The 72,089-nt window shown below is 40.4% G+C and overlaps 2 protein-coding genes across 2 annotated transcripts in view; both read left to right on the top strand.

Moving 5' to 3' along the window:
- The window catches only part of GCM2 (glial cells missing transcription factor 2), an 8,718-nt gene extending 5,957 nt beyond the window's left edge, over positions 1-2,761 (top strand). The window contains exon 4 of the mRNA XM_029244088.1: positions 915-2,761. Within this exon, the coding sequence (XP_029099921.1) occupies positions 915-1,856 (942 nt within the window). The 3' untranslated portion in view covers positions 1,857-2,761. The remainder of the gene's footprint in view (positions 1-914) is intronic.
- Positions 2,762-25,235: 22,474 nt separating this feature from the next.
- Positions 25,236-66,838, top strand: MAK (male germ cell associated kinase). Its single transcript, XM_029242608.1, has 14 exons — positions 25,236-26,013; positions 31,588-31,642; positions 32,669-32,790; positions 34,982-35,061; positions 37,376-37,508; positions 42,240-42,411; positions 43,401-43,568; positions 47,235-47,546; positions 51,253-51,425; positions 53,426-53,574; positions 57,272-57,403; positions 59,080-59,154; positions 61,757-61,876; positions 66,134-66,838. Exons 1-14 carry the CDS (start codon positions 25,913-25,915, stop codon positions 66,286-66,288), a joined length of 1,947 nt encoding a protein of 648 aa, XP_029098441.1. The 5' UTR covers positions 25,236-25,912; the 3' UTR covers positions 66,289-66,838.
- Positions 66,839-72,089: the final 5,251 nt, after the last annotated feature.

Genomic DNA, 72,089 nt, shown 5'->3' with positions numbered 1-72,089 from the left:
TTCATTTTATGTGAAAATTATATACCTCTAACAATGTCATTGAATCAACATTTTGAATAGGGTTTCTAATTCCTTCTTCTTGATAAAAAAGCATAATATCTCTACAGTTAATGATAGAGTGAGCATGTGAGCTGACATCCTAATACAAGGGCAATTATCGAATGGTCATACGGAAAGAAATAGGTGCATACCCATGCCTGAACGGTGCATCTTCGAGAGGGTCCTTTTCATTACTTACATAGAACAGAAAAAATTTCTTTGGGCAACTCGATCCAGTTTGGCTGTTCAACCAAAGTATGCCAAGGAGGCAGAATATTAGTTGGAGGATAAGAGACACTGGCCTTGTTTGAGCACTTTCTATGTGCCATGCACATAGGGTTTAAGTCTTACACGTGAATTGGTCACAAAAGCCTTAAGAAGAAATTACTGTTATTAAGCCCCATTTTTTAACACCTTTATGGGAGTATAATTGCTTTACAATGGTGTGTTAGTATACATATAGCCCCATATCTCCTCCCTCTTTAAGCCCCATTTTTAAGTGAGGAATCTGAGGCTCAGAGAGGTTAAGTAACTTGTTCAGTGCATGAGGGACAGTCAGGATTTGAACCCAGGTCTGCGTCAGGCTCCTGAGCCTCTGCTGTTATGCACGTAGTATAGGGAGAACAGACCATCTGCCACTCTGACCCACCCTGCCTGGCTACCACGGTCCCTCCTAATTCAGCAGCGTGGAATCCAAGCGTGAGCTCAAGCTGTGAAATTCCCAGACCATGAGCTCAGATCATGTTTCTGAGCTCCTAACACACAGCCCACCAACCAAAAGCTTGTTATTTGGTTGGTTGACGACTGTTACAGGTGAGGGTGTCCACGCAATTTACATCTTTATTTACAAATAAAAATTTGTGTCATTTTTTTAGGCAGGAGAGAATCAAGATAACGGTGGCCATTTCAGCAACATACCTTCCCTGGAGAACCCAGAGGAGTTTGATATAATTCCTGACACTGGCTTCCCTGTTCCAGGGCAGCCTTGCTTTTCCTTTCCAAACTCGGATGCTTACAAAGCTACCTGTGACCTAGCTGCCTTTCAAGGAGATATAGTACCACCCTTTCAGAAATATCCAAACCCAAGAATCTTTTTGCCTAGGCCACCCTGCAGCTATGAATTGGCAGGCCCTGGTTACACAAATTCAGGCCCATATTATCCCACCCTTTATAAAGATGCCAGCAGTATTCCTGATGACACAGACTGGGTTCATCTGAATGCACTGCAATACAATATCAACTCCTACGGCAGCTTTGAGAGAAGCTTTGATTTCACCAGTAAACAGCCTGGCTGGAAACCAGCTCTTGGAAAAGCTGACCTTGGGGAGAGCACTGACCATGGACAGTTCCAGGCCGTGGCCGCTCGCCCTTATTACAACCCAGAGCTTCCCTGCAGGTACCTCACGACGGCCCCGCCATCTGCTCCAGCCCTGCAGACAGTAATCACCACCACCACCAAAGTGTCCTACCAGGCCTACCAGCCCCCTGCTCTGAAATGCTGTGACAATGTGCGGGAAGTCACGAGCCTTTCTGGCTGTAACTATGATTCTGAAAACACCCAAATGTCCATCTACCTGGAAGACTTGGACCTTCCAGCTACAGTCGCCATGGCAGCCTCTCCAACAGCATCACTTCCTTTGAAAATTCCTGGAGATTGCCGGACCATCAGACACACTTTGCCTTTTCCTCAAGACTCAGCACCCTCCTGGACAGACGGAGCAGAGACGTGGGATGTGTGTCCATCTGGACCGGGGTCTACAATTGGTTATTCAGAGAGAATCAGTCCGTTCTTTAGCTATGACCATGAGGACTTTTGAACAACAGTCCTGGGGCACAGCATAATATTGGTCTCCATGCAGGCAGTAGAACATGACATGGCAACTCTCTCTTAAGTTGGGAGATTCATTTAGCATGCAAAGAAATATATATATTATATATGTATATAGATAACAGTAAAACCAATTATCAGCGGAGTAAATTATAGGTTGGAAATGTTTAGATAATCTAGGGAAATCTTGCACAGCATTTTACTTACTTTTTTTTTTTTTTTTTTTGCCACGCCCCTCGGCTTGTGGGACCTTAGTTCCCAGACCAGGGATCCAACCCGGGCCCCCTGCAGTGGACGCGCAGAGTCCTAACCACTGGACCGCCAGGGGAGTCCCTGCACGGCATTTTCAAACCCACTACAGCATATAGAATTAGGTCTGCAATGAGACTGTTCCGAATGAATAAGCATGAAAGTTAATGAGCTAAGTAAGTCCATTTAGTTTGTTAGCTGGAGTAGAAGTCAAGAATCCTGGCTCTCACCCCAAGCCTTTCCCCACTGGATCATATTAAGGAATTTCACAAATCTCTCTTCGGCCCTTAAGGGTTGTCAAAATAGCCTCGGGATGAAATCTTTACAATCTTATCTCCTGAGTCATTTCCTAAGATTTTACTTAGCATTTACAACCTGTTAAAATAACTTCAGGAAGTAATTTTGATCATTTTACCTGCGAAGTATATATCTATAGCTTTTTAGTAAATCTACCGTGTTGCAATGATAAAGTGCAGTTGTTTTTAAGAGAATTTTGTTTTCCAGTATCAGCTGAATACCTTTTCTTAACATTGATGAATGTTTTCCTAACAGAGACAGCCTAACACTGATGATATGTATTTGATTCATTTTTATTGTACTACAATATACATTTTTTCCAGTTAGGTTTCAAAATTAGAATAGAGATGTTTTATTCAAATTTAGCTTTACTGTTCCTTTGTTAACTCCTCATAAATGTAATTGATAATGTTATTCAATTAAACATAATGAAGACATTTAAAAATAATGTAGCTGATGCTTGAGTTATTTCAAAACAAAAATAGGAAAAAATGTTCATATTATACCCTGGGAAACAGTTGTTATAATAGATTAAACATATTAGTTTATTAAAGTTTTGTACTTTTAGAAAAAACTATTTGCTATGCTGATAATGGAAAACCTCTCTGAAACAGTGCGCATACGTGCACACACACACACACTTTTGCACAGCTCCCAGTGCTTAGTGAAAATATTCAGTTTTCAAATAAAAACAAACTACGTAAATAAATTTTTGAGAATGGGGGAAGTGTGAGAGTGGGGGAAGGATTATCCTCAAATTTGCATAGAATACCCAGTTTGCACAACTAAATTGCAGTAAATCAGATGCCATTTTAAATCTTTGAGCCTTCCATACTGCTCACCTGATTCGGAAAGCCCTCATACACTGATGTAATAAATACATGCAGTACTGGCCACAAGATTAAATAAATATTATCACACGCCTATTCCCTAGCCAACTTTTTCTCAAAGGAAAGGACACCTAGTACACTCACGGACTACTTTTTTCTTTAGACTCCCATTGCCAAAACTTGCAGCTTCTAATCATACCTAACATTTATATAGCACTTACGTGGGCCAGACACTGTTCTAAGCCCTGAACATGTATTAATTTATTTAATCTTCATAACAGTCCTCTGAGCTACCTGAGAGAGGCCAAATGATTTTCACAGTAAGTGGCAGAGCTGGAATTTGAATTCACCTCCAGAGACCCTGCTTTTAAGCCCCACATTACATTAGCTTTGATTAGTTATTTATCAATGAAATCCCATTCGTACTTCGCAATTCGTACTTCGCAATCCCATTCGTACTTCGTACTTGGCATGAAGTAGAGAGTTTTATTACTTCTAAGTATTTATGTCCTAACACTGGATGCAAAGGATCCACGCAGTGTGGGTAGAAAGGGCAGGGGTGGGAGTAAGCAGACTCTAGGCAAAGCCCTGAGGTAAGCATTTCCCAAAGTGTGGTACAAGTGTGCTCTGGGTTACAGGGTGATTCTAGACAGTCCACAAATGTTTTATGTTAATAGTTATGGATTTATGTTAATGTGTAATAGGGAAAGATATAAATAACACATCAAACCTATGATTTCAGGATACTTTTGCCTAGACAAAGCAAAACAAGTTTGTTTTTGTTTTAAGGCAAGGTAATGTAAGGAAAAGTATTAAGCAAATAATAGCACAGATGTTATGCAAAATGCAAATGCAAAAAAAAAAATCATCCAAATGGTTGAGAGCTTGTGCTCTGCTGCCTGTGCTTAGTCATGCTGGCTCTGCACCTTTGTAAAAGAAGGTTGCCTAGAGCCTGAAATATATGGGATAGCCCATTCTCAAGGCTCTGTCTCCCAGGCTTCACCTTTAAAGGTATGACATTTTTCATTCACACAAAGATAAAAAGTTGCAGAACAGAGAATAACATTTGTCATGTTGGAGGTTTATTGTTGGACCTACCTGGACAACTGCTAGAAAAAAGGACTATCACATCCTTTCTGGGGTCTGGCCGACCCCAAGAAGTTTGCAGCTATCAGCTATACTCCCTCCTCTTTTAGTATAAAAGAAGCCTGGATTCTAACTTGGGTAAGATTCTTTCGGACACTAGCCTGCCACCTTCTCTGTCTGCTGGCTTTCTGAATAAAGTCGCTATTCCTTGCCCTAACACCTTGATTTATTGGCCTGTCACTCAGCGAGCAGTATGAGCTTGGACTCAGTAACAATAGTTTCCTAGAGCAAGGGGTCAGGGGGCTGAAAATAACTGACTCAGCTGAAAACGGGAAATGGTGATGACAACAAGATTGTATAAAGCTGGAGCCTATGGGGCAAACAAGCCCAGGTGTGACGCTGGACATATGCAAGTGTAACCCCAGTATTGAGGAGTCCAGACAGTGGGCAACACTCAGAAGCCAGGCTGTGGCACTTGATCCCAGAGGAGGGGGTGAAGACAGAACATACCTCAAGTGTTGGCTGGGGGCCCCAGCCACGCCATCCTCCAAGGAGCCAGGTTCCGGGGCAGAGTGTCTGGGTAGCACAGATGAGTTCTTGCAAACTGAGCCACCTGAAGAAGGCGCAGGAAGATTTAGACTCTGGGTCATACCTATTGCTCTAAAAAGCTGATCTTATTAGGGGGCAAAAGAGTTTTGTGGAGAATGAAAGGAAGTAGGGAACTTACAAGGGCCTAAATGTTATATTACTAATATGAAATATTCATTATGAGTTATGAGTAATAACTATTTGATTCTTAATTTACAGCCTTCAAATGCGGCCGGTGTAAATTAGAGCAGCCAAAGCTTCTGACGTACTTTGTTCTGACCAGCTCATGACTGGGCTGAGCCCAAGCCTTCAGTCAGACACCTACTATATCAGCTACTGAGAGCAGAGGATATGCAAAGGAGGTGAGGCCAGGCTAAGAGGTGACCCCTGTGATCAGCTGTCCCCCATTAGACTCAACCTGCCACGGGGCACTGAACAGAAACACAAGTTATTCACTTGCTAACCATTCTTTCCTCTCCATGAATAGTGCACAGTCTTGGAGTAGACTTGATACACTTACCTGGAAGAACTTCAAAGTATTGAACCTAACCTCTGACAAACTGTTTCTATGGAACATCTGCTGGAGAAGATAACAGAATTCTTTTCAAATTTTAGGATCTTTTTTTTTTTTAATTTATTTTTGGCTGTGTTGGGTCTTCGTTTCTGTGCAAGGGCTTTCTCTAGTTGTGGCAAGTGGGGGCCACTCTTCGTTGCGGTGCGTGGGCCTCTCACTGTCGCGGCCTCTCTTGTTAAGGAGCACAGGCTCCGGATGAGCAGGCTCAGCGGCCATGGCTCACAGGCCCAGTTGCTCCGCGCCATGTGGGATCTTCCCAGACCGGGGCTCGAACCCGTGTCCCCTGCATCGGCAGGGGGACTCTCAACCACTGCGCCACCAGGGAAGCCCCAAAATTTTCGGATCTTATGGAATGATTTTAACTAATATTCTGTGAGACGTTGTGCTAAGAAAACCACTGGAAATAGAATTTACAAACAACAAAAGAAAGTGATAAATGGTCTCTCACTGCCTCTTTCTATGGTTCACAACATCCCTCTACACATTAGAATCACCTGGGGAGCCTTAACAATCCTAGTATCAAGGATGCACCTCAGGGACTTCCACGGTGGCACAGTGGTTAAGGATCCTCCCGCCAATGCACAGGACACGGGTGTGATCCCTGGTCTGGGAACTAGGATCTCGCATGCCTCGCGGTGTGGCAAAAAGAAAAACTATCAATTAATTATAGTAAATATACAACACTAATGTTAGATGTTAATAATAGGGGAAACTGGGTGCAGGGCATATGTGAACTCTGTACCATTTTCTCCATTATTTTGTAAATGTAAAACCCTTCTAAAAAATAAGGTCTATTTAAAGTAAAAAATAGGGACTTCGCTGGTGGTCCAGTGGTAAAGAATCCATCTTCCAATGCAGGGGACGTGGGTTTGATCCCTGACAGGGGAACTAAGATCCCGCATACCGCGGGGCAACTAAGCCCACACACAACAACTACTGAGCTCGTGCACCTCAAATAGAGACCCCCGAGTCGCAAACTACAGAGCCCACGTGCCCTGGAACCCGCGCCACAACTGGAGAGAAGCCCACGTGCCCAACGAAGATCTCGTGTGCTGCAACTAAGACCTGACGCACCCAAAAAATAAATTAAAAAGAAAAAAGTAAAAAATAAATATTCCTCCTCCTGGGTCCCACCTTTGACAGCAAAATCCCAGGCACAAAGAAATGACAGAGCAGAGCCTTTCACTAGGACAAAAATGTCCTTATCTATGTATCAAAAACCTTATGTCCCGCTTGTGTCCTATTTAAAGGCATTTTTTTCTTGTATAGGATTTTGATCAGACTGGTGGTGCTTGGATCAAATTTAGCAAGAACCAATAGGATATATCTCTAGATGAGTATATATATATATATATATATATATAGAGAGAGAGAGAGAGAGAGAGAGAGAGAGAGAGATTTTAAGAAATTGGCTCACAATTGTGGGGTCTGACGAGTCAGAAGTCTGTAAGGCAGGCCCACAGGCTGGCAATTCCGGCAAGAGGTGATGTTACAGGTCTTGAGTTCAAATTCTGCAGGGCAGCAGGCTGGAAACTCAGGCAGGGTTTCTAGTTCCAGTCTTGAGGCAAAATTGCTTCTTCTTCAGGCAACCTCTGTCTTTCCTCTTAAGACCTTCAACCGACTGGATGAGGTCCAGGCACATGATGGAGAGCAATCTGCTTTTATTCGAAGTCGACCAATTTAAGTGTGAATCACATCTGTGAACACCTTCACAGAAACATCTGGAATAATGTTTGACCAAACAACTTAGCCTAGCCAGTAACCTCATAAAATTAACCATCCCACTTGATAAAGGTGGATTAAAGGGACCAGGGATATTTAGCTTAGAAGAAAAGACTCAGATGGGACATGATAAAATCTAGAAATATTTGCAGTCACCTCCAGCAGAGATGGGACTGTAGTATAGTGTGGCATTTAGGGTCATGGGCTTCAGACATAACTGAAAATAGTGAGCCAAGAAAGGATTCTGCCAGGGCTCCCACAGCTTTTTAGAGGGAGCTGGGATTTGGACCCAGCCCTTCCATGCACCTCAGTGAACATGGGGAAGGCAGTTCCTTTCTGGGAAGAATTGAGGGCTGTAGTTCCATCCTCTCAGGGAAACTGAAATCTCTCCTTCTTATTCAGGGGCAGAGGTTCTAAATTATTTGGAGGATTTGTACAGAAATATGGGAAACGTACTTTACAATCTAAAATAAAGAGTGAATGTGGGCCAGAAAAAAGGATGTGGTCTAGAAGCTTGCTTAGAAGCAACCCACTTAGACACGCAGGAAAAGACTGGAGAAAAACGCATCCGATTAAGCAAAAGCGGTTTGTTATCATAGAATCTTTTCCATGGATCTTGGAATCCATGAATTCCTGAGACTGCGACTCAGGACATCCTTAGAAGGAAGATACATGGTAAGACGCCAACATTTCAAATATCGATTCCATCACACATCTCCTGTTTTGTATTCTTCCATGATTCCCTCTGGACAAAAGTTCAGGTCAGACTTACAAACTGCCTAAACATAAAACATAGCTTAGAATACTTAGACTTTAAAGGCTTGGTTTGTTTGGACAAACCATTAGCATAATTTAAGATTAGACCAGATTATGCATTAAAAAACTAAAGTATATTTTATGTGGAGAAGAAAAGAGAACTAATAATACGCAAAGTTAATATATGTAAGACTTTGTCTACTCATTAGCATGGTAACCTCACCATAGTCATCTGTAACTCTTACTTTGCTACTATGTGGTAGCAAATGATATTCTTCTACACTCTGCACTGCTGGTGGAAAATATTGAAGAGATATGCATGATTGTCAGGAGACCCTGGAGATTCATTTCTTTAACGAGGACAAGTTGCCTTGAGTCTGGGAAATGTTATACCAAGCATTTGCTGAACTTGAAGGGCGGAGCAAGTGGTGACAGAATAACAAATGTTATCAGCGACCTGTATCAGTTGTGCGAATGCCAGGAAACTAATTTCAAGGTGATTTCTCAGGTATTTGTAATAGATTGTAAATCAAAAATGGCTGCTGGCTAGTAACATCAGGCATTCCAAAACCTTGAGTTTCTGGAGTATTCCTTTGACTGTAAATGTAAAAGTTGTTCTCAAAAATATAAATATACCTACTTTAAATAATCCAGCAAAGAATGGATAAATATAATCTGAACTCCCACAATTACCTCTTACTCTTCAAGTGTTCTCCAAGGGAAATTCTAAACTAAGTAAGAAATCAATTCTAAAATGTAGAAATGGGGAATTCCCTGGCGGTCTGGTGGTTAGGACTCCATGCTTCCACTTCAGGGAGCACGGGTTTGATCTCTGGTCGGGGAACTAAGATCCCACAAGCCACGTGGCACACACACACACCCCTCTAGAAAAAGCAGAAATGGAGTAAGGGATGAATTCTTCTTTTTTTAATTGGACATTTGCAGTGGTGATATATCTATATCAATTGAGTTGGGGACAGCTGAAGGGGGAGTACTTTGGGGAAGTGGGGCAAGGAGAGAGTGGGGCAAGGAGCTGAGTTTGAACATGTTAAGTTCAAACTCTTAGATTTCTAAGTGAAGTGTTGAGTAGGCTGTTGGCATCTGAGTCTAAAGTACAGGATGGAGGCACAGATTTGGAGATACAAGTTTGGGAATCGTCAGCGTACAATCAAACTTGTAATTGGTTGGTTGTAAAATGCTATTCACATATAAAGTATCATTACCTAGTAATTACTCATGAATATAACACAGTAGCAGTCATTGACCCGCTAACCCTTCTGTTTGGAACATCAAAGATACTTTTTGAAGAATGAAATAATGCCATTTGCAGCAACATGGATGGACCTAGAGAAGTAAGTCCAACAGAGAAAGACAAATATCGTATATCACTTATATGCGGAATCTTAAAAAAATGATAAAAATGGACTTATTTACAAAACAGAAGCAGACTCACAGACACAGAAAACAAACTTAAGGTTACCAAAAAGGAAAGGGGGGAGGGATAAATTAGGAGTTTGGGATTAGCAGACACACACTACTATATATAAAATAGATAAGCAACAAGGTCCTACTGTATAGCACAGGGAACTGTATTCAACATCTCATAATAAACTCTAATGGAAAAGAATCTGAAAAAGAATATATATATCTGAATCACTTTGCTGTATAACAGAAACTAACAGAACATTGTAAATCAACTATACTTCAATTGTTTTTTTCTTTTTTTTTTTGCGGTACGCGGGCCTCTCACTGTTGTGGCCTCTCCCGTTGCAGAGCACAGGCTCCGGACGCGCAGGCTCAGCGGCCATGGCTCACGGGCCCAGAGCCATGTGGGATCTTCCCAGACTGGGGCACGTGGGATGTGGGATCTTCCCAGACTGGGGCACGAACCCGTGTCCCCCGCATCGGCAGGCGGACTCTCAACCACTGCGCCACCAGGGAAGCCCTTGAAAGATATTTTTAATAGAACTCTTTTTTTTGGAAAATAGGATATATACAAGTGTTAAGTTTTTCTTGTTCTGTCTTTCAAGTATTTTATTGCTGATCTTAAGCACTAAGAAGTTCAGAGATTCTCTATTGATTTTAGGCTTACAAAATATTATCAGTTGGAAGTTCTGAGAAGGCTATGTAATGACATCTTCAAGAATGCTTATCTTCCTAGGAAAGGAAAAGCTCAAATGTGAAATGCAGTCTTAAAGAACCGTGAAGCTGCTAGGTCAGCCCTTGTCTTGATAGGAATCAAGTACTGAAGGATATGCTGCCAATCTTTGATAAGGAATATGCTGGTAGTTTAAAAATATACACACTTCTTTTCAACACTCCATCCTGTAAGGAGGATTGGAAGAAACATCAATTAAGGGTTTTTTTTAAAGGATTTTATTTATTTTTTATTTTTTGGCTGCACTGGGTCTTCATTGCTGCGCACGGGCTTTCTCTAGTTGTGGCGAGCGGGGGCTACTCTTTCGTTGCAGTGTGCAGGCTTGTCACTGCGGTGGCTTCTCTTGCTGTGGAGCGCAGGCTTCAGTAGTTGTGGCACGTGGGCTCAGTAGTTGTGGCTCACGGGCTCTAGAGTGCAGGCTCAGTAGTTGTGGCACACGGGCTTAGTTGCTCCGCGGCATGTGGGATCTTCCCGGACCAGGGCTTGAACCTGTGTCCCCTGCATTGGCAGGTGGATTCTTAACCACTGCGCCACCAGGGAAGTCCTCAATTAAGGTTTAACCACTGAAAAATTTATTATTTGAGGATGAAACAATTTATGGAAAGCACAAGGATGAGGATGTATAGGAGGGACTCCCCCAAATAATAATTACATTAAGCCACTGCCAATCCTGATGTTATGTTGAGTCTCAGAATACATATTTTGCCATTTTGCTGTTACACACCTACACATCAGTCCTTCAAAATACAAATAGGAATATTAAGGTCATAGAATACAATATTGCTCTGGAATATTTGAAGTATCAACACTCAAAAGTAAATTGTTGAATTTCTAGTTCTGGAAATGGTGGAGTGGCTTGTATTGAACTAACTCTCCTTCAGGTAACAGTTATAAACTCTGGACAAATATAAAGCATAACTATGTGAAGGCCTTAGAAAAATCACCAAAGTCAAGTAGAAATTGGAGGGAATTTGGAGGGAAGGGAACCACGATGGCTGTGGTCCATGTCTACACAGCTTCTCTCCTCAGGACACATCCCAGTCCACAGGACACGGGGCAGCTAGAACCGGAGCAGAACCCAGCATTTCTGGCTTGTCAGAGGATGGAGTCTGGGACTGCCAGAGCAGCTGGAAATTGAGGAAGGAAGCTTGGAAAAGAGAAGCCACAGAGAGGAAGCCCCCTAAATCTAGGTACAAACTCACTTTAAATTGACCCCTGACCTGTGCTTGCGTAGACGAGATTCCAAGGAGACTGTTAAAGCAACAGCTGAAAAAGCTGCAGAAACACAGCAACCATCTCATCTGCCGGCTGCAAGGGAGGCAGAATGAGGAGTTAAGTCTCTCCAAGTTGGGCATGGCAAACACCATGGGCTTTCCATCGAAACCCTAGAAGGGCCGTAGGGAGTAAAGTTTATATCCTAGGTCCAAAGAATGTACCCTAAAACTAATGGCAAAACTAAAACAAATCCATCTTCAAAAGTGCAATACCAGGGAACTTCCTGGTGGTCCAGTGGTTAGGACTCAGTGCTTTTACTGCAGGGGCCTGGGTTCAATCCTGGTCAGGAAACTAAGATCCCACAAGCCGAGCAGCCAAAAAAAAAAAAAAAGTGCAATACCAAGCATCCACAAATGAGTCAGTAACATAACTGACTACTTAAAACAAAAATCATCACTCTATTAAATGTCCCCAAACTGGTGGAAAAACATCAACAGACAGATTCGAAAAGATCAGTGCATCTCAAAAATGATAAACACAAAGAAAATCACACCTGGGCTCATCATGGGAAAACAGCTGATAGATCAAAAATAAAGATAAAAATCTTAAAATCTTCAGACAAAATGAGGGAAAAATAATAAGCGTAACTTCTGACATCAGAAATAATGGAGGACAGAATCACATCTTCAAATATCCAAAAGAAAAACAAAACAAAACACATCAGCCAGAATTCTATATCCAGCAGAAACGTGTTTCAAAAGTGAAGGCAGAATAAAGACACATCCTATAGGCATCCAGAGGATATAAGGAAAGATTATGACAACTGGAAGGCAATACATTAGATGAGTGCGATGAAATGAGGAAAATTCCTTGCAAGAAATTTACCAAAACTGATGCAAAATGAAATAAAAATTATGAATAACCCTATAATTATTTTAGAAGATGAATTTATAATTAAAAACCTTCCTACAAAGAAAACTCTAGGCCTAGATAATTAAACCATTGAAGGCTAACATTTAAAGAAAAAATAGTATCAGTCTACCCAAATTCTCTCAGGAAATAAGAGGAAGGAACACTTCCTAACTGTTTTCCCAAGTTTAGCACAGCCGTAATATGAAAATTTGACAAAACACTACAAGGAAAAAAATATTCAGATCAATATCCCTCATGAACATAATTGAAAAATTCTTATGGAAATATTATTAAACTGAACCCAGCAACATATAAAAAGGATAATACATCATTTTCAAATGGGGTTTATAACTTTGACTTAACATTTAAAAAATTAATGTAATCCTGGATGGACCTAGAGTTTATCATGCTAAGTGAAATAAGACAGAGAAAGACAAATATCATATGATATCATTTATATGTGGAATCTAAGAAAAATGATACAAATAGACTTATTTACAAAACAGAAATAGACCCACAGACATAGAAAACAAACTTATGGTTACCAAAGAGGAAAGGCAGGGGAGAGATAAATTAGGAGTTTGGGATTAACAGATACACACATATATAAAATAGATATAACTGAATCACTTTGCTGTACACCTAAAACTAACAGAACTTTGTAAATCAACTATACTTCAATTTAAAAAATAATTTAAAAAAAGAAAATAACCTTTCAAACTTATAAAAATATGATCCACTTACCTAGATGAGTGACTAGAATGTAATATGTTAAATATTTGTTGTATATAATCTGTTATATTAACATATTAGCATATGTTAATAATGAACATTAAATATTAATACTGATCATCATAATTGTGCTAATAAATATTAATATATTTTTTAAAATAATGTAATTCATTACATATCTACCTGGGGGGAAAATAAACTGCAACTCCCACATATACAGAAAAAAATTAATCTGTGTTGGTTAATAGACCTACATGTAAAAGCTAAAAGTATAAATATGCTTCAAGAAGAAAACATAGGAGAATATCTTTGTGACCTTGTCATAGGCAAAGATTTCTTAGAACATGAAAAGCACTAGCTGTTAAAGAAAAAACATAAATAGGACATTATCAGAATCTAAAACCTCTGCTCATCAAATGACATAGTTAAGAATATGAGAAGGAAAGCCACAAAGAGAAAATATTTGCAAAACATATATCTGACAAAGAACTTGTATGCAGAATATATAAAGAACTCAAGCTAATCAGTAACAAGAAGACAAACAACCCAATAAAAAATGGCCAAAAATCTTGAATAGTCACTTTACAAAAGAAAACGTATGAATGGCTAATATATACATGAAAAGAGTCTCAAAATTATTAGTCATCAGGGAAATGTGAATGAAAACTAAATGAGAAATTTTGCAATCAGTGGAATGGCTAATTTTTTTTTAATGTACAGTGCCAAATGTTAGCAAGGATGTGGGGCAAAGTTGAATTCTCCTACGTTGCTGGTAAAATTGTTGAATGGTACAATTACTTTGGAAAACCACTTGGTAGTTCATTTAAAGTTTAACATACACCATACACCTCCTTTATGATCCAGCCATTTCACTCCTGCATATTTACTCAAAAGAAGTGACAACATATTTTCATTTAAAAGATTTGAACAGGAATTATCATAGCAGCTTTATTTATATTAATTAATGTCAATTGACAGGAAGATGAACAAATAAATGATGGTAAATTCATATGATGGACTCCTATTCCGTAATTTCAAAAATGAACTACAGATAAACACAACAACACAGATGAGTTTCAAAAGACTATGTTGAGCAAAAGCATCAGGGCACAAAAGACTAAATCCTCTAGATTCCAATTACATGAAGTTCAAGAACAGGTAAAACTAATACATGATAATAGAAATCAGTTGAAGTTTGTGGAGAAAAGGAGTAGGGATTGGCTGTTGAGGGACACAAGAGAGCTTTCTGGGATGATGGGAATGTTCTATATCTTGATCCAGGCGGTAATAACACAGGTGTGCACATTTATAAACACCCGATTAATTGTACACTTAAGGTCTGGCATTTCAATGTATGTAAAGTTTGCCTCATTGCATTTCCTAGAATAAAATAGTAGCCTCCGTATGAACATTTCTCTAGAAATGAAATAACTTTGGAGAGAGGCAAATAGTCTAAAAAGAAATCCTTTAATCCTACTGAAAAGTGTTTGGTGAGAAACTGCTATATTCTTGAAGATGGATATCCATTTTGGGATTATGTCAAGGCACTTAAAGAAAAAAAAAAAACTTCTTTAGGTTGATGGAAGGAGTATGAACTAAGGTCAACATTGTGGATCACTTAATGTCCCACCCCTTCTTGGTAATGCAAAGAGCAGAGAAATACGTAGCAATCCTGCACATTTTGATGTTACAGCTTTCTCCTAAAATGACCCAGCAAGAGTGATACCCACTGATCAAATCCAATGATAACACTCCTCCAGCATATATCATTTGGTACAAAGTGAATGTGAAAATTGAGGAAACTGTCAATATAATTCAGGTTGCTCCGAAGTTAGAAATCTGGAATTGTGTTTGTTGAGGCGTGGAAATGGGCAGCTGTTGAATTTATGGTCTCTTCATTGCTAAGAGTTTTTTGTTTGCTTGGATATATTCCCAGTTTTCAGCATCATTTACCACTGTGATCCCTAATCACATGTGTGTGACCTGTTTTTTCTTTTTGGAAGCTTATAGAATCTTCTATTTATCACTAATTTTTTGAAATTTCACAGTGATGTGTCTTTGTGTGGGTTTTCCCCCTATTGTTTTACTGGGTGTTTGGTGGGCTCTTTGAATCTGGAAACAAGTGTCCTTCAATTCTGTGCTATTCTTGTGTTAGTTTTTTGATTTTTGATTCCACTTCCTCTTTCTTTTCTTCTGCACATTCATTAGTTAGAGGAAATACTTGATCCTCTTATTTTCTAATCTTTTCTCTTGTTTTTTTTTAAAAAACTATATGCTGTTTTGTCCTAATTTCTGGGAGTTTTCCTTAAATTTATCTTCAACTATTTTATTAATTTATTCTAGATTTCTGCTACCCTAGTTTTATTTTCTAAGAGCTTTTTATTATTCCCTGAATATTAATTCCTATTATAGGATCCTTTTCCTGTTACATTCACAGACACAGTATTTTCTCTTTATGGCTTGGAGAATATGAATTATAGTTTTGGTTTGTATTGCCTTTTAAGAAGATGTTCCCTGTATTGTTTCTGTTTCCTCTGAGTCACAGAATCTCCTTAAGAGTCTCACAGTCCTTATTTGGCCTAGTTCGTTTGTTTAAATATTTTTATTGTTCTAAAATATACATAACATAAAATTTACCATTTTAGCCATTTTTAAGTGTACAATTCAGTGGCATTAAGAACATTCACAACCATCACCACTATCCATTTCCAGGAATTTTTCATCTCCAAACTGAAACTCTATACCCATTAAACAGTAACTCCCCATGCATCCTTCTCTCAGTCTCTGGTAAGCTCTATTCCCCTTTCCATCTCTGCGAATTTGACTATTCTAGGAATTTCATATAAGTGGAATCATGAAATATCCGGCTTATTTCACTCAACATGATGCTTTCAGGGTCCATGCATATTGTAGCATCTATCAGAATTTCATTCCTTTTTAAGTTGAATAATATTCCATTGTATAATATGTATAGACCACATTTTGTTTATCCAGTCACATCCATCAGTGGGTATTGGGTTGTTTCCATCTTTTGTCTCTTGCGAATAATGCTGCCATGAACACTGCGGCGTGTTTCACTAGTGGGTTATACAAAGCTATTTAACCAGAATTTGGGCAAGGTGAAAAATAGGTTTAATATCTTCCCTAAACTAATGGTTCTAAAACTTGGCCATACATTAGAATCATCTGGGGTGTTGTTAAAACCTTCCAAAGCCCATGCTGCAACCCAGGCCAATGACATCAGATTACCTTGGGAGTGGGACACAGGCCATGAGTATTTTTTGTAAATCTTACCAGTTGATTCCAATGTGCAGCCCAATTTGAGAACCAGTGCCCTAAGTAGTGGTCACAGTCCTTATCTGGATGGGGTTTGTCAATCCGGGGGACTCAACTCTCAGTACCTGCAGGATTTTTTCTTATTCGAATCCACTTGCCCAGAAAGTACTGTTCTAATCTATGACCTACAGCATGAGCCAGCTGCCATCTTTCTGGAAGCCAAGCCGAGAAAGTGGTCCAGGGTCTCACCATTCAAAATGCGCTCTCTTTCTTAGCCTGCCTATTTTCAGCTGCTGCCTCATCCAGCCTTCCGCTGCGCTAGCGAGGGGCATCGCCCGTTTGGACAGGCTCGAGGATAAGACCTGGCGTCTGCCTCTTCCACAGACTTCCAGCCAAGCCTCTTTTCTTCAGCTCCACCTCAGCCACTCTCTGGAGTCCCGCGAAAACATTCAACTGCTGAACTTCATCTGAGTTTGGAGTGTGAATCAGCTTCCTTCTCCTTTGCCACTTAGTCTTTGCAGTTATGTTTTTACATTTATCCTCAGGAAAAAAGTACTTTACTTGTCCTAATTCACCCAAGACTTAGGCTTTGTGAGACTGTTCACAAGTAAACAAAAAATGAGCATGAACTGAAATATCTAGGGAATTGGACTCATTTTTAATTAATAACTGGTAAACTTAAGAGAACAAACTCTTTTCTGTTAAAAAAAAAACCCCATAAATCTTGACATTTAAATTAAAACATATCTGGAATTGCCTGGCACTCCAGTGGTTAGGACTCCACACTTCCATTGCCAGGGGCCCAGGTTCAATCCCTGGTCGGGGAACTAAGATCCTGCCATCCACGGGAGATGCAGCCAATAAATAAATAAATAAACAAACAAACAAATAAATAAGTAAATAAAATACAAATATATCTAAATAAATACCTCTAAAGTCTCCATCCGTATGAAGCCAATTAAAAATTATACTTATCAATTGAAGACTTGTGTGGTGTTTTAAAAATGTGAAGCTTACATTTACCTCCTGTACTTTAAAAAGCTGCATTGATTTCCTGAGTTTTTAAACTTAACCTCCCCCAAATGTCCCATCATAACCCAAATCAAAAAGTATGCATTTTAAGAAATGAAAAAAGCTGGGAATGAAAATTTTAATTTCAATAGCCACTTGTCTTTATGATGTCCCTCTAGTATTTAAAAATTTTTATTTCAGAGCTTTCAAACTTCATTTTGGGCAGGAATTTGATGATATATCATATTACAGTAGAATCTTCTAAGTCAGTGAATAAAACGTATAAACAAAGTTGCTGGACTTAGAAACATATTGATAAAGATCAGCTCCTCAAATTCATTTGACAGAAGCAAACACACTTGAGAGGATATAATTTATGACTTCCTCTGAAGCACGACAGACTCTAGACTTATTTGCAAAAGGAACGAAGTGAACTGAATAATCTGTTTAAACATAACGCAGTGAAGTACCTGCTTCTTGACAGACAGGCCAGATCTCAGGTTCCCAACCCTGTCCTGCGGCCCTTCAAGATGGTCAAAGTCATCCATAGGGATGTTTTGTGGCTGAAGTTCCAATTGAGTGTTTTGGGTTCAATGTCTTTTGATCTCCTAGGTATGAGCCCTCCCTGGCTTCTGCCTGAAACTTCTGGGATCACCCTGAGGAAGGTGCAGAGGATCCTAGCACTGGAATGACACCACTCATCTAAGCCACATGGTCCTGTCACTTTTAACTCCTAAATATCCCTTGGGTTCTCTCCCTCTCTGTCCTATTCCCAGCCTCGCTGCTATAGTTGGATCCTCATCGTTTCTTCCTGATCGATTGCCATAGCCTCCTTTTTATTCTGTTGCCTTTACAATCACTGTTGAAACCCACCTTACCCACTGCTGCTTTTGTGATCTTTCTGAAATGCAAACGTGAACATATCACTCCTCTGTAGAAAATTCTTCACTGGTTCCCCAGTTACTGCCTGATAAGGCTTAGGCTTCATAACTGGGCATATAAGACCTCCACGATCTAACTTATGCTTCTTACTTCCCCTGTCTTTTTCGCTTTAAGCTGTGAGAGGACCACGAACATGTCTGTCCTGCTACCCTGGCATTATTCTCAGTGCCAGGTCCAGAGCCTGACACCTAATGGATAATTACTAATAGGTACATCACTACCCCATGTCTCATGCTTTTGATTTATGGGCTTTTTTTTTGCTAGCCAATTGAGTTTTGTTGTTTGTTTTTTGGTAATAACACAAGTGTGCCCTTCTTTCACAACTCATTTATTCACACATTCACTCATTTACCTTGGGATCACTACAATCTAACACTGTGACTGCTACGAGTAAGTACTCTGAACGAATAAGTGAAAATGGAGATGACACATACCTGAGGAGTTGACTGCTCTGGATTGCAACTGGACTTGCAACCCAGTGCAGTTTTTCCCCAGGCAGTTCACGTATAGACAAATACAAGGACCAGGAGGCAAACGTAGCCTTCCACTTGCTCTTCACAAGTCTGGGAACAAGAGTCAATGAATCAAGACTTTGTAGAATGAATCGGAGCAAACAAAATAAAGAGCAAACAAATCAACTTCCAATAAATAACTACAAATGTAATCAGGACTCTCCCAAGCCCCAAATTAAACGGCACAGAGCGCTAACTCCATTGACACCCAGGTGTCCCCAGAAGCCACGCCCCTCGGGAGGCGGGGCCTTCCGGCTCGATCACGCCCCGTGGGCGGGGCGTAAGCGGGCGGGCTGAGCTGGAGCATCCCCGCGGTTTCCTAGGAGATGAAACACACAGCACGCCAGAGCTTGACAAGGGAGTGAACAAGGTAAGCGGCCGGCGCTGGCAGGTAATCCCGAGCGGGCAGCTGGGCCGCCACGCTCCGTCCGACCCAGCCCGAGCCTGTCCTGCGAGGCGGCCCGGCATGTCCCCTCGGCTCCCTGTCCTACCAGCGCCAACCTCCGCCGAGAGAAGGGGCCTGGACACTGGTAGTGGGAGAGACTGGAGGGAGGAGAATTCGGGGAGGGGCGGGGCGGGCAGGAGGCGGTCAACCTGCTCCTATAGCTGTCGGTTCGCTCCGAGACCCCCTGGACCACTTTCCTGCGCTCCTAGACGGCGCGGTCAGTCCTGGGTTGGAGGATGACGGCGGGAATCCATCAGTCTGAGGGACCCGCACCCCCGAACCTCTACCCCAGCGTCTCCCAACGCAACCCCTGCTCTCCCCCGCTCCCTTTAGTGCTTAGGCTGGAGGGGACGCTACTTTTAGGAGTGAGGGGCGGGATCAGGTCTGGAGAAGGCAATGGAATTGAGTTCAAAACTGTTACAAAATTGAAAAGGAGAAAGAAGAAAGAGAAACGGGGTCCAAATTCAGTCCTCATTCGTGCATTCCCAAATGACTCCCAGGTAAAAGCGGAATCCCGGCACAGGGTGGACCAGCGGGCGCCCCCAGTCCTCACGCCGAGCCAACCGCCGGGGGGGTCAGGGGATCACCTGCCCGCTGCGGCCGGACACGCAGGGCCTCGGGGACGAGCCCTGCCCCCAGACGGGAGTCTTTTAAAAGTCCCGGTTTGCGAGAAAAGATCAGAGCGTCTGGGAACGAAAACTGCTTCTTAACTACAAATAAGACTGAGACATGGTCAGTTTAAGGACAGGGCTGGAGTCGGGGGAGGGGAGGCAATAAAACTGGCTTTTTAGTGGTTTGTAATCTCAATTCTAAAAGGAAAGAAATGTATGTGATTGTGTTTAGATAATCTTTTAAAATGATCAGGCATTTGTTCTAATTGTAACGGAATTCTCATAAAGAGAGTCAAAGTTATCGGAGTGATTTTAATCAGAAAAACGACCCGTTCAGTCGAAATAGTGGCGGAGGCAAACGTTACTTTCCAGCCTTTTGGCTTTCCTTTATCGGCCCCACGCCCTGTTCACCGCCGAGTGACCGGGAAGGGACAAACCCTCCCCTCCCCCGCAGGGCGGCCACCGTCTGCCTACGCAAAGCTGGCTGTACCATCTCTTCGTTGGGGTGGGTTACTTTGGTTTGGTTTTGCTTCGTTTTAAAAGTTTGTGAATATTAGCACAGAGCACCATGCTTTTATTTATTTTTTAACACAGAATCCTGTTTTCCCATTGTAAAAGCTCCCCTTTTAATTTCTGTAAACGTATGATTTGGTTAGTTTGAAATCTTTTTTCTCTTTTGCTTTTGAAACGACTTAATGGTTTTTATGGCGTTACTTTTTTTTTTTTTTTTTAACAAACGTTAATGCCAGCCTTAGAGTAATAACGTTACAGCAGATTCTACAAAGACAAGTTGAAGACATGGAAACGTTATCTGCTCAGTGATTGGGCAGACACAAATTTTACCCTCCATTTGCCCTCTCTGTTAATCTCCTTTAATCTTATCTAAATCCCTTATTACCTGGCAGAAGCTGTTGAGAATAAAGCTCAAGTTTACAGTAATTGCGCACTTCGATAAAAGTAAGACAACTAGAATGGGAGAGAAATGATAAGGGCATTTATCTAATGTAGGCCTATAATTGAGCCTCTAAATAAATGTCTTTTTCCTTAAACCAGAATATAAGGTTTGTATAACTCATAAGGAAGTCAGTAAGTACTGGAGCTGGACTGCAGAAAATTCCAAGTTCCTAACAGTTCTATTAAATTAATTGAGGATCATAGTTACATTACATTTACTTGTTTTGCTTTGTTGCATATATATGGAAATATGTGCATAAGAAGTCATGTCAATACATCCCTGTTTTGCAGAGTTATCTTTCCAAAGGTCCACAGAGAAGAATATATGTAACTTGCAGAGAAATATTATTGGGTGTGAACTGGGGAACCATAGGCAGTCTGTCTTTTAAGTTACATGTACCGCTTTTGACTAGTAATCTGTTTAGGACCTTCCTATTCTACACTGATAAAAATAGTTGTTTATATGCTATCAGTGAGTAGGTACATGGGAGTAATGATTTTTAAAAAAATCCTTTACCTTTATATATCTATGCCATTAGGCCATTATCCTTATACTTTTAGGGGGATAAGGGGACAGTTGAAATGGTCAGCTTCTCACCTTGGAGAGCTGTTTATTTTGTATTTAACATGACTCAAAAGAGGCCTTTTTAAAGTTTTGTTTGGGAGCATAGTATGTAAACTTGTGTTACTTAAAGGTTAGTAAACTGGCCCAATTCTCTGAGAGCCACAAATCAGAGCTTTTTAAAATCTATGTCATATCCATAATCTTTACCCCTCAAACGAAAGAAACTGGGAAATGGCTGTGTCCCTTACTTATTTTTCCCTGAATATAAGTATCCTATGCTATAGCACTTGAAGCAAACTTTGCGTTTCCAGTGTTTACTTGGAAGATGAGTGGTTAGGCCTGGAGTGCAGTTTCTACAATAGCCACTCCAAAACCGGTTGGGCTTCCAGGACAATGCAGAAAGGAGTCAATGACTGAATGGTCTGTTGTGCTAACAGTACTGACGATGGTGGGCTGATGGTCTTAATAGTGGACCGGAAAGAGGCAGTTAATCCCACTTTTGCAGGTTGTTGAGGCGCTGCAAGGGAAAGTTTCAATGTTTCTGGCACCTCTTACCTCTGAACTTCTCTCCCCATCTGTGCCGCTCCCTCTTTCACTCCCTTCTCAAGCCATTTGTCCTTTTCCAGAAGTGCCTACATAACTGCCTACCTCTCAGACCCTCAATGCCTGTCCTCAGTGAGGTATTAACAAGAAAATAATTTGTTGCATATGCAGCAGATTTGCAAAGAAAAGAAGATGCTATTTATCCCATTAAAATTCTTAATTAAATAATTTTGGGGGGGGTTGGGTAAAAATAATAATTTTCTTAAGGAACTCCAGGAAGACTCCCTTCTCCCCCACTCACACTCTTTCCCTTCACTGTTTCTGGCCTATAATTTTTCACTAAGTCCTTCCAGGTATCAGGACAAGACAGATGTAGCCCCAGGGTGTAGCCAGGGTGGGGTGCACCCTGTGCACTTTCCCGGTTGTTTATAGCATCTTGGCGTTTTAGGGTGAGGAGTTAGGAATCTTTAGGGGGTGGAGGGGGTGGGCAGCTTTCATTGCAGGGTAGATTCTACATGGTTTGGCAGCGGAGAGGGGTGGTTCCTTTAGCTGCACCAGTGATTGTAAAAGCTGGCAAGAATGGGTTGTTTAGCAGCTGGGGACTGCACTAAAAACCCAAACAGCTTCAGGCTAATGCAAGTATTCCACTGACTCCATCACTGATTCTCTGACTGCTCATAGGTCATTTAATCCCTCTGTGTTGTTACTGTATAATTTTACTGATATGATAAACACCATGGCCTTTTGGACAAATTTATTCTCTGTATTGTTACTTAACCAGAAAGAATCAGTAAACCTCTAGAAAGCACATTTCCTTAAAAGAGATAAGTGTATGTCACCTTAAACAGAAAAGCTAGAAAAGAATGTCAAGCAATTTAGGGATTCCCTGGCGGTTCAGTGGTTAGGACTCGACGCTTTCACTGTGGTGAATTCAATCCCTGACTGATGAACTAAGGTCCCACAAGCTGCCCGGTGCAGCAAAAAAAAAAAAAAAGAAAAGAAAGAAAGAAAAACAATTTAACATGCTGATAATAAAATGCAAAATACTGATTTAATAAGAGTCTAAGTGATCAGAAGAAATACACTTCAGAGTCCATGTTTTGTTTAATCATAGCACAGGGTACAAAACAAACCCCCAAAGAGCTTTCAAAATTATATTTCCTTATCCAGATAAAGGAAAAATGAAGAAAAGCAAATACACGTTTTGGTCAGGAAATATGTGAGGAGGCGGGGGTGTTACCTTTCTCTATATTAAGGCCTTAATATTTAGAATCTGTGTCTGTGTATAATGTAATGGCCACTTACAAAAGAACTTCATTTTCAGGCAAATGGGGAACCATTTGCTGGCATGTGTTAAGACCATTTGCTCAGATTTAAACTGAGAAAAATGGAGGAACCACTAAATAGAACTGGAGTTTACTATTGTGATCTCTTTTTCAAGATCCTGGCCACAGAGTTAGCATGGCCTAAACTACCTCTCATGTGCCTTTGAAGTGGTTATTATCTATATGAAGTAAAATAAATGACAAATTAACACACACTCCCTGTTATTTAAAAGCCCCACAGCTTCTTCCAAAGTTTCCTGTGGACATATGTGTTCCTGTATAAAGGAAACAACATAGGTTTAGCGCACTTCTCTTCCATGTTTCCTCAGAAAGCCTGTTTTTGGAAGCCTTAGGTACTTTGACAACATATTCTTGTCACTCCTAAATTTCTGCATCTAATAGAGAAGCAATTTTTATGACTTTATGTCGTGGGGATCATGCTACAGTGAAAAAAATAATAATCTTTGGGCTTCCCTGGTGGCGCAGCGGTTGAGAGTCCGCCTGCCGATGCAGGGGACACGGGTTCGTGTCCCGGTCCGGGAAGATCCCACATGCCGCGGAGCGGCTGGGCCCGTGAGCCATGGCCGCTGAGCCTGCGCGTCCGGAGCCTGTGCTCCACAACGGGAGAGGCCACAATAGTGAGAGGCCTGCGTACCGCAAAAAAAAAATCTTTGAGTGAAGCACCAGATTATAAGAGGCATTTTATTTTTTGGCCACACCGCACGGCTTGTGGGATCTTAGTCCCCAACCGGGGAGCAAACTCGGGCCCTCGGCAGTGAAAGCATGTAGTCCTAACCACTGGACCACCAGGGAATTCCCTGTAAAAGGTATTTTATTTTTTTTCAAATTTATTATTTATTTTTGGCTGCACTGGGTTTTCGTTGCTGCACACGGGCTTTCTCAAGTTGCAGCGAGCAGGAGCTGCTCTTTGTTGCGGTGCACAGGCTTCTCATTGCGGTGGCTTCTCTTGTTGTAGAGCACAGGCTCTAGGCGCACGGGCTTCAGTAGTTGTGGCTCACAGGCTCAGTAGTTGTGGCACACAGGCTCAGCAGTTGTGGCTTGTGGGCTCTAGAGCGCAAGCTCAGTAGTTGTGGCACACGGGCTTAGCTGCTCCACAGCATGTGGGATCTTCCCGGACCAGGGCTCAAACCTGTGTCCCCTGCATTGGCAGGCGGATTCTTAACCACTGAGCCACCAGGTAAGTCCCTGTAAAAGGCATTTTAAAACAAACTATTTGATAGTGCCAAACATGTTGTTACACTTTGTAACTAAGCATACAGCCTTGTAACAGAATGACAGAGATTTTTCAAAGCAACATAAGAATGATAAACAGGTATGAAATGCGAAATTGTTCCTTGAATGCAGAACTAAGACAGAACAATGGGAGGTAATTACTGAACGCTGTTTTAATGAGGTAGACACTAAGGCTTTATGTGCTTTGTGTGTTTTCTTTAATCATAGCTACAAAATCAGAACCTAGAGAAACTTGTACCCTTCAAATATATACAGATCCACAATCCCTTTTCTGTAGTTTTGAAACCCTCAAAGCTCTGAAAGATGAATTTTTAAAAATTAATCTGGGGCTTCCCTGGTGGCATGGTGGTTAAGAATCCGCCTGCCAATGCAGGGGATATGGGTTCACTCCCTGGCCCGGGAAGATCCCACATGCCGCGTAACTAAGCCTGTGCGCCACAACTACTGAGCCTGCGCTCTAGAGCCTGCTTGCCACAACTACTGAGCCCACGTGCCACAACTACTGAAGCCCGCGCACCTAGAGCCCATGCTCCGCAACAAGAGAAGCCACGACAATGAGAAGCCTGCGCACCGCAACGAAGAGTAGCCCCCACTCACCACAACCAGAGGAAGCCCAGCACGGCAACAAAGACCCAGTGCAGCCAAAAATAAAAACAAACAAATAAATTTATAAAAAATAAAAAATTAATCTGTGCAAATTCATCTGCAACAGAACATGACCCGAATGACGTGAGGTCATTTATGGTCTTCATTTATTTTACATAGTGTACTTTTCAAAACATTTTTCTACAGGTACATTAAGATGCTGCTTGGGAGGTGTTACGCACCATATTACTTTCTAAAATACGCAAATTTCTGGATTCCAAACACGTCTGGTCCAGGAGTTTCAAATAAGGGATTATGGTCCAAATTAAATATGATGCAAACATTGATTCAAGGAATGGACATAGTAGAGCGTCTGACTTCCCAAAATCTGATTTGGACTAATATAGATTACATTATATAGTCAGTAAAAAAGCAATCATGCAAATCATTAAGCCAGTATTTATTGAACGTTCATGGGATAAGTAACATGGCACCGTGTAAATGAAGCATTCATCAGTGAGTACCATCAGTCTTTTATAGGTGAACATCATTCGCATCGCACAATTGATTTAATGACACGTGCTTAACACGTTGGTATTTATAATTTTCCTAGGTTACCAGTAAATTTTTGGAAGAGGTTCTTTAATGAAAATCCCTTTTATTCTTGTTTTGCTTTTTTTACAGGGTGTTCATAGGAATGGAAGCACTGTTTCCTTGCCAGATTCCTTATTGCTGTATCTTATGAACCTACATAATCTTGGGGAAGAGCCTGTGCTTAATGATGACAAGCCTGTCACCAGTGTAGCAACAACAGTCTAAGGGCAAAAACGAACAAAAAAGAAGCATTTATATTCAACAAGGAAGTCATTTCAGTCAACAACTGTGCTGCATTATTTTTCCAAGATGAACCGATACACAACCATGAGACAGCTGGGGGACGGCACTTATGGGAGTGTGCTGATGGGCAAGAGTATCGAATCAGGGGAGCTGGTGGCCATCAAAAGGTACCATGGGCAACACTGCCAAGTTTGCCGATCTTTCTTTTCCTTTGCTTGCTTGAGACTGTATACAAGTACAGAGAGAAGTCTGGTTTAGACCCCATGCTCGTTAGGCTAATATGGAACGCCATTCTGGAGAAAACACTGCCAAAAAGGAGTTCAGCTGATCCCCACATATGTTAATTTTCTGATTTGTCCAGCTACATGGACAAATCAAAAAATATAAGGGCTCTGCTTTTCATGCATGATACATTTGAACTGAAACTGAAGGTAATTGTGGAACTTAAAGTTGAGTACAGAGTAGAGCTTATTGTTTCTTTGAAACAATACGTCTCAAAATCAGATGGTATTCATAGTATCAAACTGAGCTCTGAGTGGCATATGGAATTTTCCCGACCTTACCAATTAAATAGAGTTAATTATTATTATCTTATTTCTTTAATCCACTGTATCTGTTATCTATCATATGTAAAAAAAAAATTACCCCAAAGCTTAATGATTTAAGACAAGAACAAACATTGATTAATTCACAGTTTCTGTGAGTCAGGAATTTAGGAGTAGCTCAGCTGTGGTTCGGGCTACAGGTCTCTCATGAGGTGACAGTAAGAGGTGGGCCAAGGTCACGGTCATCTGCAGGCTGAACCAGGGCTGGAGCACCCATGCCCAAGGTGGTTCACTGTATCAGTCTGCTGGGGGTGCTACAACGAAGTACCACAGACTGGGTGATTTAAACAATGCATTTATTTCCTCACAGTTCTGGAGGCTAGAAGTCAGAGATCAAGGTGTCAGCTAACATGGTTGGTTCATGTAAGACCTCTCTCCTTGGCTTGTAGATGGCTCTCTTCTCCCCATGTCTTCACATGATCGTCTCTCTGTGCATGTCGTGTCCTCATCTCTTCTTATGAGGACATCAGTCATATCGGATTAGGACCTACCCTAAAGACCTCACTTAACCTGAATCACCTCTTTAAGGTCTACCTCCAAATACACTCTGAGGTACTGGGAGGTCAGGACTTCAACATAGGAATTTAGAGCATCATTTGGCTCATACTTGGCTTCTGTAGCAAAGTTTAAGCCACAGACTGGGTGGCTTAAACAGCAGAGATTTATTGAGACAGTTTTGGAGCCTAGAAGTCTAAAATCAAGGTGTCAGCAGAGTTGGTTTCTTCTGGGGGCCGGGAGGACAGGATCTATTGTAGGCCTTTCTCCTTGGCTTATTCATGGTATTTTCTCTCTGTATTCCTCCCACATCAGCTTCCCTCGATGCCTATCTCTGTGTCCAAATTTCCTTTTTTCATAAGGACAAAAAGAGGCCTCAGTTTCTCTCTATATGGGGCTCTACAGACAGTCACTTGAGTGTCCTCATGACGTGGCAATTGGTTTCCCCAGAACGAGTCTTGGAAACTGACTACAACATCAACTAAATGATGATGATCTAAAATTTAAATGCTTTAACAAATGTTCATCAAATGTTAAAAACTTTACACTATCATGATCTAAAACTTTACATATATAAGAAAATATTTTTATAAAATATTGTTAAATAGCCATTATTATCAAATAAGTAAATGTACAATATAAAATAACCGAAATGAAAAATAGGAATAAGAAGAAACTTCCCTGACTTGAAAGGTGAAATATTACAGGTACTTCTTGTAAAGTTGGTTTTAAGACCAGAGTGCCTGCTATATCCCCTACTGATCAAGATTGAACTGGAGACCCTAACTAAGGCAACAAGAGAAAAAAATAATAAATGAGGTGTAGGTATCAGACAAAATGAGATGAAATCATCCTTATTTGTTGGTTAAGCAATTATGTAAATTCACACAGATAAATACTTCATTACACATAAAGTTATACGTAAAAATATCTTTAAAAGGACTGTAAAGATTTACATAAACTTCGTGAAAGCTGTGGCTTCCGGGGAGAGGGGGTAAGAAAATGAGAATGAGGGTTGGGTCTCGTGGTATCATTTAAGGTTATTACCGTTGGTTTGTTTTCTATAACAAAATGTTCATTATTCCTTCTGTGTGGCAAGATCATGTGTTTGTTTCAGTCTTCAATTTCATAAAATGGGGAATTGGGCCTCACCTGCATAGAGCTGGGTAAGACCTTGAGAGAAGTGAGAGGTCACATCCTTTAAGCAGTCAAATAGATTGAATGCTGAGAAGAAGTCATACGTGTATAATTTAGGAAAGCTTTCCGTGTATGAAATTAAAAAAACTAACCAAAAGTAAATTAAATAGGGATTTATTTGTTTCACATTGTAAAATGTTTTGAGGTAGGCAGCCCAGGGCTCATACCTTGTCTCAATGCTGTTATCACAGACCTAGGTTCTTTTGTCTTCAAAACATAGCTGCAGTAGGAGAGGGTGTGGAGAACAGGGAACCTGCCTACATTGTTGGTGGGAATGTAAATTGGTGCAGCCACTATGGAGAACAGTATGGAGGTTCCTCAAAAAACTAAAAATAGAGTTACCATATGATCCAGCAATCCCACTCCTGGGCATATACCCAGACAAACCTATAATTCAAAAAGATACATGCACCCCTGCATTCATAGCAGCACTATTTGCAATAGCCAAGACATGGAAGCAACCTAAATGTCCATCGACAGATGAATAGATAAAGAAGATGTGGCACATATATGCAATGGAATACTACTCAGCCATAAAAAGGAATGAAATAATGCCATTTGCAGCAACATGGATGGACCTAGAGATTATCATACTAAGTGAAATAAGTCAGAAAGAGAAAGACAAATATCGTATGATATCGCTTATATGTGGAACCTAAAATATGACACCAATGAACTTATCTGTGAAACAGAAACAGACTCACAGACATAGAGACCAGACTTGTGGTTGCCAAGGGGGAGGGGGTCGGGAGAGGGATGAACTTGGAGTTTGAGATTAGCAGATAGATGAAAACTCATATATAGAATGGATAAACAAGGTCCTACTATACAGCACAAGGAACTATATTCAATATCCTGTAATAAACCATAATGGAAAAGAATATGGAAAAGAATATATATAGACATGTAACTGAATCACCTGGCTGTGCAGCAGAAATTAACACAACATTGTAAATCAACCATCCTTGAATAAAATAAATTTAAAAACATAGCTGTAGCGGTCTAGGCCTTGAGTGTGAATTCCGAGTAAGAAGAAATAAGGAAGAGCTGAAACAGTTACTGTCAGTCAGTTGCTGTACTTTCTTCTCATTAGGAAAGCAAAAGCTTTCCCCCACCCCTCTCCAGAAGACTTCTGGTTTCTCCTCAGTGGCCAGGAGTGTGTCACGTGGCACACGTAGCAATAAGAGAAGCTGGGAAACTGAGTACTTAGGTGGCCATTTTGTATCCCTGGGTTAAAGCTGATCTATGTTAATAAAGAAGAGAAGAAAAGTGGCTCTTGGATAGACAAGTCATAGTGTCTGCCACATTCAGTATCTACTATGTGCCAGACAGTGTTCCTACCCTAATTAAAGACAGAGTAAAAATGAATAAGAAGAGGATGAGTCATTCGGAAGGCTTGCAAAAAGTTTAAAAATTCATTCAACACATAATTGTTAAGCTACGATTACACTTGGTGCTCGGGACAAATGGGGATCGGATAGATGAGTTATAAATAGACCAACAAATTAGAAAAGTTACAACACAAAATATGATAAGTCCTATGATGGGGGGATACCGGGGCCTATGGGAGCACAGAGAAGCAATGCTGGAGAGGTATCTTGGAAGGCTTCCCCCATAAAATGAGATCTCGAGAATGACAAAAAATTCTCAAGAGGAGGGGAAGAATATTCCAAGTTGTAAGAATAATATGTATGAAGGCCTAGAAGCAAGAGAGTTTTTCCCTTGGGAAATTTAATTTAGGTCACTGGTAAGAAACCTTATGGTATCTGCTGCCATCTCCAAAAAAAATCTGTAACAGAATTCATTCTAGGGGGTGTTGGTAAGATCCCCGCACCTCATTTAATTAACAAATATTACTAAGCTCTCTGCCCTTTAAGGACCTGAGAGGCTATTCCATTCCTGAGGATCTCCTGTTTGTGGGACAGCTCCTCAGGACCCCAGCTGTGGGTCTCGAAATCCATCCATCCATTTAGTAAACATTGATTGAGCACTTACTATGTGCCAGAAACTGAGCAGAAATGTGGAGGTGTCCTCAAGGAGCTTGCGTGTGAGGAGAGGGGAGAAGGACTAAACATAAAAGTAAACTATATGGTATGCAAGAAGGTGGGTAAAGTGCTACGGGAGAAAAAGCAGAGCAGGAACGGTGACCTCACAGCCATGAAAATCAGCTCCCCGGCATTAAAGGAACAAGGATCGACCTGAGGTGGTCTCTCATTTCCTCTAACCAGCCCAGCTCTTTCTAGCTGTTTCTGTCTGGCTGAATCTTCTTTTTTTCAGCCTTCACATGCTGGCACCTTCTCTCTTTCAGGTCTCATCTGAAATACTGCCTCATCAAAAAGGCCTGGGGCCTGGCCAATTCATCTCATGATCCTGAAAGCTCATTTGTATGTCTGTTTTGTGTTAACTAAAGTCTATTTCCTGTGAGATGGGAAGCATCAGGGTAACCATCTCTGATTTCATCACCCTGGCATGTCGGTGTCGGATGAATCAATAAATGAAAGAGAAGATGGCAGGGAATCTAAAAGGAATTCTGACAAATTGGTTTAATTTTTTATAATTAATTCCTTTAGAAATCAGGCTAATTGTTTTGCAAGGAAACTTCTGTATTTGCTGCATATAGATACATGCGTTACCTTAGGGTAGTTAGTATATGTGGATGCAGCTAGTACAGATTTTTAAGAAGATTAAAAGTTTCAATTTGTACTAAATTTTGAAAAGGAACTTGGATATATTAACTAGCCTCTAAAACACTGGATTAAAATTCTATAATTACTTTTTAAGAATCATAGAGATTATATGTATAGTTTTGCATGGATTTGATCAATTTACTAAAATACTTTTATACTATATTTGAATTGACTTCTATTTTATTTCAAATTAAGCACTGTGCTAGATTTACTTTTATCATTTTAGCAAGACATTTATAAATTTATAGTACTGAAACGTATCTTTTGGTAAGTTGGTAAGCCCTCAATTTCTTCAAGCTCCTTCATAAATTTCTAGCGCCTGAATGAGTATAACTGAAATTCTGATTCACTAAGGATATTTTAGAGATAATAGTAGTGATGCCCTTCATACCTTATTGTAGCTGACCACAGATACCAGTAAAAATAAGGACATCTACAATAGCATTTACTGGGTGCTTGAACTAAGCAGTTTACAATAGGATTTTCTTATGCAGTAGTTCCTACTTTATAGCTAAGCAGTTTGCAGCACAGAGAAGTCATTAGGCAATTTGCCCAAGAAGTGACACTGTCATGAACCTGCACCAAATGGCCTTGAGATACACAGAAGAGAGATGATCTCCTTTTAAGGAGGAAGGAAAAGAGATATCACAGCTTTTTGCCCAAAGTGAACTAATTATAGAGTAAGAAAGCCAATGGTGTAAATTGTGTCTTCAAATCCCCGGTCCCCACACACTAAACTTTTCTTTTTTTATTGCAGAATGAAGAGAAAGTTCTATTCTTGGGATGAATGTATGAACTTGAGAGAAGTTAAGGTAAAATCCCAGAGATGAAAAGAACCCCAGAAGGCCTTAGCTCTACCTCACATGTGTCTCATTTCTGAGGATGGTAGCTAAGAAGATGGTTCTGTTCTCTGCGGGAAGCAGACCAAAGATAATTATATTTCTTATGTTTTTCTTTATGTTCCTAATTTCTCATTTCTCATCAGAATGTCAGTGGAGAACAGAAAGTAACTATACCCTCATATTTAAAAGTATACTCTCACTTTTAAATGAGCATTTTAATCCATACTATCAAAGGAAAGACAATTTTTTTAATTACCACATACCATTTCTTTATATTTTATGTTGTATAACTTGGATAAATTTTTGGAGACTTTTGCATGGCTTTCCACATAGTTAAGGCAGAAAAAATTAAACCTATTTAATGACCAAGAAAAAAAAAAGTGACAAATGTTTTGTAGCTATTGTTGACCTGGTTTATTTTTGCACTTATACTCGTTACTTAGACAATTACTGCTTACTTTATATTTTTTTAATTTAAAAATATATATAATTATTTATTTATTTTTGGCTGTATTGGGTCTTCGTTGCTGCAGGCGGGCTTTCTCTAGTTGCAGTGAGCGGGGGCTACTCTTCGTTGCGGTGCGAGGGCTTCTCTCATTGCGGTGGCTTCTCTTGTTGCAGAGCATGGGCTCTAGGCACGTGGGCTTCAGTAGTTGTAGCTCACAGGCTCTAGAGCGCAGCCTCAGTAGTTGTGGCTCACGGGCTTAGCTGCTCTGCAGCATGTGGGATCTTCCCAGACCAGGGCTTGAACCCATGTCCCCTGCATTGGCAGGTAGGTTCTTAACCACTGCGCCACCAGGGAAGCCCACTGCTTACTTAAATAGATGTTCTAGATGTTTTTAGACATGGAAATTTTTATAGATATTAAAAATTCGTTAATGAATTTAGAAGAAATGGAAAACTACTTAAGGTACTTATCATCCTAGCATTGATGAGATTGTGCCAACTTCTATAACTTTGCTTTAAGAATTTTAATGCTCATTTGCTCTATTGCAGTCTCTGAAGAAACTTAATCATGCCAATGTGATTAAACTGAAAGAAGTTATCAGAGAAAATGACCATCTTTATTTTATATTTGAATATATGAAAGAAAACCTCTATCAATTAATGAAAGACAGGTATGTCTTTATGAAAACCTTTTCCTTATTGTCTCCTCCATGAGTCCCTTGGATCCCTTCATTATGTCACACTTGGCAATGTACAGATCTGTCAGTCCATGAGGTAGCTTTAAATTAGTTATCTTCATCAAAGGATAATATCTAACGTTGAAGGACCATCATTTTTCCGTGGTAATAACTTAAAAGTCAAGGTAAATATTTCATATAAGCACACTATCTATCTATACTTTTTGAAACAAAAATCTATCTATAGTTTAATACTCAATAATAAAGCTGGCCTTGGGCAAAATCGAGAAAATTTTTTCTTACTCTCCCAAGCATCTTGCAAAAGGTTAATGAAGGAATGGAGGAAAGAATGAAGTTGCTTTTAAGAAAGGATCTAATACACTTGTTTATTAGAATGCTTAAGTGAATCATAAAAATGTGTTACCAATCCCAAGGAAATTCTCATTTTAATTTTTAAACATACGAACAGAATCTCTAAAGAAGGAGAGTTTCAGTCATCTGCCATGAACTTGGAGAGGATAACATTTTGGTGGTAGCTGCTGGTCACATCTGGGAGTTTAATGTCCATTTTGTCTGTTTTTAAAGCCAGAGTTGTTCAGCAAAAGAGCCTAAAATATGAAATGAATTTCCCAGTAGAATGAGGTTGATTTCTCTCTATTTCTTACACACACACACACTCTCTCTCTCTCTCTCTCTCAAGGTCTAAGGATAGTCAGTGAATTTTTCTTTAATCATATTTTTCCCTCTTTCAAAAAATACTGTATTGAATGCCTGTTATGTTTCAGGCTGATATCATTATGACATTAATAGCAGTTAAAATAAATGTAAAGGATATTCTACCTCTCAAATCAGTGTTTATTTTTCTAGATTTCTTTCTATCGCCTGTATACAGACATGCATATTTTCTATATAGTTGTAATTTTAGTGGTGATACATTTTTCTGTTTGATTTATTCACTTATAGGCACTTTTTAAAATTAATTAATGTATTTATTTATTTATTTTTTGGCTGTGTTGGGTCTTCGTTTCTGTGCCAGGGCTTTCTCTAGCTGTGGCAAGTGGGGGCCACTCTTCATTGCGATGTGTGGGCCTCTCACTATTGCGGCCTCTCCTGTTGCGGAGCACAGGCTCCAGACGCGCAGGCTCAGTAGCTGTGGATCACGGGCCTAGTTGCTCCATGGCATGTGGGATCTTCCCAGACCAGGGCTCGAACCCGCATCCCCTGCATTAGCAGGCAGATTCTCAACCACTGCGCCACCAGGGAAGCCCTATAGGCATTTTTTAATGCTGATACATAATCTTCATAGTTACCATAGCTAGTGTGTTCTGTCAAATGACCATACCAAGCTTCACTTACCTCTGAACTATTTAAAATAAATAACTATCAATGGGAGAACAGGTTGGTAATTACAGTGTATAATACTGATGTCATTATTTTGTAGCCATTAAAAGTGATAATTATGAAGATTGTAAGAGTGCTTATAAGTGAATAAAAAACAGAAACCAAAGTTGTATTTATGTAACATTGACACCTAATATAAAAGTTATACACACAGATGGATTAGGGCTGGATTAGAATGCTGAAAAATCAAGAGAGTTTCCTTGTCAGGTGGTGGGATTATGGGTAATCTTCTGGGCTTCTAATAATAATTTATGCTCTTCAAAATATATGAAATGATAAACATATCCATGGTATACTGAGATATAATTTTGAAGAAAAAATTAAGTACATGTAAATACATGAAATATTATACTTTCATATGATTTTAAATATATATATAAGTGGAAGTGGCGAATGCAATTGCAAATGAACATTAAAAAGACTCAACTTTGGAATTTCATGATTCAATTCTGGATTTCTAAATTAAAAGGAAATTAAAGTGATATTGTTTAGAATACTATTCAATGTCAAAAGTATAAATTAAACCATTAACAATTGTACATAGTAAAGGGCTATTTGAGGTTAGTGGTATTTTTACACTTTGTTTTTCGTAGCTTAACTTCCTGAAATATTGTTTTTGAGGATTAGTTTACAAGCCTTTTTTATTCAAGTAAACTTCTTTTCCATGTCAACTGAAGACCAATATACAAAACCTCTGCTCTGATACTGTAACTGTACCTTTAGTGTACAGCATTATTTTTACAAATTGAATTACATCACTGTTTATTTGTTCATTTCTTCACAGAAACAAGTTGTTCCCTGAGTCGGTCATCAGAAATATTATGTATCAAATATTGCAAGGGCTGGCATTTATCCATAAACATGGTAGGTTTCATTGCCCTACCCCTTTAGATTACTGTCACGGTCATGCATAGGAATTGTATATGAACTGTTAAATAATATTGGATAACTACAAGTTTGGAGTATGTGCCTACTAACTGACAGTTTTATTTTAAAAATTCAGAATTTCTATAATTCTATATAAAATAGAATTTCTATAATCTGTGACTATCTTCCCTCTATAGCAGAATTTTTTTACAGTTTGATCATCAGCCTTTAGTCTCAGTCATCATAACTCCATCCTGCTACCTCATTCCACCTAATTTTACCATGGAAATGAAAAAAAAAAAAGGTCCCTCTTTTGGAAAAGATTGGAATGCTTTGATCTATCATGATCAATTATTAACACTTAAATAGTTTAAAGCACCTGTGCTATGGTATTTTCTAGTTTTCCTTAGTATTTACATTTAGTTGTTTCTATATTTGGAGAAATTATTTTTATGCATTTCTTATTTATGTAATCTTAATTTACAGTTTTTTGCATTATCTATCAAATCAAAATAAAGTTAATATTATTACGAAAAATTTTAGTGATTTAATGATCACTAATTTTTAATGATTCTAGTTTAGCATCACTAGATGTTTAGATATTAAATTAGGATAGTTTATATCATACCATTGCTGTATTCTGCACATAGGCATTCAAAAATCACCATTATTAGTCTCCTTTCATGCTTCATCCTATAGTTTATATTTTCTTTTCTCCTTTCTCTTTTAACTGCTACAGGAAATAATTTATTTTCTAGAAATGCTATGCAGAATTCCATATAAACATTGTAAGAACAGTCCTGAATCCCCAGGGTTTTTTTGTCTTATGTAAACTATTAAGGTCTTCAAAAGCCTAAAACCCATGAAAATATATTACAATCCATGGATAAAAGTCAGTCATTTATTAATTACATGGAATGTAAAGGATATATGCTATTTTACTTGTTCATATTGGATTCCTGATCTTCAACTCATTTTTAAACTCTGGTCAGCATGGTTAACTCTCGATATTTGCCTGCGTTAATTTATGCTAATGGAAGCAAGTGTGACGTGGAAAACCAAAAGCCTCAGGAATTCTCTGATTTTTGGAAAGAGTTTTGTGCTCTGCTGATATTTTTTAGGCTAGTAATAAAGTTGGCTTAGATTCCTTGGATATTTATCAACTAGCAGCAACTCCAGAGCATAAGGGGTTGAAGGAGGAAACCAGCTTGGAATTTAAAAATTGTTGATGAAAGTAAATAACATATGAGTAATCTAGAGTTGCTTTATAAGTGCCTACATAGTGATCTGGGAAACCAGACTCCAAGAACAACAGACATTTTTACAAAAGCTAAATTATTCTTGCCATAGTTCGTAAACATCTCAGATGTAATCCTTTGAGAAAATAGATATTTTAAAAACAGTAGCTGTCAAAAGAAATGGACTAATATTTTAGTTAAAGTTGGGACCAAGTTACCAATATATTTATATTAGTGAGGATGGGGAAAACCTCAACTGTGGTTTAATTAAGACTTTATGGATTAATGTCATTTCACCATCACATGTGCTCCCATTCCTGTCTTCATATTATGAAATTATGATGTGTTTCTCTTGGAAGTTAGCAAAATGGATGGATCTCAGTAGCTATTTTGAGTAAGGAGTACCAGGTAAGCAGAGTACAAAACTGCTGTAGATGTCATGGAGAGCCCACGCTGGCTTTGAAGGGGTTAAAAAAGTTTAGGTTTAGAGAAGTCTCCAGGGGAGAACTGAGCTGTTAAATAATTTTAAAGGAAGGAGTTGATTCAAATGTGTGGCGTTCTATTTGTGTTTAATGGACTTCTCAAAGTGATTATACTCAAGGAATTGCAGGTTAAACTACAATGTGGTAGAGCAGTGATAAGACCAGCTTCGCTGACTGAAGCCTGATACGCAGTGCTCCTTGAGCTTTCACTGGACTGCTTCTCTCCAAGCTTCAACCTCATCTCCTACCCACTGGTGATCATAATACCTCCTTAAGGGTGTTGTTCAAATTAGCGGAGATAATCATAATGTGGCAGGATCTAACCCAGTGCCTGAACTCACCGGATCCACAAACAGAAATACATGTGGATACTTATTTTTAATGGCCATATATACTGTATGAACTTCCTCGCCAAATTATTTTGAAAGCAGGGTCCCCATCTCCCATCACTGTGTAGACAATAAATATGGTTTATTTTTTTCCTAAGCTCACCTTCCTAATTAGAACAGAGAGGCTCAGCTATCTTGTTAGTAAATCAAATATGTCTAGATACGATGATTTATTATTGTTTTTCCTCTCTATATTACCAAGGCTTTTTTCATAGGGATATGAAACCAGAAAACTTGCTTTGTATGGGCCCAGAACTTGTGAAAATTGCCGACTTTGGACTTGCAAGAGAATTAAGGTCACAGCCACCGTATACTGATTATGTATCCACCAGATGGTGAGTAGTTTTTAGCAACGGTCCAGAGGCATATGTCTCTGTTGACGCTTTCCTACAGTAGATCGTTACACATCTTTCTGGAGGTTCCATATCAAGTATTTAAAGCAAAATGTAGAACTGAATTTTTTTTATATTCTTTGGAGAGAGAGAAGGATTGCCTCATGACTCTTGTGATAAATGAAAAGGGAAGGAAAAAGGATTTCACGCATCCATTCATTCATTCAACAAACATTTACTAAACCCCTGTTATGTGCTGGATACTATTTTAGGCACTGAGAACACAGACGTGAACTAAACAGAAAAGAATCTCTGCCTCATGCTGCTTACATGACAGCCAATACATAAACAAATAAAGAATGTCCTGAGTTACCAACAGAGAGACATACACACGTTCATCACAAGCCACGTAACAGTCCCATCCTGCACACTACCCAAATGTCCATCACCAGAGGCATATATATTCACCCAGTGGACTACTTCACAGCAAAGAGAATGAAAGGCCTACAACTACGTAAACAATATGATGAATCTCACAGATACAATGTTGTGAGCAAGAGGCCAGACAGAAAAAGAGCACATATTATGTGCTTCCATTTATATAAAGTACAAAACTAGAACGAACCTGTTAAAAGTCAGGATAGCAGTTACGTGGTCGGGGTAGGGGCAGTAGTGACTGGAAGAGCGCAGAGGAGGGGCCCTCTGCGGAGCTGATAACACGCAGTTCCTTGGTCTGGGTGCTGGGCCCATGGGTATGTTCTAACTGTGAAAATTAGGCAAGCTGTACTCTTAGGACATGTGCATTTTTCTGTACGTATATTGGATTCCAATAAAAACCAGATAGTGATACATATACATCTCTACATATTATTATACAGAAGAATAAAGTCTGGAAAGGGACAGGGGATTGGAAGAGACAGGGGAGGGAGGGGGTATGTTGCTGTTTTCAACAGGCGGTCTCACTGATGCCGGGCTGGGGAGATGCTGGGAGGCAAGAGGCTTTCAGGCAGAGAAAATGCTGAGCGTAAAGGCCTACGGACAGGAGTGCCACCGTGGACTCTGCAAAGAGCAGAGTGAATAAAGAGGGTGGGAGCGGGAAATGAGGTCAGAGCCTTTGTGGGGTGGCCGGATGTAAGGACTGGGGTGTCATGCTCATCGGAGAGAACCAGGGGGCCCCTGGAGGGCTCTGAGCTGCCATCCTGAAAAGGGTCTAGAGGAGCAGAGGCAGAAGCAGGGAGACTAAGGAGGAGGCTGTTACACTATCTTGGGCAGAAAATGACAGTGACTTGGATCTGGGGGCCATGGAGGTGGTGACAGGTATAAGATGCTGGGTGTGTTTTAAAATAGAGCAGATGTGATTTCCTGGTGAAGCAGATGTGGGGAATAAGATGAAGGAGTCAGAGACTTCAGGGTCTTTTCCATGAGCAGCCAGAGGGCTGGAGTCAGCCGTGATGGAGACGGGGCTGCTGTGGAGCTCGTGGGGGGAGGCGCAGTTGTGTTTTGGGTTGAGGGGTGCCTCTGAGACAACCACGGGGAGATGTCACGGTAGGCGGTGGGACCTATAACTGGGGTTCAGGGAGCAGGGCTGGGCTGGAGACGTAAACTTGGGACACCTCAGTGTTAAAAAATTACAGGGTTGGGTGAGGTCACTAAGGGACTGAGTGTGGTTAGAGAAGAAAAGAAGTCTGAGGACAGAGCCTGGAAAGAGTGACAATATGTCCCGGTTTGCTGCGGACAGTCTTGGTTATCAATAGTTTCGTTAAAACAAGCTGGGGGCTTCCCTCTGGTGGCGCAGTGGTTGAGAGTCTGCCTGGCGATGCAGGGGACACGGGTTCGTGCCCCGGTCCAGGAGGATCCCACATGCCGTGGAGTGGCTGGGCTTGCATACCGCAAAAAAAAAAAAAAAAAAAACAAAAAAAAACAAGCTGGGACACGTCTGATCGACCTCCGCTGTATGCTTCCCGATTCCTCCCTGGTCCGATCTGGTGACATGAGAGACCCATAAACCAAGTTCACACTTCAACACATGGCTAATTAACAATGTCAGTTTTAAATGAGTGCCTTCCAACTGGCTTCGAAGAGAAAAATCAGTTACCGTATTTCTAATAATCATTTGATTTTTTTCATCACAATTCGGAGAATCAAATTGAAGCTTCTGGAAGGTCATTCCTTGAAAAGTGAAATGTCTGACATTACTATGAATGCTATTTAACTTCACTTAAAACCTTTGAAAATAAACTTATTTTTGCCATGGTAATACAAGTTTTAGTGAAGCCTAGCATCACAAAAACAGTATTCTTACTAAATTAAGAAACCCAGAAAGCAGAAATTTATTTGGATTGGTTAAGATGCATATCTATTTTGTAACTGCATCCAAATAAGCTGCTAAATTTGCATTCTACCGATCAAAATAAGCTGCAGTTGTCAGAATTTACACATTACACATACACGCAGGGGGTAACCGCACCGCAGAATTTTCGTGATGCTATTGATGTTGACTACAAAAACGGCTGCAGCACGGCTGTGTGTGCTTTCTCTCTTTGCCGTCTGTCATTCGAATTTCAGAATTGTAAGTCAATTTAAATGATTTACAGTGGTATCTAGCTTTTTTTGTAAATAATCCCTTCATATTTTGGTTACATTTTGTTTCAAATCACTTGGAAATCTTCATTCAGAATTTTTGATAAATGGACGCCAAAAACCCAAAGCTTTTGAAGTTTATGGGAAACTGCAATTATTGAAAATGAAGTTTGCAAACAGGAAGATAATGATATTTATCCCTACAAAAGCAAAGGAGGAACTGAACAAATTAAATAAGAGCTCAAAGTGTACTAGTTTTATCTTTGTTTGTTTTTTTGTTTCCTGCGGTATTCGGGCCTCTCACTGCTGTGGCCTCTCCCGTTGCGGAGCACAGGCTCTGGACGCGCAGGCCCAGCGGCCATGGCTCACAGGCCCAGCCGCTCCGCGGCATGTGGGATCTTCCCGGACCGGGGCACGAACCCATGTCCCCTGCATCGGCAAGCGGACTCTCAACCACTGCGCCACCAGGGAAGCCCTAGTTTTATCTTTTTTAAATGTATAATTAGAATTGGAAAATCTCCTCTTGCAGGGAAGAATCTTTTTAAGGAGCTTCTATTTTCAACTGGGTAAATTTAGATTCTATACTGAAATGGAATGAAATTGAGAATACTTGTTTTCAGTATCTAAATTTGGCAAAACATTCAAAACAATTTTGTCTCCTAAAAATATCAAAACATAATAAAAAGTGTTGGCAAGGATGTGGAGGAACTGGAACCCTCATTTGCTGGTGGGAGTAGAAAATGGTACAAAACAGCCTGGCAGCTCCTCAGTGGTTAAACATATAGTTACCATGTGATCCAGCAAAACCCCACACCTAGGTATATACCCAAGAGAAATGAAAACATACGTCCACACAAAAACTTGTATACGAATGTTCACAGCAACATTACTCATAATAACCAAAAAGTGGGAAAAACCCAAATGCCCATCAACTGATGAATGGATAAACAAAATGTGGTCTAGCCATACCGTGGAATATTATTCAGCAATAAATAAAAGAAGTACTGATATATGCTACAACATGGATAAACCTTGGAAACATGTTCAGTGAAAGAAGCCAGTCACAAAGGACCGGACAGTGTATGGTTCCATTGATGTGAAGTGACAGAACAGGCAAATCCATAGATAGATAGTAGATTAGAGAAATGGGAGTGCAGGGCTATTGGAGAGGTGTGGGGTTTCTTTTGGGGGTGATGAAAACGTTCTAAAGTTGATTGTGATGATGGATGCACAACTCTTGTGAATATACTTAAAGCCACTGAACTGTATGCTTTTAAATGGATGTACTGTATGTTATGTGAATTATATCTCAAAGCTGTCCAAGAAAGCTACTCTGAATGGAAGCCAAAGGACAACACTGCAAAGCATTTAGGCTGAAACGTTTATGCATTTCAACATGGAAAAAAAATTGAGAATATCCTCCACCAGCTACCTTTGCCTTATAAACAGAGTATTTTTCTAATTAAAAATATTATCAATTAAGGAAATTGAGTCAATTGAGGAATCAGCGCTTTCAAACAGATAAGCCAAAAGAAGGATGGATAAACAAGCACAGGGAACTATATGCAATATCCTGTGATAAACCATAATGGAAAAGTCTACAAAAAAGAATGTATATATACGTATAACTGAATCGCTTTGCTGTACGGCAGAAATTAACACAACATTGTAAATCAACTACACTTCAGTAAAATAATTTTTTTTAAAAAAGATGGGAAAAAGCCCACTACTCAGGGATAATCTTTGTTAATCTTTTGTTTTCGATCCTTCATGTGAATATATCAGGAGTTAATGCGTTGTAAAATTATACGACTGCTCCCATTCAGAACGTATCTGCTTCCATTCAGAGCTTCTCCGCCTTTTCTTAACGTATTATATAGCATTTCCACATTTATTTGTTGGAGTCCCTGTCTTAGGCCGCTTGGACATTTCATTTATAGTTGTCTTGAGCGCCACTACTTGCTTGTGGTCAGGAAAAACGTGTGCTAGTCAATATAAACCCAACACATTGTGCAGATAAGATGTCTGATACACAGAAGGCAGTTAATACCTGGTTCTCGATTGAAATGCCTGACCAAACAAAATCCTACTGCCATTCCACCTCTGAAACTACAAGCACAATGGCCTGTTTTGTTTTGTTTTCCATTTTCATAGGTATCGTGCTCCTGAAGTTTTATTAAGATCTTCAGTTTATAGCTCTCCCATTGACATGTGGGCTGTTGGGAGTATAATGGCTGAACTATACACGTTAAGACCACTTTTCCCAGGGACAAGTGAGGTCGATGAAATCTTTAAGATTTGCCAAGTTTTAGGGACTCCCAAAAAAGTAAGTACTTTTGTCCTTAAGTTGTTATAACTTTTGATTATTTGTAACTTTGGGGCAGCTAGCTGATATTTTCATTTTCAAAAAGGCTTACGCTTTAAGGGTTAATTTTCTTATCAGTCTTTTTTTGTATTGGGATGGGATGAGGGCTGCAAGAAGCCAGAATCCCACCAGACTGTAGAAAAAAGGGGCTTACCTTTCTTTAAGAACTTAAGGGAAAATTCTCTATATTTAGAATTCTATGTATTTAACTTTGGTCTGATGACCAGCCGATGACTACATGCTTAGCCTCTTTCCTACTTGTTCTGTGAATGTCCATTGGGATCAACGCATTAATGCCAGGTGTCCTGGGTTTTATTTTCTCTTAACCTTTTCTTGTTTACATTTATATACCTCTGCCATGGATATTTAATTTCTTGAACTGAGTACTTTTCAATTAACTATTGCACTCAGCTAGACTTCACTTTCTGAGATGCACTTATTTAATAAGTGTAAGTTTGTATAATTACACCTGAATTAAATGAGCGTGTGCCTCGTAGTTAACATTAGTCAGGTTAACGCAGCTATTAAAGCTTTAACGTAACTCATTTCCCAGCTATGTGCAGTTTTTGACATTGGATGCAATGGATAACATATAATGAGGATCTCTGTAGTAATCAGTGTCTTTGTACATCGCTTGTCCTTACTTGTTCAGAGCCACCTGGGTACCATCATCACCATCGAGATCCAAAAGACCAGAGTTTAACATTTTGAAATTTATGAAAGTGCTTTCTCATTTTTTCCCTAATTCTCAACTCACTGTTCTTTCTATACTGTTTATAGCACTGAATTGTGTATGTGATCTGGTATTTAATTTTCACATTTATTCATATGAGTCAACATTAAAATTTTCACACACAAGTGATTTTTATATTATTACTCTGTTTTAAATTGATCATTAAAAACAAATTACTTATTGCCTCCCCTCCCCCACTTATATATTCCTTAAACAGAGTGACTGGCCGGAAGGGTACCAGCTTGCATCCTCTATGAATTTCCGCTTTCCCCAGTGTGTTCCTATAAACTTAAAAACTCTTATTCCCAATGCCAGTAGTGAAGCTATTCAGCTTATGACTGAAATGTTGAGTTGGAATCCAAAGAAACGACCAACAGCAAGCCAGGTAAGACAGATCTCCCTGGTATAGTTGTGTGGGGGGGGGGTTGTTTGTTTTTTTAATTTGAGGTTTTACAATATCGGGGATATTTTTCTTTACAAAGACAAGTCTATTTTCAACCAGAGTTTTACCAAGAGAATTAAGCCCTAAAGCTTAAGGCATCCAGTGTATGTTATGATTTAACTTCTAGGCATGTAAGATTCTTGGGAGAATTGCAAAAATAGTCACTCCAATGATTTTCTGTTTTGTGGTTCAAATGAGGAACTCTGTGGAGGCTGAGGTTGAAAGGAATTAATCTCTAATGGTAAAAATTCAGGCATGTCGACACTTTGATCTCTGACTTCTAGCCTCCAGGATGGTGACAAAATACATTTCTGTTGTTTAAGCCACAAGAGGCTTAGAAAACTGAACGGTGAGGATAACTGTCTGGGGGAAAAAAGCTGTATTTCTCTGGCTTTTGAGGTGGGGGTAGAGGCATTTGGATTTACTATTCCACTTAGATGACGTACACTAGGAGAAAAACGATCCCTCCACCACCACCAAAGGAAATAAGTGGTTGGCTATGAAGGCACAATGGATTCTGGACAGAGAATGAATGTCCACTTCAATAACCTTTCAAGGAAGTTTTGAAATCACTATTCTTTCAATATTTATTGAGCACAAACTAAGAAACTAAGTGCCTGGTAGTATGTTAGGTGGTTGGAATTTCAGATATGAATATACGACCCCTTTCCTGGCCTGGTGGAACATTCTGCAAGTACTCAATTTTCTACCACACTTTTTTGGGGGACAGAGGGCTTTGATAATTTAGAGACAGTTAACAGAGAGATGTATAGGGATGATCCTTCCACCCAGAGGAAGCATGGTGGTAAAATTTAAGGAAGAATTTGCAAAGGAAATGACATTTACACTAGGCATTAAAAATGTTGGAATTTGCTCACACTTTTTTTCCATCTAGCATCTTCCTTTCCCTTCTTTCTCTGGCAAAGTGATAGAGCTCTAAACGTTGAGGCAGTGGCAGAACTGGAGGATGAATGGGAATGGGGGAATGGTGGGAAATGGGCTAGAAAGACAACTACGAAATAACAAAAAATCAGATTTAGAATTAGGAAAATGCTGACCTGATTTGCACAGGATAGTTTGTATTTTGTGTATGACTCCAAATGTTTATGATGAGCTTGTGTTCATTTCATAGTTTAAAAGAATAAAGAAGAAAGTAAAAGTCAAAAAAAATAAATTCAGGCACGTGACAAGCTAATTAGGAAGAAACTTGTCACAGGTAATAAAAGAGCATCTCTTCAGTTAGACAACCTAGTAGACTTTCCGACGCTCTCCTACCATGTAGAGGACTTGGGTTCCCTCGACACAGCAGCAGCATCCCTCCACAGGACTGGAGTCATGCTCCCTCTCCGGCTCCCACAAGAGGGCAGTGTGTGATACCCATGCTTGGCTCCTTTGTGACTATACCCTCAACACCTACAGATGAATCCTGTCTCATGGTCTTAAAAACACCATGGTTTTATCTGCAAAGGGCTTAACTTAAAAAGTCATAACAGGCTTTATGGTATTCTTATTGTTATTTAGATATAAATTGAGGATTGAAATAAACCAAATAATTATTTGGCTTTTAAAAAATTTAATTTGAGACGATATTTTCTAAAGGTCAACTGGAAGAACAAATAGGAAAGAATAGCCAAGACAGGTTTGAACAGTAATAAGTAATCAGAGCACAGTGGTAGGGTTAGACAGCTTGCCCTATCAAACGTTAAAATAATCTGTGAAGTGATAGTAATTACAACAGTGGGGTACTGGCATGAGGTACTTACAGCTGCAGAAGCTGCAAGTCTGTGTAAGGTAAAATCTCTCTCTATATACGTGTATGTATCTGAAAGACTAGAAAGAAGTTCTGAAAAGAGAAACATCAAAATGTGAGCAGTAGTTTTCTCCTGGTGTCGGCTTTCGAGATGATTTTAATTTCTTCTTGAGAACTTTCTATACATTCCTTATTCTATTCAATCAATATTCCCTTAACAAACAGGAAAAAAGAAGTTATTATTTTTTAAAGATCCTCTGTTTCTTTAAGGATGGTAGCTGGTATCCTAAAGAGGAAAAGTTACAGATGAAGCCCTGAAATTACAAAACATTCATAAGGCTTCTGGCTCCAACATGTACATTATTGACTTAGGAACAGTGACATACTAATCAATGGGGCTACTTAATCCAGAACCTGAGTGCCTTCTATGTGTCAGGTACTGATGTATTTAAATCGTCTACAGTTGTTGAGTTCCACTTAGCAATGTCCATGTAGTTAACACACACACCAGGTGTGGTAGGGGACACAACAAAGTTTCTAAGGGGAAACTTAGAAGAAACACTTTTTCTACCTCTGCCAAAATATACACCTCCCTGCCCTTCACCTCTTCCTTGTTTACTATTTCATTGCCCTGCTTTTTAGTGGAAGCAGGGAGACAGGGAGAGGTTAAGTTACAGGAGTTGCCTCTGTCCATCTAAAATCTGCCCCTGCACGCCTGAGAAGTTAACTGTGGGTCAGGGCTACGCCTCCACGTAGGCGGGTACTGGCTTAGGGCAGGAGGTGCAGGGGAACAGGGCTTCATTATCTTAAGGGGCAGCCCCTTCCCCGATACACACACACAAAACAGCAGAACTGGGAACTTCCCTCCCCACCCAGACATGCAGTACTGATAAGGGGACCTGTATCCACAGCTGAGCTGCACAGAGAGCTTCAGACACTCTCCAGAGCAGTTTTCACCAACCTCGGTACTTCTGACATTTTTGACCCCCTAATTCTTTGCTGTGGGGAGGCTGTCCTGTTCGTTGTAGGATATTAAGCAGCATCCCTGACGGCGTGCCTAGATGCCCGGAGCGCCTCCCAGCCCCCGAGTTGTGACAATAAGAAAAACGTCTCCGGAGGGGCAAAATACCCCCAGTTGAGAACCACTGCTCTAGCCTGTGTCACCCAGATGGTCACCAGCTCTGTCCCCTACCCCCCACTTCCATGCAGTAACAGTGATTTGATGACTGATCTAGTGAAAACTCAGTGACCATTTTTACTAGTACTTGTACAGTTTATTCCCATAAGTACTTTCTCTTTGCTGTTATATTGTTAAAGCTTATTTCAATTTCTTAGAATTTTTTTTTATTGCTAGTAGACATGTACTTATAGTTAGGCTAAAAATAACCCTGAATTTTATATAATGTTAGAGTTAATCATTTAAAATAAACTACGTAGAAGGCTTTCTTAACTCATTTCTTAATGCCTTTATGGAGTCTAAAACATTATCAGTATCTAGTGTTTTAGTTTGAGTTAATCCATCAAATTCAGCCACCGCTTATAAGCTAGACTTTGTGTTCTATACGGAGTCTTTCAAAGAACAGTTGCCTTGACTGGATGTTAAAATTACAAGTGAGTTATACATTCTTTCTACTAATATGTACTTTTTCATTTTTTTTAATGAAATTTTCTTCTCAAATCATTTTTTTTTTCTGGGTATCTTTTTAAAGTCATCACATAAGGGGAAAACTGGATGCTTTCTAAATCTCTGAAGCTTACCTAGACTAGTGATATATGCCTAGCCCAGCGCTGGACAAGAGTTTACATGCAATAAATTTAGGTGAAACCGTTTTCCATTTGTTATTTCCATGCTTCTTTAGGCATTGAAACACCCATATTTTCAAGTCGGTCAAGTATTAGGCCCTTCCTCACGTCATCTGGAACCGAAACAGACTTTAAATAAGCATGTGCAACCACTAGAGTCAAAGTCACCTGTAGTTGATCTAGAACCTACGCTTCTGCCAGACGTAAGTGACCAGACTGCCGGACAGCCCCAGCCTAAAAACAGCCACCAGCCACTGCAGTCCATCCAGCCGCCACAGAACACGGGTGTCCAGCAACCGCCCAAGCAGCAGAATCAACAGAAACAGCCACCAACACTATTTCCAAGTATCGTCAAAAACATGCCAACCGTAAGTAGCCCATAATGACACTTTAGATGTGATGGTTTGGTTCCATTAGGATTGTGTTTCTAGGCATTCTAAACACGTTGGGGAAGATATAAAAGATGTCCGTCTGTTTCGTTTCTCAATACAGACCCAGAACCCAAAACAGTGTCTGGCACATGGTAAATTCTCAACAAATATCTGTTGAATGAATGAATCAATAATTGTCCACGCTGTTTTTGAACCGCCTCCAGGGTCTTGAGGAGTCCACATTATCTTTGGGGCAATTCTGACTACTAGAAAGTTCTTCCTCATACTGAGCTCAAATCTGGTTTCTGTAGCTTTTAATAAAAGTTAATCACTCTTCCAGAAAGGCAGCCTTTCAGATATTTGAAAATCGCCCTTACATTATCTGCCCCTTTCTCTAAGAGAAACACCCTCAGTTCCTTCACGTACTCCACAGGGATGTCATTCACCGATGACTGAGTGACCCTCGGTTCCTGTGTCTGAAGGAGCCTTTGAGTCCCCTCACCCTCCTGCTTCCCCTGCCAGAACCAGAGGCAGACAGTAGGTAGGAAACATGAAACAGGGTGAATCACCGCCAACATTCCAGAACCTGTGTTCACTCGTGCCATCAAGGACTACTTTTTTTTTTTTTCTTGGATGGCCCATAAAATGTTGACTCACACTGGGAGGGAAGGAAAGGAAGTTAACATTACTAAACAGCTACTAAGTGCCATGCGCTATGCAACACCCTCCCGCCCTCTCGTATGCATTCACTAACTTAAAGTACCCAATAAACTAGCCCGCAATTTTTAGATGGCTAATGAGCTGAGGAGCTGGGATTGAGCGTTCTGTTAACTAAAATTCCCAAGTCTGTTTTGTACAAGTGCTTCTGTTCAATCACATATTCTATACCTCTCATTGTGTATTTGATCTCTAGGATTCAAAAATTGGAAGACCTTATTTTTACCCCTCACATTTCTAGTAAGTATTTTTGAACCCTTATTTTGTCTTCTCAGTTTAACCATTCTGCCCAGCTTGTCACCAGCTATGGAATGGTTGTTCATTTTTTTCCTCCTGTACCTTCACGATGAACAGAATAGCAATGTGCCCTTGGGATAGCAAGCCACTAGAACCTTCTTCTAGATGGATACTGATCCATTAATCAGTACTCTTGGTCAGATTATTGAACTATGTACTTGTCTCAGTCTGCTCAGGCTGCCATAAGAAAATACCATAGACTGGGTGGCTTAAATAACAAAAATTTACTTTCTCACACTTCTGGAGGTTGGGAAATCCAAGATCAAGGTGTCAGCCAACTTGATTCCTGGTGGGGCCCTCCTCCTGATATGCAGACAGCACCTTTTCTTGCTTTGTCCACATGGCAGAGAGAGAAAGCAGCTCCCTGGATTCTCTTCTTCTAAGGGCACTAATCCCACCATGAGGGTCCCACCCTCATGACCTCATCTCATCCCCAGTTACCTCCCAAAGCCCCATCTCCAAATACCAACCCATTGGAGTTGGGGTATAAATTTTGGTGGGACATAAGCATTCAGCCCATGACAGTACTAATGCTCCTTTGTTGTCCTTTCATTACTTCATTTCTTTGATAGCATGAAAGAAGACCCTGTCACCTCCTTTGCTGAAGGCCATATAGAGTACATGCATTCGCTGTCTGCTTTTTATGAAAAATGGTGGTCTGTGTTTCTACCACCTTTTTTCATTAGTGCTCAAAAACTTTCTCTTTAATAACTGATGTTAGAATCTTTGCCCTCATCTGGTACCAAACTTATTAATGTGGAGTTTGCAAAAATCCACCTTCTACTTTATAAAAATTATTAATATTTATCCCTTTCCAATCTTCTTAGACATGAGATGACTTGACGTTACTGGCATTGTTCAGCAGGACCCTAACATACAGTTCAAATGAAATAATAAGAGTCTCGGACTCAGCCAAGTATGACTTTTCATTAACTCTACTCACCTGGGGCTTTAGATCTTCTTATTCTCCTTAGTCTGGAGCTCATTCTCTCTGACCAAGAAATAAGAGTATAAGAGAAGTTGGCAAATACCACTTTTTGTTCATCATCCATCACTGTGGCACCATCAGCTTCAAGCAAAGGCATATCCATTCTTTAAGCATCTTCTTACTTCAAACACAGCTGTATTTGATGACCTTGCTTCCAAATTCCCCAATTTCCCATTGCATTTTGGATTTTTCAGTTTATATGCCCCCAAACCACCCCATGGTCTGCCCCAGACCAGGTCTTCTTCCTCATTCCTTATTTTTGTTAACAAAGCTACCATTCTGAGACAGTCAGGCTCACATTTTTAAAGCCATCCCTGCCTTTCCTTCTCTGTGTCCAACAGGATTACATTCAGTGACTTATGACAGAACCTGACCACTGTGGCTTAAACCACGAGGGGTTGTTTTCCTCTCATAGCGAGAAGGTGGGTGGTGGGTAAGCCAGAGCTGGTGCAGCTCATAAAAGGAGCCAGACTGCTCTGTCTTCCTGCTCTACCACCCTCCTCAGCAGACGGCTCTCGGTCCTGTGGCCACAGCTGGCTGCTGCTCCTTTGGGGTTGCATCTGCCTTCCAGAAGGGGGAAGAGTGGAAGACACTGGCACAGGCCGGCAGAGCCTAAACTGTTTCTCGTGGAAGCCCCTCCCAACAGACTTGCACTTACAACTCACTGGCTAGGTCATGTCCCATGGCTACACAGAGCTGCAAGGGAGGCTGGCATTTCAGATCTTTTACGTGGGCATATTGCTGCCCTGAACAAAATCTTAGTGAGGAAGCAGTGTCTGCTACACTCTCCTTGACCTCTGTTCGGAGAGACAGAAAAAAAGTCCAGACCTTTTATTTCTTGTTAACAGCAAATGTATTCTTTCCTGAGCATTCCAACCACTATGAATCCGTGGCTCTTGTTACCACGTGCCACTGTTAACTGCAAAGGCCTCCTATCTGAGGAGCCTGACCTTTCTCGAATGCTGCCTTTATCACATCACTTTTTAATCTCAAAAACATCCAGTGTTCTCCACTGCCCACAGGACAGCTGCGATGTCCCAGGCGTACAATGAAGGCCCCTCATCATATAGCATCGGCCTGTTTTTACAACCCTATCCTCCACCCAGCACGAACCATCTGCTTCAGTAAACGCAGTCCGCTCCGCCCTTTCCCCGTGGAACAGGCTCTGGCTCTTTCTTATTAAAAAGCCGTACTCTACGCATCTCCTCTTCCAAACTCTAGAATAACAACCACAGCAATAATACCTAACCTACAGTAACGCTTATGTGCCAGGCCCTATCCTAAAAACTTTCAATGTATTTTACTATCAAATCCGAAAACACTAAATTACATAAATACTGTATGTCACCATTTGAGGAGAAGGAAACTAAGGCTTTGAAAAGTTACGTCATTTGCCCAGAGACACAGCCACACGTGGCAGGTTTCCAGATTACACATCAACGAAGAGTCAATTCTGATCCTACATATTCAAGTCTCCCCCAACCCAAGTTCACAGAGATCTGTCCTCTCTCAATTTCCTATCATATTTTTAGCATGCGCTACCTATTTTCCTTAATACTTTTAAATATGTATATATGTTATCTCCTTCACTGTATGGAAAGCTCCTTGAGGATGGGGACTCTTAGCCTCAAATATAATAGCTTGCACATAAAAGGCATTCAGCACCCGATTAAAGATGACGACACCGGTTTCCCACCACAGAAGCCAAATGGCACTCTGGGCCATAAAGGTGCCAGGAGGCGTTGGGGTCAGGCTGTGTTCAAGGCTGAAGACGGCTGGGAAGAGTTTGAGGAATGTGACTTCGGGGTCTCCCATTCCAAGAAGCCAAGCATGCGTGTTTTCAAAGAAACGAGGAAAACAGATTCTCCATCTTGGTAAGATTTCACATTTCTCGGGAAAATATGTTTTCGTCAGGCATCAACTTTACTCATTACGTATAAACGAGTGTACATGTTAAAAGAAGCAGCTTATGTTGTTTCTCCTGTCAAATCCAGACCTCTGTGCTCACCTCTGAAAAAGTAAGACTCCGAGTCCCTCACAGTGACAATGCCCAGCACCAGAGGCTGAGCGTGTGTAGAGGGAGTTCTAGTTCAGTTTTTCGTGTCCCCTGTTCAATTATGATCCCCATAATTCCCATTTGAAATCCACATGCCTCTTCTCAGACAGCAAAGCACAGTCTACAAAGGTAATGGCTTCCTCTGGTGGTGGCGTTCAGAGTTAATCATTTATTTGCTTGCTGTTCTCAACATTTTTGATCATTTTCTGAACTTTTCCTGGAAGCTTGGTATCTCTAGCAATCCCTTTTCAGTTGGCATCATCATGAGTGCATTATTCAACTTTGAGGTGAAGATGGGTGAAATTTTGGTGAATATTTTGGGAAAATATTTTCCTCGTCCCTGCCCCGCCTTGGAACAGAAGAGGAATAGGGAGAAAAGATGACGCAGGAGTCAGGGAAATTTCTCTCATAGCTGTTTGGCACAGTACGGCGCAGAAGCCTTCACTTTGGAGTACACATACCTCTGAAGGTAGATGAAGACTTTCCGTGGGGAGATAATTCTCAGTCAGTCAATTTCCAGATCCCCAAGTTCCACAGCTACTCCTCCCTAAAATCCCCAAACTTGAGAAGAAACAGAATAAACCTGCTTAATCCCCCTTCCACTTTTAAGTCAGAAAGTCACACCTCTCAGCCACTTCCAATCTTGCCGGGCATGAGGGTGTAACAAGCGTTGAGGTGCTAACCAAAGGGACAGATCAGAAGACTGGCTCTTCACCCTTCCTGGTCCTATACGTATTTCTCTTTAAGGGGAAAACCCGGCATTTAGAAATAGGGTATTTTAGCCAGTGTTGGAAAGCAGGGTGTAAACACAGTGGCCGGAAATGAGTAGGGCTGTTTCTAATGAAGGGGGCTCCCTGTGTCCAGGGCCACCCCAAAGTGGCGGCCAGCAGTCCAAAGGGCCAATCACAGCAGTGTCCATCCCTGAGGGGGTCGAAGTGGTAAGCAGGACTTTCCTGGGGGGAACCGTGGAGGCCTGGGGTCAGACAGGTGACGAGAGCTGGCCGGGGGGCCAGGCCTCAGCACAGGAAGAGGCCCAGTCACAGGTGAGAGAGAAGGTTGTGGTGCCGGGCTGCACACAGAGCGACAGGCAGCAAAACCAACCGCAGCCCCATCCTCTGGTAGCGAAGGCTGCCGCTCGGACAGATGGCCTCGGGAACTAGACAGAGCTAAGCCTGGATGCCGGAAGGCCTCCGTTCCTACACAGAACTGGGGCCGTAGCAGGCCGGGCACTGGGGGACAGAGGCTGGGTGCCACCACCGCCCAAGAGGCTTGGGCGCTCGCCACCGCCCAAGTCGATTCTGCCTTCTGGGGAACAGGCACATCTCAACAAATGCATGATGTCTCTGTATGTCATCAGGCTCTTTGGAAATTCTGTTTGGGGACTTTCCTAACACTTCCCCACTTCAGTTCTCTTAGTCCAGCCTAAACCGTGTTCTAACAACCTTAGTGGTTACACACTGCTGGAGTAGCCAGCTGGAGATGGCTGTGATTCTCTTCCCTTCCAACATGCCATCTTCCCACATCACAAATCCACAGCTGCGGCAGTCGCAGGAAAAATGGAAACGTACTGCACACAGGCAACTTGCTGCTTAGTTACAAAGCTTTCTGCCTCATACTGTCCAGTATTACGAAGGATTCTATGCACTGCCCGATATCTACTCGGGGAGAGGGGCTGTCATTTAATGCTCCTATCAGCAGAAGGTCTCTGATGGAAACCACTGACTGGCTTGGAAAGATGGGCGGAGGGTGGGCGAGAGCATAGCAGCCGTCATCTTCCTGTTCTTCACCCGGTGATGCTACTTTATGTTGACTTTCAAGGCTTCCAGAGTCAGTACCTGCAGGCCCCAACCACTCAACAGAGGAAAACAAGAACTTACCCCCTGCTATTTCCCTAAAATCTGATTCTGAATTGTCAACTGCTTCAACAGCTAAACAGTACTATTTGAAACAATCAAGATACCTTCCAGGTAAGCAGAGAAAATAAAATGTTTCCTGGTAACTAGAATAGTTAATAGGTCACGTTCCAGGGTCTTTGAATCTCTGGAGAAAGGGCACCAGTGAAATACAATCATAGCGCTCTTTGCGGGCTCAGCCTGTCGCCGGGACGTTTCTGGACCTCCTGCCTCTGTGAAGTCTGCTCAGGAAATGCCTGGCAGCCACCAATCAAGATGGCGAGGATGCTTCAGAAAATACCACCCTCCCCCACCAAAGCTATGCCTTCTGTAAACTGTATGCAAACAATCCTGCACTCCCATTACCAGTTCTTATAAGAGGTAGAATTTTATACTGTTTCCTAAATGATCTGATTTGTGTTTTTAAAAGATCATTCTGGCTGCTAGGTAGGCCACGCTAGGGGCTCAAAAAGGGTAGGGGACTGGGCGAGGGGCCCAAGGAGACTGGTCTAGAGGCCACTGCACACGTCTGGATAGAGAGGGTGATGACTTGTTCCCTAGGACGGTGAGAGGGGTGGGAATTAAGACCGTAAGAGAGGGTGCACTTTTGAAAGGTGCAAAGACACCAGTTGGTTAGTAAGTTTCGGTGCTGAAACCATGAGGAAGTTCTGATCTGACTGCAAAAGTAGGGGTGTAAATAAAGCTTCCAGAACACAGATTCATGGGGGACACTTTTCCCTGTTTAAAAAAGAAAGAAAATTGAATTCATTTCACTAAAATAAAATCAGTGCTTCATCTTCGCTGTAGAAGTGCGCCCTCTGGTGGTGGGAGAGGGTATTGTAAAATTTTTAGCAGACACCTGTTTTCCCAGCTCTGCTCCCCTCATGCAGTTTTCAGGAACGCATTTCAGGGCACCTGAGACCCATCTGATCACTTCCTTTTTCACCAGAAAGATCTAACAAATTCTACTAATCACTCTGGGTCAGAAGCATGGCTGTAATTGAAGCCTAAGAAACAGACTCAAAATTAGAACGAACTGTTTGAAATCTAAACCTGAGCCTGACTGTACCCTATTTTGGCGTGTTTGGTCTCAAAGATGTGGCGTGGCCCCTCTAGAGCTGGGTGAGATCTGAAACGAGAACTGAGCTCAGCTCAGTCACTTGGACAAACATTTACTGAGCACCTATCGTGATCCAGCAAGTGCAGAGGACAGAAATGCAAAGAAGTGATCCTTGACATTTATTTATGGTCTGTAGTTAATTCACTGAATATCCTCAGGAATAACAAAGAGTATTATCTTTGGGGGCCTTCCTTTTCTTTTTTTTCTTTTTTTTCTTTTTTTTACCATAAAGCCAAGTATTACGGTCTTATTAAGCATCAACTTCTAGGATCATGGGAGCTCTAGAAATGTACCATATAATTTCAGGGCAGCCTGACATTACACTACAAGGATTGGCAGATCTGTGACACTGGCCTTCAGGGAGAGGGACGCAAGAGTCATAGTTATTGACCTGCTACTGACCGGCTGTGTACTGGAGCACGACTCTGAGATTCTGTTTTCTGTTACTTAACGATGGGACTGCAGTCATGCATCAGCTCGCCCCGTAAGCCTTGGGTACTTAATTATCACAAGGTAGTTGTTGCAAATAGAGTATACAGTGGAGGCGCTAACGATCTCGGTGGTGCCTTCTGCTCTCACTCCCGGCCCCAGCACTTTTGAAACCCTGTTCTGTGGATCCTTCTCGAGTCCCATTATCACTTACGGTCCTTCCTTCCACCCAGTGTATCCAACGTCCTGTGTCATTTGTATATGTGCCTCTCCTACTGCGTTTTAAGTTTCTTAGCGAGACCCACGAACTGCCCTGTGATCCGCTGCCTGCTCCCCTCTCCAGCCTCACTCTGGGCCACGCCCTGTCCCTGCTCCATCCTTGCCGAGGACTCCGAGTTCTTCTCCTTCCCAGGTCCACTGCCCACACTGACGCCTCTCCCAGGAACACACCTCCCCAACTCCTACCAAGTCCTTATCATGACTCACATTTCAGCTTAAAATTACCTTTTCAGAAGACTGGCTTTGTGGCTTCTGCTTTTTGCAGCCTCAGCACCAGATTCTTCTGCATAATTTGCACACTGCTAATTACTCACCTAATTATCTATAACTGTTCATGTCTCCCTTCTCACTAGAGTAGATTATAAGAGCCACAAGGGCAGAAACTGGTCTACTTTGTTCACCACTTTTTCTCCAGTGCCACACACACTGCCTGGCACGTGGTAGGTGCTCAGTAAATATTTGCTGACTTTTTAATATCCTTTGAGGGGACGGGATGATAGTATATTAATTTTGCTTCTCTTTAACAGTGTTTGGTTATAGAAGGTACCCCAGAAAAGCTTGTAAACTAATACATGTTTTAAAATTCCAGATATTGTCTATTTCCAAGAAAACTGAAATCTTTTAACAGACAAAGAGTTAAAGCAATTATTTTCAATAGTGTAGTATGTATTTACTGAAAAACAAGAGACTAGGGATATCGCAAGGCTAATCGTATTAAAATAATTTAAGCATTCAGGGCCCATTCTTTGTTGAACTGTATTTATAAAAAATATTCACCTAAAGAGATTTGTAGTTTTCTCCCCTGACCTTGCACCTTCTTTGGGGGTAAATATCGTGTGTGTGTGTGTGTGTGTGTGTGTGTGTGTGTGTGTGTTAAGATGTTTTTAACCTAATTGCTACCTAGTGCATCTTCTTTATTGTCAGGGAATTGCCTATTATAGTTCTATTTGTAGGTATTTTATTAGAAACCAAAATCCATAAAGAGCAATATCCTATGATAAAGAGAAATGATCTACCTGATGGAGTGTTTCCTTACAGAACTGATGACAGGTAGCCTTGCGGCTTGGTTCGGAACAACCAGGCTTGTTTCTGGCTTTAAAACAAGGAATATTATTATATGTCTCATAAATGTGAAACCTTGCCAAGGAGTTCACTTTGGGAAAAGTCAAAGCTCCCTTGAAACAGGGACTGACCCTCTCTCTACATTAATAGCAGTCCTCGGTAAGGATGTTCTCTACACTAAAGAGAACTCTACATGTATGACCCAGAGGCTTAGACAGTGTGATGTCTCTGGCGTCTGCTAAGCTGAACCCAATTTAATTATCAGTCAAAAGAAAGCAAGTTCAGGAAGTTCTCAAATCTCTTAAAACTAGGTTAAAACAACACCCTTTGACCACTGGGACGAAAGTCCAAGGCCGAGTCCACATTTCACAGATTTCAGAAAATCATAAACAACTAGCTGTTTATATTTTACTATATCCGATATGCAAATAAGCTTCACAGATGGATCTTTACATGTACTTCCGAACTTCTCAGTTCCCCTGGGTTCTTGGCCGCATGTCTGTTTTCCCCAGCCCAAGTGTTCCTCAAGGGTCTGGCACAGAGCAAACACTCAAAATAAGTGTATGACATGGAAATATCTTTTGGAAGAAAATTTTTGTGCCACCTCAATTTTTTAAGACATTTAGCAAGAAATGTCCAATGTTTATCATTACTTGTATTACAGAAAATAACGTTTCTAAAAGACACCGTGAGGATTCCAGGTTATTGTATTTAGGGCTGAGGATCATGTGAGGGTCCATCAAAAAGCAAGTATTTGCTACACTGTAGCCAAAATTTATTTCCATTCCCTCGTGTTCTTTCTAGTCTAGTTTGAATGTATATTTTTCCTTCAAATGTATGATCGCACTCTAACCTTTGAAATGACTGTTCTGTTCTTCTAAGGTGTAAACCCCAAGAACCTGTCCTTGACAGCCAGTGGGAAGGATACGAACCCATACAACTGGAATAGCCAGCTATTTCCTAAGTCGTTGGGACCCACGGGGGCAGAACTTGCTTTCAAAAGGAGTAATGCAGGTAAGACAAGACTACATTTAAAGTATGAACTTACACTGTTTTCCTGCTGCGGATTTTTACTTTTAAATGTTTCCTTTTTCCCCAAAGTGTAAAAATAGGTGGGGTGCCAGTCAAAGGACTAGTTTGATATATTGGTGTCAGTGTTGAGAAAGTGAGTAACTCTGATGATTGGGGAACAAATAAATCCTTTTTAAGTCAAGTGGTTTCCAGTTCTTAGCTTTTAAAAAACTGAAGGAGAACCTAATTGAGTTATAGCTAATAGATAATTAAAAATCATTTGTGAAAATAACACAACACTGTAAATCAACTGTACTCCAATATAAAATGAAAATTTTTTTGAAAATCATTTTTTATGAGATCACTATGTGATATTTGATCTGTAACTCTGAATAGTGTTCAAAGACTATAGTAACAGAGCTGTAACAAAACACCTTTCATTCCCTACTATGCATTTACAAGATTTCTCCTTGCTTCCCATCTTTAAAAAAAAAAAAAAAAAAATGAAGCTGAATCCTGTCTGATTTTAGCAATGAGTAATATTTATTAATGGATACATGAACCACTTGAAAAAGGTCCCATCTTTCTCATTAGGAGAAGAATTTCCAAAAAAATCTGACTTTTCACTTTTAATAATCAAATTCTATAATATTCATCTTCTTTGATAAATTATATACAACGAATCATTCTAACAATAATTAACTTAATCCAGAGAAAAGTATTTTAATATACTTATGGTTGGTTACAAGAAATTTTTTTAAAGGTTTCAATCTATACACATTTTTTGACTGGTTAATTTAAAGACTTTAAAATTATATTCAGATAAAATTTGGGAGCAGACATATGAATGAAAATAAAATTTTGGAGAGAAATGGGATTCATGTGAAATTTCTACCTGTTAAAAAGGACTGTGGTCATGTATTTCTTTTTGTTTTTTGGCCTTACCACGTGGCATGTGCGATCTTAGTTCCCGGACGGGGAATCGAACGGTGCCCCCTGCAGTAGGAGGGCAGAGTCTTAACCACTGGACCACCAGGGAAGTCCCACGTGGTCATGTATTTCTTAAGTCAGTACTGGTGAGCATAAAATCACTATGGTATTTAGATTCCACTGATTATATTTAAAAGAGAGATGTAATAGTTTTATTTTTAAATGTCTCTAATTACAGTATGCCAGAAGTTAAATCCTCTGGAACTGTAAAACTTACGAGGAAACATTTTAGATATCAGCTTAAAGTGTCTGAAGAGGTAGAGAGTTCTTTCTTAAAAAAGATGTAGGTGGTATTGGATCAAAAGAGTTTGAGGGTCACTGTGTAGCAACTGAGGAGTCTCCTGAGGTGTTCTGATGTGACATCAAACGCTCCGGGTATTGTATCCATTTAACAGTGCTGTGACACTGCAATTTGCTAATTTTTTCTCAGTTATTTAAAAGTAATATTCACTGAACCAAGTGCTTAAATACAATCAGGTGAAATGACAGCTGCACAGCTTTGAGTCTCGGGGAAATATACGACTGACATCAAATGAAAGCTGAGACAGCACCGAGAACATTTTCTCGGAGAAACATTTTAAGGTTTCTTTCTGCATCTTTTCATTAATCATGGAATCCATTTTTTCTCTGCTTTTCCTATAACATCCTTCTTATTGTTCATTCTTTCCTTCCATCTGCCTTCTCTTTAGAAGAAAGCATAATTAAACCAATTGAAAAACTATCATGCAATGAAAGTTTTCCTGAAAAATTACAGGACTCACAAGGTAATTTCTGGGCCTTGTAGATGAGTACAATTTGTTCTTTGAATCTCCTGTCCAATTATCTTCTCAACATCGACCCCAAATCTTGTCATAAAAGGCTACTACGAAGGCCAAGGTCACCTGCTTTTAGGGGTCAGATCAGGACTCGGGCAGACAGAAGTGTCCACACCACCAAGAACCTCTTTCTTCGGTAGTTGGAATTCTAAGAGTAATTAGCTCTCAAAAGGCTCTATGCTTGTCTTCTTAAATTAATTATGACAAGTTAAAGAAATCAAGCAAATCTACTAAAAGTAATTAAAAGAATATTTTCTAATTTTATAATCAATATTCCTGGAAATTTTTAAGTTCTGAGACTGATTTCTGAGCATGAACCATTATTTAAAAGAAAAAGTTAACCAGGTTCACAGAGATGATGGATGTCCTAGAATTTTGCTGTCAGTGATTTAAATAGTGCTAACTATTGGCTCCAACCTAAAACTTTGCAGCTCACAGGGTACTTCAAATGAAAAGCCAAAATAATTTAAGAAGGCTTAATTTTCTATGCATTTTCCCTTAGCAACTTCTTCCTCCAACAGGAAGCAGCATCCTGTAACCGATCAGTGCATGGGTTTTAGAGCCTGACGTGTCCCTGTTCAGACACTCACTAGCCTTATGATCTTGGACAAGTTACTTGGGTGTTCTAAGTCAGTTTCCCCGCCTGTAAGACAGAGGAAATAATACTGACCGAGGCATTATTATACGACCACCCCTAGGATTTTTGTCACACAATAAGCATTTAATAAGTGTTTGCTCTGATCATGGGGATGAGGGTGGGAGAGATCTTTTTTATTTTGGCCATGCCACGTGGCACGTGGGATCTTCGTTCCCTGACCAGGGATCAAACCTGCGCCCCCTGCATTGGAAGTGCAGAGTCTTAACCACTGGACTGCCATGGATGTGCCGGGAGATATGTTCTCAGGCTGCTACTGAATGGGATTACTGCCTTGAACTTCCCTTTCAAAAAGTCTTTTGAAGTAAAGGGCTGATTCGTGAATTAGAATGAGTACCTCAAGGCAAAAAGGAAGGACAAATGAGGCAGCAATGCCTATGCAAAATTCAGCAGTGTTAAAAATCGTATGAACTGATAACGTGTTTACTGTGTAACATCCTTTAGGGTCTGATAAATAATATTGCCGTTTGACATTTGTTGGTCCAGGAGCAAACACTTATTGAGCGCCTGCTATGCACAGCACCGTGACAGACGTCAGGGACACAGGAAGGCCTCTAGAGTCCAGCCTTGTGGTCAAATGACACCATGTGAAAATAAGCTTCAGTCGTAGCTGCCAGATGAACGGTTCTTTGAAACCACCAAGGTGGTCAGAGCCCTGATTCACCTTCTCACTGACAAACCTGTCCCTTTTCTGGTGTAGCCAGGCTCCTTAAAAGAGAAGTTACATTCATTTTTCCTCTGATTTCCACTTTACCCCTCAGTTCACTGCAGTCTGTCCTCAGCTTGCCTCGGGCCGCTGAAACAGCTCCTGCCGCGGCCTGTCCTGCTAGCGGCCAAATCCCAGGGCGGTGCCAACCCCACCAGACCTCTGCTTTATTTGCTACTCCTTCCTCGTCACACGCTGTCTTCTCTGGAGCTTCCAGACCCTATTCCTACCGTCTACCTCTCCACTTTCTCCCCAGCAGGGTCCTTTTCTTTTCTCCCCCTTAGTGCTCTGTTGCCTGGGTTCTGTTCTATTCTGGGTCTTTGCACATCCCACAGTCCCTCTGAGCTGACTCCTCCAAGCCCATGGCGCCATCACAGCCATGCCCCGATCATTCCAGATCTCCAGGCCTGCTGGACCTCTGTGACTTGAATCTCCCATGGGCACCAGGTCTTCACCCCACACCTGACTCTTCCCCTGTATCCTGTTCTCAGTCACCTACGCTACAGACTTGGGGGTTTATGTTACTCTCTTTCCCACCCTTCCCACCCCATACACCTGCTGGTTCCCTCCTCCATCCCTCCATGACCATCTAAGTTCAGACTCTCTTACTTCCTCTCTCACGTCAGCTACAGCAGTGCCCTCCTGACTGGTCTCCTGCCTTTACATTTTCTCCCAGATTGATCATTCACTAATAGTGATGAGGATGGTGACAGCTGACACGTGTTGGACAGCAGAGCCTACGCTAAGTGCTTTGCATTCATCTCATTCAATCCCTACAACAACCCCTATGAGAATAGGTGCACTTATCAGGGTGATTTTACAAGATGAAGAAGTGCTCAGAGAGCACCGCAGGGATGGGGGCTTCCTGGCAGGAAATACACTTTCAGGTTAAGAAGTGGAGCCATAAAAACCTGGGTACATTCAGGGGGATACCTTGGGTTCACATTCTAATTTGGTCACTTACTAACTGCGAGAAGTTAGCCAAGTCAGGTGTGGATAGTAACATGCATCTAAGAGGGTTGTTATATGGACTGAATGGGAACATCTGTAAAACCGTAGTGCCGCGCATGAAATACAGACGATGCCCCCCAAAACAGAATTTAGAATTAGTAGTGGTTGTAATCAAAGTTACTCTCCGGTGCTTTAAAATATTAACCTTCTGACTCTGAAACTTTATGATACGTCACTAGGAAATCTTGGAAGTTATGCTACTTACAATCAGTCAGGATATATTCCTTCCTTTCTCAAAAAAGAAGTGGGGTCAGCTGGCCAGAGGATACACTTAGCACCACTCGGTGCGACAGCTTCAGGTAAGAAGAAGTTCAGATACAGTTTTTGAGAATTCTGATCAGAAAGGAGCTTTTTAAAGTTTACAGTCACCTTTCCTGAGTGAGGACTTTTAAATTAGTCTCAGCTATTAACTAAAGTTCTGTTTTTGGCAAAATGTCCCATTTTTCTCCCAAAGATGTGGTTTGCGAGTCTAATAAGCGGAGCTACCTCTGATTCAGTGGTTTTTCTCGGTCAGACACACAGATTGTGCCACCGAATCCTCCCAATGACCTGAGGAGGTAGATCTTTTACAGATGAGGAAACTGACATTGAGTAATTTACCTAGGGTCACACAGCCTGTAAACAGTGGAGCTGGGATAGAAGTTGTCTAATTCCGAAGAGTGTGCTATGCTACACGACGAGATGTGCGAGGATGCACTTTTCAGGGCTTCCCGCCCGGCACCTGGCACGGAGCGGAAAGCACAGCAGATGCGGAGACTCTGTCACCTATCAGTTAATGGGTAGTCCTTCTGCAGCTCCATCTTAGGGCTTAGAAATAAACTGCGGCAGGACTTTGACTGGCTTTTGCTCTGTAATATATTAGGTGGTGAAGTTTTATTCCCCACCCTCCGACGCTATGACTAATTAGGTCACCTGCTCTGCAGTGGCGTGGCGTGTGACAGCCACATTCAGGGGGACGCTCTTGAAACTGATGTGAGGATTCTGTACTCGAGTTGACCAGATCTGACTATGAATGTTCTCTAAGTTATTTCAGTCTAAAATAGATACCCTTCTTAAGCACCTAAAATAAACATTGAGGCAGATAATTACAAGTTTGATAAGGTATCTAGTTACAGTTTAATTTAAAAGTTGACTTCAAAAGTCTTCTCCCAGTCTGTCCCGGCCAGGATCTTATATTATAGAACTCCTGATTCGAGTTACCAGTCTTTAAAGTTCATGCTCTTGGAGCTAAAATTGTAAAAAGCACTGGACTTCCGTAATTTTTTATTTCTTACCATGGCAGAACTGCTTAAGCAGTACTGTTACCTTATCTGCGAAAAGAACTGCTTCATTATCTCTCTGCTGAAACAAAATATATAAATAAACATTTTATATACAGCAGTAATTTTTACAAAGCCTTAAATACTTTAGGGCAGCCTTATCATGAGTCATTAGCCACAGCTTGGTAGCAATTTTTAATATGAAGGCAGAAAATCATAACGTCTCAAATTACTTTGAGTACCTGCTCTTAGAAAGTGCAAGTGGGTATTTTTGAACATATTTTTATAAGGGATTGGAGGCCTTTATATATTAATTATTCTGTCAGTTTAGCATGCATATTCCTGTTTTCATTTTTTTAAGTAAAATGCTTTCTCATAACTTTTCATCTCTTCATTTTACTCTGCTTATCAGATTTTCCTACAGATCGTGATAGGAGGAAAGGTTAAAAAAAAAAAGTAAATATTAATCATTCTCAAGTGGTCAATGCAAATCCTTAGGAAAACACTGTTCTGTAAGAGAAGTGTCTTCCAGCTCTCCCACTGGTGTGACAGTTTCCCACAAGAGAATACAACCAGGTCATTACCGTATTTACTCGACTATTTCCCCTTCTCTCAGCCTCCCTCTCTACTCTTCTTCCTCATCCTCAAGTCTGGAGAAGAAAAATCACATTAATTTCTTCCTCCCTCCCCATGTCATCTATCAACCCAAACCCCCTCATACCTCCTTGTCCCCTGCTAGAGGAGTGACTTCTTTCAGACACAGCCGCCCTCTAGAAGCACGGGGTCCTGTTCTACGTGCTTTACATGCATTAACTCACTGAACTCTCTAAGACAGAAGGTACCATCATTATCTCCATTTTACAGAAGTTTTCTGTCTTGCTATAAGTTATATAGCAGTGACACAGATTACATTCTTAACTAGAGGCAAACACCCTTTCCTGCAGCAACATTTCCTACAAGAAGTTAAATGCCCTTGGTAGGACACATGCAGGTTTTAAAATAAATGCACAGCAAATGTTAGAGGGCTGCCAGCTCCGTTCTGGGGAGTGGTGAGGTGTGGGCACAGCCAGCTGCTGAACAAAGCGTTTCTTTGCCCCACATGAGACCTGGGCTCCTTTGTCAGCTACTAAGTTCTTCACCAAGGGTGCTGGAGTCCTAAAACTCTGTTATTTCTCAGAAAGGAATCCTAAATGTCAACACTACCGCCTTACTGGCAAAATGATTCCCTTTTCAAAGAAGGTTTTACAAATGTTGGCCTGGACAGTTTCCTTCAAATGCATTTAGGACTTGACTTAGACTATGTCATCATCTGGAAAAAAAGCTTCTCTGGATGTTACTCCCCAGACGCCTCACTTCTCACCCACTGTTAGCTTAAGGATGGGTTTTCCCTTCTCCTTTCTCTCAGTCACGGGGACTTACTGTCTCCTCCCTCCTGCCCTCCCCTCCCATGTGCTCTCCTCTGCCCACGGTACCATTTTGATGTGAGCGCACTAATTTATCAGACTGATGCTGGTCTATATTCCAGTGGGTTATGACTAAAGGGCCATTCCTAGAAAATATGGTGCACTTAACTGGCCCTTCTAGTCACTGTCCCTGTCTTTCTTAAGGAGCTTTTTTATTGGCTTTGAGAGCTTTAAACCCAGTAAGAGTGGGATGAAATGACCCGTCAGACCAAGGAAGAACTCTTGGCCTCCTTGTCCCAACTGAACCACAAAGCAGTTGGGGTGACTGGCACCAGGGCAGCTCCTCACGTAAGGCTTTGTCCCCTTTAAGCTGAGGTTAGCAACATGTCAGGACCCACGTGTTCCCATAAGTTCCTCCTATACTTCCAATTCTACAGTAAAAATAGAAGAAAAAACTGGGAAAACCATGCCAATAAATATAGTATAGCTAGTGTTAGGTGTACAGAATGGTTAGAGAGTCATTTCAAAGTTGACGCCTACAGAGTATAATCCAAGAATGACAGCTACCACATAGTGTGAAAAGATATTTAAATCCCAAAGAGAAAGACGGAACATCAGAGAGAATAGCTCTGACACCTAGCTCCCAGCTTGAAGTGAGGAAGGGGTGAAGGAGGGACTGAGGATATTAAAGTTTTCTCTGAAATGATTTACTGCTTTGTCATTTGACACGTTCAAGCAATCTGAGCTTATAAATTGTTCGGGTAACAAATGTCTAACACATTAAAATTTTCACAAAATTTTCATCAGCCAATACATGTATGAATAAAACACACCTTGCGATGAAAGGTTTGGGATCCTAAGAATGGCTCACTTTTCAATGGGATTCTGTTATCATCCATCGATTTCCCAATAAAACATGAAGTTTCTTGACTCCAAAAACCACATTTTCATGTTTAAAGAGAAACCTGCTATGTGACCCCACCTGTGTGGCTCCATGAAGCCAGAGCTTTACAGGATTCACAATTCTGAATACATTTTCTGTAGTGATACTGTGTTCAGATATTATTTAGATATAACCACAGTGTGATTTTAAACAGTCACTGACACTGTGGGTACTGCCCATTGAACTTAAACCAAGGAGTTGTTCTTGGTCATCCAAGTTGGCATTGCCCATCAAAATATGATGGGCACTTCAGTGAGCCCAAATAAGAAACAGTAGCAGTGTCAGAACTATGAACCAGAAATTATGGCACTTAAGCTGCTGAAAACGCTAACTGGTGTCAGCATAACACTACGATAGAATTTTTGGCTTATATATATAATTAAAAAAAAAAACGTAGAGAGCGCTGAATTAATCTTTTAAAGACAAATTCAGATTTTAGGACTTCCCTGGTGGCGCAGTGGTTAAGAATCTGCCTGCCAACGCAGGGGACATGGGCTCGAGCCCTGGTCTGGGAAGATCCCACATGCCGCGGAGCAACTAAGCCCGTGGGCCACAACTACTGAGCCTGCGCTCTAGAGCCCGTGAGCCACAACTACTGAGCCTGTGCTCTAGAGCCCGTGAGCCACAACTACCGAGCCTGTGCTCTAGAGCCCACGAGCCACAGCTACTGAGCCCATGCGCCGCCACTACTGAAGCCCGCACGCCTAGAGCCCATGCTCCGCACAAGAGAAGCCACCGCAGTGAGAAGCCCAGGCACTGCAACGAAGAGCAGCCCCTGCTCGCCGCAACTAGAGAGAAAGCCTGCATGCAGCAATGAAGACCCAACACAGCCAAAAATAATTTTTTTTAAAAAAGATAAATTCAGATTTTCCCCCATAAAATGAACTGCTTTATTTTGAATTTAATAATCATCTGAATAAAATTCTAATTTCTGATTCTGCTTTCTTTCAGAATATCCCTGGAACACAAAAACTGGTCAGGGGCAGTTTTCAGGACCTACTTATAATCCTACAGCCAAGAATCTAAATATTGTGAACCGCGCACAGCCAGTCTCCTCTGTGCACGGGAGGACAGACTGGGTGGCCAAGTACGGAGGCCACCGATAGGAGTCTGGTGTGAAGTCCCACAGCATCGCTCCAGAGTCTGTGCAAGTCCCCTGACCCCGGGAAATGTCTACAGATGTCTACGTCTACTGAGTTCTGGAAGAAATATGTAATAGTGGGTACTCTGAAGAGCAAAACTCATCTCCTATTTTCTTTCTTTCCTAGAAATGAAATGCATTTTCTGAGCATCATTGCCCACAGTGCTGATATATGGGTAGGACTTTACTAAGTATTGAATAAACTATTTGCCAAAGTGTCAAGTATTTGATATACAAATAGATACTAAGTACAATAAGAAGCTTTTTTTAAAAAAAATGCCTCCAGAAATAAGTGTTTAGAGTGTTTTATATTTGCCCAAACTATTTAATATTTCATTGTTTAGCCTCAGAGGTTTGTTTTGTTTTGGCTTTTATAGCAATTACATAGATGTCTGTGGACTGTCAGTTACGGTTCTTATTTGGCCAAGGTTCTACTCTACCATTTTGGCAATGGCAGAAAGATGGTAATTTATCATTTTTCTACTTTGGAATTATGGAAAAAATGATAATTCTAATCTAAAGCAGGACATCTTTCTTAGAAATAAGTATTTCTTTAACACAGAGATGTCAAAATCACATCACCTGATTTTAGTGAAGAAAGAGTCGATTGTTCGATTTTGATCTATACAACTGCTATGAATTCGTGGTGACTATCAAACCCAATGGCTTGACGACTTCCAGATTAACCAAGTCAAGGTTCTGTCATCTTCACATCAAGTGTGTTCATCAGACTTTCAAAATACATTTGTTTCCATATTCCCACGAGGCACAAAGATGAAGTATGCCAGCTCGTTCCCCAACGCAAACCCTTGCTGCCGCTGCAGACAGATCAGACTCAGCTCTGACCTTCACACTTGCTCTGAAGAGCAAATGCATTCAGTTGCTATCGCAGTGATTTCACTTACTACATGTTTTCTTAGTTTTGTTTCTAAATTGGTAGTTAAGATAGACATTTTGAACTTAGGACTACTCTATTCAAGCCTGTCATTTTATGAGCTAGATATTCTTTTTAAAGAATAATGTTATCAAACTGCTTATTTTTTATGTATTTTATGACTTTGTAACAAATGCTAATGTAATTGGTATCATCTTGTGGACATTATACAAAGGCATAGTAAGAACAACATGGTATTTTTGTACAGAAGATTCAGCTCACCTTCTTGAAAAATGTTAAAATCTAAAGAGTAATTTATGTTAGTGATAATGGTTATATATATATTTGTACAGTTTTAATTAATGTCTCAAAGCAAAAATATTCTTTTGTATTGCTGGGAAACTTTTAAACTCCAAATAGATATTAAAATTAATATGGTTAACTAGTGTGTTTTCCTTACATTGTTAAACTTTATACTTATACTCTGAGGCCTTTTTTTGTTGTTAATTAGTCAACTTTTTTTTTTTTCTTAGCAGTTTTAAGTTTACGGAAAATCTGATTGGAAAGTACAGAGTTTTCACATACTCCCTAATCTCCCCGCTCCTCAATTTTCCCTATTATATCTTGCATTAGTGTGGTACATTTGTCACAACTGAGGAACCAGTATTGATTCATCGTTATTAATTAAAGGCCATGGATTACATTAGGGTTCACGCTCTGTGTTGTACATTCTGTGGGTTTTGACAACATGTATAAAGACATGTATCCACCAGTACAGTATCATACAAAATAGTTTCACTGCCCTAAAGATCCTCTGTGCTCTACCCATTCATCCCTCCCTCCCTGCCTCCCTGCAAACCTCTGGCAACCACTGATCTTTTTTTTTTTATTATCTCCATAGTTTTTCCTTTTCCACAATGTCATGTAGTTGGAATTACGAAGTATACAGCCTTTTCAGTTTGGCTTCTTTCACTTAGTAATGTGCATTTAAAATTCCTCCCTGTCTTTTCTTGGCTTGATAGCTCATTTCTGTTTATCACTGAAGAGTATTCCATTGCCTATATGTATCCTAGTTTATTTATCCATTCACCAACTGAAGGACATTTTGGTTGTTTCCAAGTACGGGCAATTATGAATAAAGCTGCTATAAACATTCATGTACATGTTTTTGTGTGGACGTCTGTTTTCACTTCACTTGATTAATTGCTGGATCGTATGGTAGGAGTATGTTTTGTAAGAAAGCACCACACTGCCTTCCAAAGTGCCTGCGCCATTTCTCATTCCCACCAGCAGTGATGAGAGTTCCTGTTGCTCCACATTCTCACCAGCATTTGGTGTTGTCAGTGTTTTGGATTTTGGCTGTTCTAGTGTGTAGTAGTATCTTGTTATTTTAATTTGCAATTCCCTAATGACACAGGATGTGAAGCATCTATTCACATGCTTATCTGCCATCCGTATATCTCCTTGCTGTCTATTCAGATCTTTTGCCCATTTTTAAATTAGTTTGTTTTCTTATTGTTGAATTTAAACAGTTCCTTGTATATTTTGAATAACAGACCTTTATCAGGTTGTCTTTTGCAAATCTTACCTCCAGTCCGTGACTTGTCTTTTCATTCTCTTAAGGTCTTCTGCAGAGGAAAAGTTTTTAATTTAAATGAAGTCCAGCTTACCAATTTTTTATTTCGTGGATCATGCTTCTAGGGTTGTATCTAAAAAGCCATCACCAAACCCAAGGTCACCTATGATTTTCTCCTATATTCTAGGATTATTACAGTTCTGCATTTTACATTTAGATCTATGATCCATTTTGAGTCAATTTTTCTGAAAGGTATATCATCTGTTACAGATTCTTCTTCCTGTTGATGTCTATTGTCCAGCGTCGTTTGTTGAAAAGACTTTTCTCCACTGAACTGCCTTTGCTAATTTGTCAAAGATCAGTTGACTGTATTTGTGTGCATCTATTTCTGGGCTCCCTATTCTGTTCCACTGATCTATGTGTCTATTCTCTCACCAATACCACACTGTCTTGATTACTATAGCTTTACAGAAGTCACCTAAGTCAGTCCCTCAACTTTGTTTCTCTCCTTCAATATTGTGTTGGCTATTCTGGGTCTTTTACTGCTCCATATAAACTCTAGAATCAGTTTGTCAATATCCACAAAATAACTGGGATTTTTGACTCGGATTGCAGTGAACAAGCAAAAATACAGATCAAGTTGGGAAGAACTGACATCTTGACATTCCTGGGTCTTCCCACCCATGTACAAGGACTATCGCTCTATTTTTTTACATCTTCTTGGACTTCTTTCATCAGTGTCTTGTCATTTTCCTCATATAGATCTTACACATATTTGTTGGATTTATACCTGTTTATTTTAGTGCTAATGCAATTTTCAATTTCAAATTTGAATTGTTCATTGCTTGTAAATAAGAAAGCAAATGACTTTTCTATATTAAAGTTGTATCCTAATTCCTGTTATAATCACTTATTAAATCCAGGAGTTTCTTTGTTGATTCTTTGAAATTTTCTACATAGACAATCATGTCATCTGCAAACAAAACCAGTTTTATTCTTCATTCCCAATCAGCGTGCTTTTTATCTCCTTTTCTTTCTTATTGAACTAGCCAGGACTTCCAGTACAATCCTGAACAGAAGTGGTGGGAGTGAACATCCTTGCCTTGTTCCTGATCTTAGCAGGAAAACATCTAGTTTCTCCCCATTAAGAAAGATGTTAGCTGTAGGGTTTTTGGTTTTTTTTAATAGATTTTCTTTATCAAGTTGAAGACATTCCTCCCTATTTTGCTGAGAGTTTTTATTATGAATGGTGTTAGATTCTGTCAAACACTTTTTGTGCATCTACTGATAATCACTGATCATACAATTTTTTTTCTTTAGCTTGTTGATGTGATGGACTATATTGATTGATTTTCAAATGCTGAACCAGCTTTGTATACCTAGAATAAATCCCACTTGATCATATTATGTAATTCTCTGTATACATTGATGGATTGGATTTGCTAATATCTTGTTGAGGATTTCTGCATCTATGTTCGTGTGTGTGTGTGTGTGTGTGTGTGTGTGTGTGTGTGTGTGTGTATATATATATATATAGAGAGAGAGAGAGAGACAAACTTTTCTCTAAATTTAAAAATTTTCAAAATCAAATGTTAAAACAACATAAATATGCGAAGCAAAGATTAACCACAAATACAAGAAGAAATTGACATAACCACAGAGTGGGAGGTTTTTCTTAGAAAACAGATCTAGAGGCCTTAAAATAAGTACATGAGTAACACAGTAAACAAAATTTACCCGCCATACATACTATATAGAACTTTGACCAATAAGGCAAAATACTATACATGTAACATGCACAAAAAATTGACCTTATGTTAGGCCAAAAAGAAAATCTCAAATTTTCAAATGTTGAAATATGTAAGCTACAACTTCTTTCCACAGTTTAATAAAAGTAGAATAAAAAAGTATGCCTCCAAAATCATCCACTTAAAAATTCAAAAACAGGGCTTCCCTGGTGGTGCAGTGGTTGAGAGTCCGCCTGCCGATGCAGGGGACACAGGTTCATGCCCTGGTCTGGGAAGATCCCACATGCTGCGGAGCGGCTGGGCCCGTGGGCCATGGCCGCTGAGCCTGCATGTCCAGAGCCTGTGCTCCTCAACGGGAGAAGCCACAACAGTGAGAGGCCCGCGTACCACAAAAATAAAATAAAATAAAATAAAATTCAATAACATTGTTCTAACCACTACAAAGTCAAAAGGGAAAATCAAAAATGAAATAAACATCCTTTAGAAATGGACAGTGACAGACCTCTGTATTAAAACCTATAAAACTCAGTCAAAACAGATCTCAAAGAAAAAAAATTATACACTTGTTCCATTTATGAGAAAAACAAAAACACTGAAGACATGGTGAATTTGAGCATTTAGCTTAAGAAACTAGAAAAAGGAATAACAACTTTAAAAAGTGAAAAGGAATGGAAAGTATAAAATAATGTCCTAGTAGCAACAAACATTATCCAGCACCAGGTCTCGGTTTCTAATATCACTGTCCAATAAAAGAAACCAGGGCTACTTGGAGAAATGGCTGATTCTAGTATTGGAGCATGAAATATACAAGATGAGCCTGGAGCCTCTTACAGTGCCAGAAAGTAGGGAAGTTCTATAAAAACAAAAAACAAGGGAAAAAAAAAAAAGCCTACACTGATTGGCTATGTCGAAGAACCCATGGGCCAACTGAAAGAGTCCCCAGTGGTCAAAACTGCAACAATTTGAGCAAGAAAATTAATGGAGAAGTATTGGATTATAACCCAAACCAGGAAATATATATACATGATTCCATAGTGAAGGAGTGGATGGTTGGATGGATAGACAGGGAAGAAGAGGCATCTTCCATGCAGCAGAGTTCCAAATAATTTATGTAGATACTCTGCCCTCAAGGAGGCAGAGCACAACTCCCCATTTCTTAAGTGTGGGATATGCATAGTGACTTCCTTTTAAAGAGTACAGTATGGGGAAGGGGGAAAAAAGGAATAGCTTCACAATGGAGAAGCCTGAGGAACACTACCTCAGCCAGATGATCAAGGTCAACATCAACAGTAATATCATGTTCGTATATGTAACTTTAATATGATGTGATGAAAATGACACTTCACCCCTGTGGTCTTCCTCCTAAAAACCGATAATCCCAGTCTAACCATGAGGAAAACACTAGACAAATTCCAATGGAAGTGCATTCTACAAAATACCTCATCAGTACTCCTCAAAACTCAGTCACCAAAAACAAAAAAAGTCTAATAAAGAGTCACAGCCAAGAGGAGCCTAAGAAGACATGACAACTAAATGTAATATGGTATCCTGGATAAAATCCTGAAATA

This window comes from Monodon monoceros, unplaced genomic scaffold (genome assembly GCF_005190385.1).
Source record: "Monodon monoceros isolate NGI ecotype Baffin Bay Population unplaced genomic scaffold, NGI_Narwhal_1 Super_Scaffold_3, whole genome shotgun sequence".
NCBI classification, from domain to species: domain Eukaryota; kingdom Metazoa; phylum Chordata; class Mammalia; order Artiodactyla; family Monodontidae; genus Monodon; species Monodon monoceros.
This window is presented reverse-complemented; position numbering and strand designations above follow the sequence as displayed.

Bases quoted from the DNA above. Each gene is read 5' to 3' on its own strand.
- MAK (XM_029242608.1), top strand. From the start codon at position 25,913: ATGAACCGATACACAACCATGAGACAGCTGGGGGACGGCACTTATGGG. The intron at 26,014-31,587 runs GTACCATGGGCA...TTTTTATTGCAG, and splicing joins GAGCTGGTGGCCATCAAAAG to AATGAAGAGAAAGTTCTATT. The intron at 37,509-42,239 runs GTGAGTAGTTTT...CCATTTTCATAG, and splicing joins GATTATGTATCCACCAGATG to GTATCGTGCTCCTGAAGTTT.